The 60,948-nt window shown below is 48.7% G+C and overlaps 2 long non-coding RNA genes and 1 pseudogene across 5 annotated transcripts; 2 read left to right on the top strand and 1 right to left on the bottom strand.

Moving 5' to 3' along the window:
* The first annotated feature begins 1,802 nt into the window (after positions 1-1,802).
* LOC134518782 (uncharacterized) lies at positions 1,803-7,960 on the top strand. Of its 4 annotated transcripts, none has more exons than XR_010072057.1 (6): positions 1,803-1,948; positions 3,167-3,225; positions 3,993-4,225; positions 4,850-4,981; positions 6,193-6,292; positions 7,088-7,957. It is a non-coding gene; the product is annotated as an uncharacterized LOC134518782 (long non-coding RNA). The 4 variants fall into 4 exon arrangements; XR_010072056.1 differs by having other exon boundaries at positions 7,526-7,956; XR_010072058.1 differs by having other exon boundaries at positions 6,196-7,960.
* A 3,895-nt stretch (positions 7,961-11,855) lies between these two features.
* LOC134518640 (uncharacterized) lies at positions 11,856-13,950 on the top strand. Its single transcript, XR_010072021.1, has 4 exons — positions 11,856-11,987; positions 12,319-12,374; positions 12,460-12,622; positions 12,731-13,950. It is a non-coding gene; the product is annotated as an uncharacterized LOC134518640 (long non-coding RNA).
* Positions 13,951-24,228: 10,278 nt separating this feature from the next.
* On the bottom strand, positions 24,229-39,538 carry LOC134518400 (uncharacterized protein C2orf42-like; annotated as a pseudogene).
* Positions 39,539-60,948: the final 21,410 nt, after the last annotated feature.

Below are 60,948 nucleotides of genomic sequence, written 5' to 3'. Positions count from 1 at the left end.
TCTTGTCTCTCCTTAGTGCTGTTGCTTTTTAAATTTTCTTCCTATGGTGTTTCAGGCTTGCCTTCTCCCCTAAAGCTCATCGCTTTTTAAGTTTTCTTTCTAGGCTTTCTTTTATCCCATTCACTGCTTTTTTAATTGTTTCTTATCTTGCCTTAGTGCCATCACTTTAAAAAAATTCTGTCTATATCTGCATTTTAGTACGCTGTTGCTACTTTTTAGTTCTTCTCAATCCTTTGACTTGGAAAATCTACTTTTATCTCATTAGCCGTCTTTATTTTTTATTATTTTTTTCTTGGTTTTCCTTAAGGGACATCACTTTTTAAATTTTCTTTCTACATCTCCGTTTTAGTGTGCTGTTGCTATTTTTAACGTATTTCTTTAATCACTGTTCCTTTTAAAAATTTCTGTCTACTTTTATCCCATTCGCTGTCTTTATTTCACTGGCTTTATTTTTTAATTATTTCTTGTCTTTCCTTACTGCCCTCATTCTTTAGATATTCTTTCTATGTCTCCATTTCAGTTCGCTGTCCCTATTTTTTTTCTTGTTTCCCTTTATTTCCCATGACTTTATAAAAGTTCTTTCTATGCATCCTTTTTTCCCCTTTGCTGTCTTTTTTTTCCCTCCTCTTGCTGCTTCGCCATCACTTTTTCCATTTTCTATGTCTCCGTTTTAGTTCACCGGTGCTATTTTTTAGTTTTCCTTATTTCCTTAATCACAGTTTCTTTTATAATTTTCTGTCTGCTTTTATTCTGTTCATTGTCTTATTGCCCTTGATTTTTAAAAAACTTCCATGTCTGCATTTTAGTTCGCTGTCGCTATTCTTAATCTTTTTCCTCTATTTCTCTAAAACCCATTGCTTTTATAATTTTCTGTCTACTTCTCTCCCGTTCACTGTTTTTATTTTTCGAGTATTTCTTGGCTTTCCTTAATGCCCCGTTTACGATGTCAGCCCGGGCACGCACGCCAGGCCCTGCTCGCTGCTGCCGCCCAGCGACCAAATCCCGGTACTGCGGCTCAGGCGCCGCTGGCATCCCTGTGCTCCACGCCGCCAGCCGCCGGTACCGGCAACGCGCTACCGCGGTGCCCGCGGGACGGTGTCGTCCAGCCCGTTGCGGCCTCCCGGTAACCGGTACCGCAGCGCCGGCCCCGCACGGGCGGCTGCCGGGCGCCATCCCCGGCCAAAAAAAAAAACCCGCCAGTTTCGGGCTGCCGGGAAAGCCAGATGCGCCTCGATTTGTGCAGCCGGAGAGCGGCACGGAATCCCGCGTTCGCATGACCAAAAGTAAAGGCCGACCACTCTTATGTTGTGGAAAAGCGCTGAAACCCCCCAAACTGAATAATATGGGACAGCGAAAAAAAAAAAAAACACCAACATTTGGGGAAAATAGAGCCCACCTCGGCTCCGCCTCCCGCCCCGAGCTGCGGTACCGGCTCCTGCTCGCCGGGCGAGAGGAGGGAGGGCAGCGGCGTGCGCTGTACTGCGCATGCGCACCTCGCCTCCTGCAGTACCGGATCGTGGCCACAAGGCGGCAGCAGTGAGTACAGTGACGCGCGCCCCCCCCGGGGCGTCTTCACCATGGCAACCGCTCCCTGGAGGATGGGCGGGAGGGTGGGCCAATCAGAGTGCAGGTGCCGCGCTCCCATTGGTCGGATCGCCCCGCGGGGGGGGGGGTAAGGCGCGGGGAGGATTGACGCCACGAAGAACCAATGGAGCGGAGGTGATTCAAACAAGGGAGGAGCGAAGGGGCGTGCGGAGGCCAATAGGCGCGTGCCGTGGGCGGGACGCTCCGCTCCGGAAGAGGAGGGGGCCGGGGGAAAATGGCGGCCGTCTCGAAATCGGAGCTGTGTGTTCCGGGCGCAAAGCGGGGCCCGGCGGGCGGGCGCTCGGTCTGGCCGGGCCCGTGGGGCCGCCGCGAGCACGTCGTGAGGCAGTTGGACCGCGTGAAGGTGAGCGGGGAGCGGCGGGGGGCCCCTAAGGCGGCCACGAGGTGTGATGGGGGGGGGCCCGGGAGGGCCCTGTGCGGGCTAGGGGGAACGGGGCGCCTGAGGGGGAGCATTGTCGGGTCAGAGAGGGGTGGCTGGGCCCGGCTCCCCGCGGGGTCCCTTCGGCCTGGGGGGTTTGGGGTGCGGTGCCGGCGATGACGGAGAAATGAAGCCCGTCAGGGCGGCAAGAAAGCGGCGCCCGGGCCGTGCCGGTGCCGCCCCGCAGGGACGCGCGGCCGGCCCCCCCCCGCAGGTCCCCAGCGCTCCCTCCCCAAGGTGCCTGTGGGTCCTGGGGGTGCCGGGCTGTGGGGTGGCTGCGCTCCCTCAGGATCGCTCAGGGTGTGAGAAATCAGTTCCGGTCCGAATGAAATAGGCTCAGGCAGAATCCTCTGTGAAGCACATTTTTATTCACGTACTTGCAAGAGCGGGTGGCCTAGCAAGTAGGCACGCTTTCAGGTCTTGAAACACACCTTTTTATTTCTTAATCCCGGCCGAATTTTTCCCTCCCCTGTTTCCCATTGGTTAGCTACTCCAGGGTTTACTGTCTGTCTGCAGCGCCTAAAATTCTTCCTGGATGTCTTGCCTCTGTTTACTTCTCTTTATGGTACACCTAAAGGGATTATCTGACTCGTTTCTTTCTTTCCTTTTTGGTAAAAATTGCTCAATGTTATTAGCTCTCGTTAAACGTTTGACTACCCTTCTAGACACTAATCCAGTATGAATCAGTTTGTCCTTTTGTCTGTGTGATAAGAGATGTTCTACAAGCCTTTGCTGGAGCCTCTTTGTCTTAGTCATTCCCTTACCATGTCACCTCTGATGGAGATGGCTTTTCTCCTCTGCAAAAGCAATACCTGCCTTTCTTCCAAGGGGGACTGCAGAGCTGGGGAGGAAGCAGAGAGCGGGCGCTGGTTTGGGGCCCCACATGGAGACCAGGTCTCTTGCTCCTGGGCCTGGCAAACGGGCTCGTGTGGCTGGTTTTGGGGCTCAGAAAGAGGGGGAGTTGTGTGTCTTTGTGCTCAGGGAGAGGGCTCAAGATTAAATCCACGCCAGGCCCCCTCTTTCTGCACGGAGGGTCCCTCCCGGCCCCACTCCGGAGGGCAGAGGTGGGGTGGGGGTCCCCTGGCTCATCCCTGTTGGCTGGGTGGGACAAACAGGCTCATTTCTCGCCTCCTCTTTTCCCAGGGTCACCTTCTGCGGCACGGCAAGAGAATCTTGCACGGCTGATTCTGCTTGCTGCTCAGGTAATGGCACGTGTGGGGCTGGGGGAGCGGAGAGAAACATTTGTGAGTTCAGGGACACTACAGATACTCCACGTCAAAGCCGCAGAAAAGGCACGTTTGCTGCCAGCGCAGAGAAGCTGACGAGGAGTTGCAGTTAACAGAGCGTGCCTCCTGTCTGAGCAGGTCCCTTGGTAGTTAGGAATGGTTTCCTTTGGGATCAAAGCCTGAACTTTCAGCTAGGATAAATTAAGAGCTGCCTGTTACCTTCGTTAGGGTCAAGCGTTTCTCTTCTGTGTTTTCCTACTGGTTCCAGGGGCAAGTGGGAAATAGCCTTTTGTTTTTCTACGCGTAACTCAATTTGGGCTAGTCTGTGGTGTCAGTCTGGCTCATGTTTGAGCACCTAGGTGCCACTAGAAACGTACTGACTGAAACATGATGGAAGCTGATGCGTTGCTTGATTTTTCTTCTTCTTTATTATTATTATTGCTTGGCTGTGGAGGGTGTATTTTTCTGTGGCTCCGTCCACATTGTTCAGTGGAGCCTTCAGTCTAGGACTTCTAAGCAAAAAAAGTTTGTCGTTCCGGAAGAGGACTGGTCCTTCCTAGGACTGAGGTGTAGACTCGGTGGGTCTCTTAAGTACGTGGTCAGAATGAAAGCCAAACTTCACTGGACGTTGCTGCTGTTGGTCTTCCCTTTTGCTAACGTCCCCACAGCTCCGTCATGGGTGGGAGCTCTGAATCATCCTTAATTTCTTTTTTCAGTCTCTAATACGTTTTTTTTGTCCCTAGGGAAAGACTACGTTTAAAAGTTAATTAGTTTCCTCCTGACCATGCCAGTGACTAAAATTGAGTTATGATTCTTCAACCAGAAAAATGACACTGCTCTTAGAGATCTGGGCTATTTCTGAACACGTATTCGTCATGTGCAAATGTCTTCGGCGTACAGATGGCCTGCACTTGGTGCTCTGACAAGACGATATGCTGAGACAGGGATGAGCTCCGGCAGCCAGAAAAGACACAAGGTCCTGGGTTTTTTGTCTGTCTGTCTGTCTGCTTGTTTTCTTTGGTGGGGGTGCGTGTGCTTTCAAAAACAGAGTGTGCTGTTGACCTCAGGTGGCAGCCTGCAGAGCCGTCTTGCTGCCGGACCTCTCCTTTTCTTTGTCATGCCTCTTTCATGGCTACAGCTTTCGTTTGCATAATTTTAGACGAGCAATGAAGCAACTCGCCTGTGAAAAGTGCTGGCAATACTGGGAAGGACTGGAAGGTCCTTGTAGTGTGGACTTTGAAGTTAACTTTGTCAGCTCTTCTTCTATGGTTTTTGTACGAAATAATTTGAGAAAACACTAAAAAGAGTATAAGGTCCGTTCTGGAGCATGTTACGCTCATGCAAGGCTCGCTTCCCTGTGTTTATTTTCTCTTCCTGAAAGCACAATCTTCTTTTTCTGTGTGCTTGCCGTTAAGCAATGCCGTGAAAAAAACTGTGTACTAAAAGGGGGAAGAAACTGTTCGTAAGAGTTCACATGTTCAGGAGAAGCAGACTCTGTGTTCACGATAAAAGCTTTATGCTTTTTCAGTCCATAAGTCTTTAGGGTATCTTATAGCAGGAGTCGAGAAACCTTACTGAGATACTGGCATCTGTCCTAAAGGCGATCGAGGTCAAAGGAGAGACATGGATGAACCGGGACAAAGTGGCGTCTCGCTTCTGCGTGTTTTCCAGGCATTCCCACGAAGCACCAGCAGCCTCGTAACTAGTGACAGCGAGTCCTGATGTGGTTCTGGTGAGTTGTTGCTTCCGTCGTGTCCTTTGTCTGTAACCCACGGTGTGTCGTTTTGACATAGGTTGGAAAGAGATTTTCTGAAATAGAAATGTTTCTCGCTCAAAGCAGTTGCCTTTTTATGAAGTTCCCGTCAGAGCGGGTCCTCAGAGATGAAGCACTGGGCAGCGGAAGTCACGAGCACCGAGACTTTGCGCTCTCTTTGCACTTCTTTGACGGCCTTTGCGTTCTCAGTTGTTACAGTCGAGACCTCATAAAACCCCATTCCTCCGCGTGTTCAGCACGGCCAAAAGCATTCGCCCATCTGCCAGTGCTTTTTGGTAGCCTGATGGATTGTGGCACCAGGGGTTTGATTTCCCCCTTGGCCCTTAAGAGTAAAATCATTTGGGGGGGGATCTCTTATCTCGCTGATTTTTCTACGCTAAATGAAACTTTAAAAAAAAAAAAAAATCTAAAATTGTATAATTTACAAACTGACTCGTGTTGTTTAAACTGCTGCCGCCGAATAGCTGTGGTGTACACTTTATGAGGCGTACTGAAGCAGTTAGGTGTTTGTTGTACTTGTTTAAAATGAGAGGCGACCGAATGTAACGGGCTGTTTTCCCCTGATATTTTGCGTCCCCTGAAGTTCTGCATTTCTGTCTGGCTTTCAGTGGCGTGTTTTTTCCGGCAGCCCGGGGAGTTGCCTGAGAGCGGATGGAAGGGAAAAATTATTCCCTGCATGAGGGGAAAAAAAGTCTCTTTTTTTTTTTTTTTTGTTTGGGATGAATTCCCCAGGAAAGCGTGGAGCCCCAGGGTTTTGGGGGGCCAAAGGACAGTGAGGACAAGCCACAGCTTTGCCTCCTGGCGCCTTTGATGTGGGAGCAGTCACTGCAGGCTTGATGTTTTTGTCCCAGCCCTGGGAGAGTGAAATAAGGTGTTTCTGAGGATGAAGTCACCAGAAAAGCGATTTAAGAGCCCCAGGCTACCTGGGAAAATGGCTCTAGTGCAACTGAATCTGCCAGTGAGTCAAAAAAGTCAGAGTTGTCTAAAAAATGCAAAGATCTAGTGACCCGTATCGACGACTGTGCCAGAGATGGTGCCGAATGCTTTTTCCTCCACTCGGATGGAGTCTTCGCAAACCTTCATGAAAGAAGGAAGCTTTAAATTCCTACCCAGCTTTGTGCTCAAAGTTTTTTGTGTTTTTTTTTTGGTTTTTTTTTCCCCTCTCTCAGCAGAATGTCAGCTGCCAGCTTTTCTCCGTGGTCGCCCTTTTGTTGTGCCGTGACAGTGCAGGACAGATGGAAAGGATGCGGAGTGCTCTGCGAGTACGAGGTGTGTCTGCTTTTTTCCTAAGGTCCTTGTAGCGTGGACTTTGAAGTTAGAAGGAGAGCTGACAAAGCGTTCCTGTTATAGTTTTTGTATAAAATATTTAAGAAAACACTAAAAATAACATAAGCTCTGTTCTGGAGCATGTCAGGCAGCCAAAAGCATTCGCCCATCTGCCGGTGCTTTTTGGTAGCTTGATGGATTGCGGCACCGGGGATTTGATTTCCCCCCCGACGCTCAAAAGTGAAACCATTTGGGGGTTTATATTCCTGGTTTTTCTATGCAAAATTAAACTTAAAAAACCAAAAAAGGTAATGTTGTATAATTTACCCACTGACTCGCATTGTTTAAAGCGCAAGTGCCCAATAGCTGTAGCATACAATTTATGAGGCGGAGCGAAGTGGTTAGGTGTTAGTTCTAACAGTTTAAAAAGAGAGGCAACTGGATGTTACTGGGTTTTCCCCACTGTTATGGCAGAGTGCTCTGAGGTACTTTATTTCTGTCTGGTTTTCAGTGGTGCATTTCCCCGGCAGCCCGGTAGCATCTCTCTCAAGCAGTGCCGCTGGCCAGATGTCCCTCCTCCTTGCGTAACACCCAAAAAAACCTGCAGTCAAATGATAATTGTGTATTTTGGAGAGGGGTAGTTTAATGGTATCAGTTCACAGCCGTGCAAGTTGAACTAGTGCCACAGGGAAGTCAAATACTTTTAGAGTATTTTTAATGAGCGTATGTAAGTGTAGGCACACCTTTTCAGCATGGAGCGAATGACCGAGGTTCTTCATTGCTCCTTTGGCTCTTCAGGGTTTGACCTGTCCCTCGCGGCTGCATCGACCCTGCAAGCGAGGTGAGTGGCAGCAGCAGCGTGAGGGCCGTGGCTGCAGCGGTGGGTCCGTCAGCGTGGATTCTGGTTACGGCCCAGCCTGGTCCTGCTGCCCTGCGGGATCTCCCTGCGGCTGCACTGGAAGGAAGGGGCCAGGCATTTCCCAGCGCCGGCCGGAGGGTTCGCCGTTCTGCTAAGAATGTGTTCAAAATGGCATCGGTTAGCCTTAATCCTGACTTTAAGAGTTGAGCTGGCGCTGGCTTTTGAAGGCTGTGCTGTATTTGTAGCTGAGGCATTTCCCTACAATCCTCCTGTAGCTCAGCCACTGTCCTGTCCCTCGGTCTGAGGGAATTCCTCTACTTTCTTCTGTGCTACTTTTTTAGCACACTGAACTCTAACTGGGGATTTCTGTTTTCCAGGTGTCTCATGTGGCTTGAGGGATGCTCCAGCCTGGGTTTGCAGCTGGTGGCGGAGTCCCCTGAGGGGAAGGGGCCAGCCCTGGGTCTGGGTGTTTTGGGCCTTTTTTTGGTGTGAATAGAAGGGTGTCTGTGGGCACGTCTCAGGGGGTGATGTTGTTTGGGGTGCCCTGATGTCATTGGGGCAGTGATGATGTGGGTGAGTGGGGGATGGGGGGGTTATGTGAGGGTCTCCCAAAAGAGGTGGGTCACAGCCCCAAAATGTCTGAAAATTCTTGGGATGCATTAAAAAAATGTGAAAACCTGTAACTATGGGCATGAGGCATTGAAATAGAGAACAATCCCCCATTTATATATATGAAATATATATATTGAGAAATAATATTAATTTATGTATGTAAAATAAGTTCAAAATAAAAACCTCTGTCTCGAAGGATGCTATGATTCTGTGCTTCTGTGTTATATGAAAGATCCTAGAATATAAAAATACTTAAAAAAAGTATTTATAGAAAGATATTAGTGTCGAAATAGATGTGTAAGCAAACAGTCTAAACAGATATCCCGTATCATAAGTGTTAACGTGTAAGTCTAAGCACTTTCTATGTAAGTGCAAACAGACAATTTAAATTCCCTCAGTAATTCCGGGGGTGCTGCCGCCCCGCGGCTGAGGGATGGACCTGCAGGTGGGGAGCCGCGGCCCCGCCCACCGCCCTTCCTGGCCACGCCCCCGGCCCCCGCCCCCGCGGCGCGTTGGTTCCGCAGCTCGTGCGCATGCGCGGCTTCGCGGAGGCCGGTCCGGCGACGGTCTGGAGCGAGCGGCGGCCGCAGGGCGAACCAGGACCGCGGGGGCTCCGGCCCAGCCTCGAGAGCTGCCATCGGCACTCCAGTATCGGCTCTTACGCGATACCGCGCCCCCGGCAGTGCCCCGCAGTTTTCCGGGTGTTCATCTCCCTGTCCCCGGGGTTCTCCAGGACCCTGAAAGTGCCCCGACGCGCGTCTCTATGGCACTTTAGTCCTCCAGGAGCCCCTCAGTCCTCCGACGCGCGTCTCTATGGCACTTTAGTCCTCCAGGAGCCCGTCACTGCTCCGACGCGCGTCTCTATGGCACTTCGGTCCTCCAGGAGCCCCTCAGTCCTCCGACGCGCGTCTCTATGGCACTTCGGTCCTCCAGGAGCCCCTCAGTCCTCCGACGCGCGTCTCTATGGCACTTCGGTCCTCCAGGAGCCCCTCAGTCCTCCGACGCGCGTCTCTATGGCACTTCGGTCCTCCAGGAGCCCCTCAGTCCTCCGACGCGCGTCTCTATGGCACTTCGGTCCTCCAGGAGCCCCTCAGTCCTCCGACGCGCGTCTCTATGGCACTTCGGTCCTCCAGGAGCCCCTCAGTCCTCCGACGCGCGTCTCTATGGCACTTCGGTCCTCCAGGAGCCCCTCAGTCCTCCGACGCGCGTCTCTATGGCACTTTAGTCCTCCAAAACCCCGTAAATGCTCATGAGTCTTCTGGAAATTATATGCTTCCAGCACTCTTCCAAAAACATAAAACACGATTAACAGTTAACCACAAAAATATCTGAAGATTGAAAAAATAAAGCGGCCCCTGCAGAACTCTCTTTTCCACAGCAACAACTGAACAGAACTCAAACAAAAGCAGTCAGAGCATCACCAGAAGCACGTCCCAGAAGGAAATAAAAAGGGATGGCGCTTTGCCTGCTGGGAACCTGAGGCAGGAGCAAAAGAGCTCCTGCTCCTGTGGCCGCCTTTATGTCTTCTGGGGTGGGGGTGGAGGGTGGCCCCGCCCCTTTCCCCAGGGGATTGTGGGAAGGGCGGGGCCTGGGGCATACGAGCCACAGCCTCGGCACAGGAGCTCCTTCTGCTGCTGGGCTCCTCTGGCGTCGGTGATGCTGGCCCTTCACCTGGCTGCAGCTTTGGGCTGGGCTCAGCTGTCTGGGCAGGTGTGTGAGGCAGAGGTGAGAAGGCTGAGCTAAGACCTTCAGCACCAGTAAACATCCAGCCGCCTGTATAGTAGAAAGTTGACTTGTATGCTGCTTTTTTGTTTCCTTTTTTTCGGGTCAGTAACTTTGGAATGAGTGTTTAGGGGGTGCCCAGGTGGTTTAATAGTATACTTGTCTTTATTCCAGGAGTGCTGCATTTTCCTAGAATTCCTGACTTTATTGAAGATGGAACTATGTTTTTTTTTTCGCCGGTTCTGCTGTATGCTGTGTAAGCTTCTGATATTGTTTCTCTTAATTGGGTTGATGGTGAGATTATCTTGTAGGGATTAGGATGAGCACTTTGTATGCGTCTACATGTGGCATTTTAGCATTTCTCAAGAAAGCGGCAGGGAGGTAAGGCATAGTGTCCTTCAGGGTATGGGATGGTTCATCACCTTTCCCCATTGCCCGAAGGGTGCCACAGTGTCCCTAGAGTCTTTGCAGCTTGCAGCAGGCCCCTCATAGATTGTGTCAGGGCATTACTTATTTTCTGGGTCTGTAGCAGAGCCCAGAGTCTGTGGGAGGACAGAAGGTAGGAGGTGCCTGTGGAACGCAGAGCATGGCTCAAAAGAGCAGCTCCTGAAGAGTGGCTGATGCAGGGGGTTCAGGGTTGCAAATACAGGATGGGAGCTGTCGGGAAGAAGTGGGGTTCCTTCCTTGACAATTGAGGAGAAGAGAAGGGGTTTCTAAAGTTTTGGCACTGGGGGTTGGCTGGGAAAGGGAGGCAGGTTCAACAGTCTTTGTCATATTGGTTTTGCATTTGAATTTGGGTGTTGACAGGATCTGGTCTGTTCTAGTCTCTTGCATTTGAGGTGAGCTGGATAGTATTGAGGAGGAGCATGGGACTGGTGATTTCACAGCAATGCAATGGTAATTTTGTGTTTGTTGGTATCTTAGGTGACATAAATAATTGTTGCTGCAGCCTCTGACTCTGGAATTGGTGTGAAGCAGGTGATTGGATTGCCATGGCACCTCTGAGGATGAGGGTGTTGTGGAAGAGGTTGGCATCTACTGTCATGGTGGTCACTGCTGGAGCTGTGGTTTCTCTTTGTTCTGCAGATGAAGAGGAACCTGGTGACTGCAGGAACACATCAGTTAGGTGTTTGTTGTGTTTTTTTTGTCAAGGATGAATTCAGACTCTTGGCCCTCTGAAAGCTAAGTAGAGGGACAGGCACTGGGGAGGGGCCAAGGCTGACAGGTTCAGGGAGAAGTTTTAAAGTCAGGGTAGAGCAGAGGGCAATCCAGGAGCAGTCTCCTCTGAGTAGGCAAAGGGAGCGGGTTACTCTTCAGCACAAAGCTAGTGCGTGCTGGGCAGGGCGGTTCTGGCCTGTGTCTGTTGTTGTGTGGTTTGTGTGCTCTGTCTTCTGTGTCTTGGACTTTCCTTAGGTTTTGATGTCCTTGTTGCTCTTTGCACTCAAGGGGCCCAACATGTGCCTCGGGCACCACCTTTAGGGTCTCAAATGCCTGTGCTAATTGGCATAGCGCCCAATGGGCACTTCTTTTCTTGCATAACAATTTTAAAGCATAGATCAGGCTTGCCTCTCAGAAGTTTCTGGACGGTCCTCTTCTGCAGCATGGTTCCCAGCTGCGTGAGCAGCTCTGTTCTCTGAGCTCTAGCAGCTCTAGCCATCTACTTTTACAGACTGGGATTTCCTCCCTGCATCCTTACGTTCTCAGGTCTTGAAGACAGGCTTCCTGCACACCTCATCTCAGTTTTGACAGGAACTTCTTGTAATGGGCCATTGCATTTGACTCTTTTATGGCTTTGCCATAGACCCTCCTCACTTCTGTGCTGCAGCCCTGTAGGTCTTCTTGCCCAACAGTGTCTCTTGTCTGAAAGTTGTTCTTCTCGTGGAGAGTTTTCTCTCATCTTGGAGTCACATTGTCTATAGTGCTGTGTGGTGTTGGGCTGCACATGGGTGTGTTTGGTATGGAGCTGCCCTGCCTGGGGGTGTAGAATCAGGGTTAGGTGGAACAGCAATAAGAGTCTATGGGTAATACGTTGATCTGCCAAGACTGTTTAACCAACGGTTGTACAGTCATCTGGGATCAAGCAGCCATTTCAGTTCATTTCATTTCATCTGGGATCAAGCAGCCAGACGGTCATTTCCATAGTATTTTATGGATATGACTGGAGCCTTCTGAGAGAGCCTGTTTGGCAGTCGTGAAGCAGATTGAAGGTGTTAAGGCTTGTAAGTGTGGGGATTAATGTTGGGTCCAATTTTTTTTTTAATGGCAGGCTGTAGTTGGAGCGTAGATGGTATTCCTAAATGGAAACAAGACCCCTGGAATTGTTCAGCTACTGATCAGCATCTGGGTGACTTGTTCATGAATTTTTTCAGATGCGGAGGGACAAGATGTGCACCAAAGAGTGATGGAGGAGGCAAGCGGGACCCTGTGAGAAGCTGGGTCAGTGCATGGTGCTGGAGGGAAGATTTGACTGGTGGCTATGTGACTATATTACGGCTTGGTCGTGGGGTGTGTTTTTTGTTTTTTTTTTAATTTTGAAGGTGTGATGTGATGAGTAAAGCAGGATATTGGCACTTGTCATGACTTGGGCAAGGTGAGCAATGACTAGTGGGCTGAAGCAGCAATTCTTCTCAGATGTTATATTGTGGGTGAAGTGTTAAGTGTCTTTTGGGTCTGTTTTACAGATGGTCTGTAAGCCTCAAAGCAGCAGCCCAAAACTATGGAGGGCAGGTGGGCAAGGGGCCAGGGTAAAGGAGAAGGAGACAGGAATGGCTGTGGGCAGGTGGAGGTTCCGGGCAGTATCTTAGCATATGCCTTTTGGTTGGCTTTTTTTTTCCAGGTGTGGGACACAGGCTCAGAGGGGCTAAGCTGCATGCTGATGAACTGGCTGAGAAGGTGAGGTGGTTGTGGGCCACATTGGTGCCTAATAGTGAAGTATTATATGGTGACTTGGTTAAGTATTTACCTTCTGGTTTTGCAGGTGCCCTGTGAGCCATCTTTGGAAGTGGATGAGCATTAGAGGTGAGCTGAGGCAGCAGCGAGGAGGAGCTTGGGGCTGGTGACTTCTCACATGTGCAACAGTAATTTTGTTTCTTGGTATCTCAAGCAATGATGGCCACAGCATCTGACTCTGGAATGAGCAGGTAAGTGGAATCCCATTGTGCTTCTGAGGAATGGGAAATTGTGGAAGAGGTTGGCACTGACCTCTCTGAAACTTCTTGCTGTCACTGTTTGGTTTTCTTTAATTGCAGATGATGAAGAGGAACTTGGTGACTACAGGAATGTCCCAGACAGTTGATGTGCTGGGTTTTTTTTCGTTGACGTGGGATTTAAGACCTCCAGCCCTCTGAAAGCTAAGTTGAGTGCCCAGGGCTGGGGAGGGTTTGGAAGGAGGGGAGAAGTTTGGGAGTTGCAGGGAGGCATCTTAAAGTTAGAGAAGGGCAGAGGGCTGTCCTGGCGCAGTCCCCTTTGAGCAGGTAAAGGGAGTGTGTTAGTCTTCGGCACAATGCTAGCACGAACCGGGCAGGGCAGTTCCAGCCTGTGTCTGTTGTGGTGTTTGTGTGGTCTGTCTTCTGTGTCTTAAACCTTCCTTGGGTCGCAATGTCCTCTTTACACTTGAGGAGCACAGCCTGTGCTTCAGGCACCATCCCTAGAATCTTGAATGCCTGTACTCATTGGCATTGCCCCAGTTGGGTGCTGCTTTTCTTGCATTATAAGCTTAAAGCATGGATCGGTCTTGCATCTCAGAAGTTTCTGGATGGTCCTCATTTGCAGCATTGTTCCTGGTTGCGTGAGCATCTCTGTTCTCTAGCCATCCATTTTCAGTGACTGGGACTTCTTCCCTGCATCCTTAAGTTCTTAGGTCTTGAAGCCAGGCTTCCTGCACATACATCTTCTCGGTTTTAGAGTCACTTGTTGTCCTGGGCCATTACATTGTACTCATTTCCTGGAGTTTCCCTAGAGCCTTCTTGCGTCACCATCATGGTCCCACAGGTCTTCTTGCCTAACAATCACTTACGCCTCAGTGTCATCCTTCTTGCTGAGAGTTTTCTCTCATCTGTGAGGTGCATTGTTTGTAGTATTCTGCGTCGTGTTGGTCTGTGCTTGTGTGCGTTTGGCTCAGAGCTGCTCTGCCTGGTCATGTAGAGTCAGGGGTAGGTGGAACAGCAAAAGAGTCTGTGGCTAATATGTTGATATTAGCCATATGTCTATGACCGAGGCAAAGGTGGTACAGTCAACTGCCATCAAGTAGCCATCAGCAGGTTGTGTGGGCAGCTCTTGAATTAGCGGGATTTTTTGGGGATGAGCAGAGCTATGTGGGAGGGGCTGTTCAGCAGTAGTGAAGCAGACTGCATCTCGAAGATGTTAAGGCTGCTTTGTGTGGGGTGTAATGTTTGCGTGTTGGGTTTTTTTTTTTTAATGGCAGGTTGTAGTTGTACTCTGGATGGTATTTCTAAGCCAAAACAAGACCTTTTTTTGGGGGGGGGGCGGTGTGTGTCACATGGTGTTCCCCCTAAAAGAGGCAGTTCACAGCCCAAAAGTTCCTGAAAACTCATGGGGGGTAATGTGTATTTAAAAAAAAAAAAAAAACAACAAACAAACCTGTATATATGGGTATGAGGCATTGAAATAAAGAACAATTTCTCATTTTTATACATATTGAAAAATATGAGTTATGTATATTAAAAGGAGTTCAAAATAAAAACCTGTATCTACTATATTATATAAAGGATGTTATCATATTAAAACATCTGTCCCATAGCCAATTATTGCCTTCATCATTCTCTCTCTCTGTCAGCTCCCTGCCCATATTGTTTAATTCCTCTGTCTCTCTTCTTCAGTTTATCAAGGTTTTTTGGTATTTCTCAGTCTATCTCTGTCCACCTCACTGTCACCTTTTTTAATTCCTCCCTCTCTGCCCTGTAGCTCATCACTATTCTTTGTTTCTCTCTGTCTGGTTCCCTGTTGCTTCCTCCTCTCTGGCCTGTAGCCCATTGCTGTTTTCTTTCCCCTGTGGCTCCCTTTCCCTATTCTTCACCCTCCCTTCTCTGCCCTGTAGCCAATCGCTGTTGTATTGGGTTTACGTGAGGAGGTTTTTGTTAGCTGAGTTGTGGGGGGCAGGCGCTGCAGGGGTGAGTTCTGTGAGAAGACAGCAGGAGCTGCCCCCGTGTTGGGCACAGCCAGTTCCAGCTCTGAGACAGACCTGCTGCTGGTCAAAGCTTGAGCCCATCACCAACGCTGGCTGGGTGCATGGAGTCCCCTGCGGCCCATGGAGGACCCCGTGTTGGAGCACAAAAAGCGCAGGAGGAAGAAGGAGCAGCAGAGAAAACATGAGATGAACTGACCACAGCCCCCACTCCCTGTCACCCCGCATTGCCCAGGGGCAGGATGTGGCGAGGTCATGCATGAAGATGATCCCAGGAAAAAAGAGAGGGGTAGTGGGAAGGTGGATTTTTTTTTTTAGATTTGTTCTTATTTTGCGTTATTTGATTGACAATAAATTAAATTAATTTCCCCAAGTTGAATCTGTTGTGCTTGTGACAATAATTGAGTGATCTTTTTGTCCTTGTCTCAACCTACAAACTTTTTCACTTTAATTTTTCCCCCTGTCTCAATAGAGTGCCTTGGTGGGCACACAGGGGCCAGCCAAGGTCAGTCCAACCCAGATTACTTCTATTGCGCTCCCTGTCACTGTTTTGTTTTTTTTTTTTTAATGTTTGTCTATGTTTCTTGTACCCTATCTCTTTTGAAACTTTCTTTCTTCCTCTCTATCCCTTTCTTTTAAATTCTTGCTTATGTTTCTTGAACCCAGTTAGTTTTAAAATTTTCTTGCTACCTTTCCCTCTCTCTGTCTCTCCAACTTAATTTCTTTCCCTTCTTTCCCATGTTCCTTGTACCCTGTTGCTGTTCATAATTGTCTTTCTCAGTCTCTCTCTATACAGTTCTGCATACCTATCTTTAATTCTTGGGTATGATACTTGTATCCTGTGCCTTTCAATTTTGTGTCTACGTCTCCTTCTAGCCCTCTCTATAATTCCCAATTCTTCCCTCCCTGTTCTGCCCCGTCACTCTTTAAATTTTTTCTACATCTCCCTGTTATTTTTTTGCTTATGTTTCTTGTACCCCGTTGCTTTTTATTCAATGGTGCTTTTCTTTCAATATGTACTTTTTTCTGGGTCCCTGTTTCTATTTCTATTTTTTATTTCTTGATGATGTTTCTCTTCTCCCGTTCCTTGTCTTGTCTCTCTCTTCTTGTCCTGCTGGTCCCTTCCACCTCTCTCTCCTGGTCCCTGTGTCTCTTATTTATTCCTCCATTTTTCTGTCTCTTGGGGGTTTTTTTGTGTGGTTGGCTTTTTTTTTTTTTTTTGCACAGTCTTGCCTCTCTCCACGTGGCTGTCCCACTCCCCACCCCTCTCTTGCTGACGGTGTCCCATTTGCTCGTGGTTTAGCCTCAGATGGCAACAAAGAACCACGTGCCGCTCGCACGTGCCTTCCTAATAGAGGAAGGATCGTAAGAAAAGGCAAGACTCTTGGGTTGGGACAAAGGCAGTTTAACAGAACAGCAAAGGGAACAGGCAAACAACAACAACAACAACAACAACACGGATAGGGAAATATATAAACGCGATTACGGAACCGCCGCTCCCCGCCGCTCGCCGACCGGCCAGACCCGGGACGCCCCAGCCCGCTTTTAAGCAGCAACTTCCTGCCCCCTCCCCCGGCAGCTCAGGGTGGGCGTGGCTCACATGGCATGGAATACCAGGGAAAATTAACCCTATCCCCACCGGAACCAGGACACTGTCCCACACCCCTTCTCTATGTCCCTCTGTCCTTCCTTCTGCTTTTCTCTTCCCTTTTGTCCCTCTGGCCTGCTGCATTTGGGCACTGAGCCTTGTAGCCAACTCGTTGCTGGGATTCTTTATGCACATTAAGGAATAAATATTTCCTGCCTCCTCTGTGCCCCTGGATGCATTTGCAGCCCCCAGGGTGCAGAGCTCATTGCTGGGGAGGGGGTGATGTGCTGTGGGGCTTTGGCAATAACCCCTGTTCCCAGTGGGCTCCATCTGGGGCTGAGGCAGCCCAGGTGGGACCCATGAGGTAAGGATGGGCTGGGCCAAGGGTTTAAAAAGGCTGCAGTGGGGATGGGCTTGCTGTGCTGAGGGTCTCTAGCTGGGCATGGCTGCAGTGGGGATGGGCTTGCTGTGCTGAGGGTCTCTAGCTGGGCATAGCTGCCTGCTGGAGCTGGCTGAGGAGTGACGTGAAGGGGGTTCCAAAGAGCAGGTGCCTCCAGCAAGGAACGGATGGTTCCCACGGTGAGGAAGGATCCCTCTGAGCTATCCTTGACGGAGCGCACCACCAGCACAGAGCACTGGGAGCTCGCTGCCTCCGTCATCTGCACGTGTGAGCCACTGTGCCTCTGGGAAGCCTCATGGGAGACAAGCATCAAGGGACCACTGCCCTCTCCTAGGCAGGCAAGGGTCAGGCCGCCAGCACCACGGAGGAGGAAGGGGCAGAGGCAGAAGCCTCTGGGCAGTGAAGGTCTCCACCTGTGCCAGGAGCTGCGGTGAGTCACTTTCCTCTCTTGCATGTCCAGGCCCGTCTCTGCCACGCTTCTCCCGATCTCAGCCTGTGTTTCTGCCTGTCCCAGCCTCTGGCTCCCCAAAGCTTTTTGCTCTTCTGCTAATGCCACCTTGTACTCTGTCCCCTTCTCTGCTTCCTTTCTGCACCTCTGCCTCCACAGCTCCCCATCCGCTATTATTTCATTATTCCTACACTGCCTTCTTCACTATTGTTTGTGAAAATTGCATTTGTAGGTCTCCCGCTACCCAGCAACCTGTCTCTATTTCCAGTGACTCCCTCTGCTTCGTCCCCCCATCCCTCTTCCAGTGTCCTCTCCCTGTGGCTGTCAGTCCAACTCCACTCCTGCTATTTAACTTCCTACCTACCTGTATCGCCAGTACCCCATTGCTTTCCAAATTTTCCTTCTGTATCTTCATTTACCCAGATCCCCGTCTGTGTTTTTAAATTCTTCTTGCCTGTTCTCTATTCCGTTACTTTAAAACTTTTCTTTCATTGTCTTTATTTATTCAGTTTGCTGACTCTATTTTTTTTCTCCCTCTTTTTTAATTTTTAAATTTTCTTACTGTGTCAACTTTTATCCAGTTTGCCATCCTCGCCTTTTTATTTTTCCTGTCTTTCTTTTACCCCCTCTGTCCTGGTTCTGGCGGGGACAGGGTTAATTCTCCCCAGGACACAGGTTTTTGTTACTTCTGGGAGAGGGATGAGGATTATCATTTTGCTGTCCTGTGCAATATGGGTTTATGATATGATAACATCACTTTTTAGACAGTTACTTTGGGGCATTTATGTGGTATTGCTGTCCTGTCCGTATCTTGGGCACCGTCTCTCAGAATTTATTAATAATTACACCCAGTCTGTGGGGGAAACAGGGGGGGACACTTTCCCCAGCTCTTTTGCCTCCCTTTTCTCCTTTGGGTCAGGTATGGCAGCTTTTGAGAATTTTGAATATCCTTGGGATACTCAAACCAGCATGTTCCTAGTGTTACGTCTCCTGAATACATTCCAGGTCCTGTTTAGGGTTAAACAGCTATTTAAGACTACCACCCGGAGATCTGCTCTGAGACTGGATAGTCAGGGGTGGCACGGCATGTGGGAGAGCATGGGCAGGTACCTAGAGAACTTCTCACCTCCAATGGTCTGGGACTTCACCCCTGAACAATTACAGGACCCTGAAAAAGTGGTAGAATATTTGAAGGGAAAATGCTGTGGCTATTCTAGAGAGGCACAACTCACCGCACTGTGCTGGGCCCTGGCCATTATCTACCACGCACTGCTCTGTATTATGCAGCACCCTCAGGGGGAAGAGATGGAAACCAGACCGGCGGACACTGCGGCTACTGCAACCCCTGCGGCAGCCACTGCAGCTACTCCAACCCCGGTGGCAGCCACTACCACTGAACCAGGGAACCAACCCGTGCCAGTATCAGTTGCCCCCATACAGAAGAAGAAGTACGCAAAGAAATCAGTTCGCTTAGTAAGAGATGACAATGAACCAGGATCATCACGAGAGCAGGAGGAAGAGGCAGAACCAGAGGTAATTACTCGATCCCTATCCTTGAGTGAGCTGCGGGATATGCGAAAAGATTTTAGCCGACTTTCAGGGGAACACATTGTCACCTGGCTACTCTGGTGCTGGGATAACAGGGCCAGTAGCCTGGAATTAGAGGGTAGGGAAGCCAGGCAGCCGGGATCCCTGTCTAGGGAAGGCAGAATTGACAAGGCAATTGGGAAGAAGACCCAAGCCCTCAGCCTCTGAAAGCAACTCCTGTCAGGCGTGAGGGAGAGGTACCCCTTCAGTGAAGATGTTGTTTGTCAACCAAGCAAGTGGACTACCATGGAAAGAGGTATCCAGTACCTGAGAGAATTAGCCATGTGGGAGATGATTTATTATGACTTGGACAATGCAGACTTACCCACAGACCCTGATGAGGTCCAATGCACAAGGCCCATGTGGCGGAAGTTTGTACAGAGCGCACCATCGTCATATGCCAACTCCCTGGCAGTAATGGAATGGAAAGGTGAAGAGGGACCAACGGTGGATGAGGTGGCTGGCCGGCTCCGGCGATGTGAAGAAAGTCTCTTTTCCCCCCTTGTCTCAGCTGTGGACAAACTGTTGCGGAAGGTCCAGCAACTTGAAGAGAATATGTTCTACTCCCCACCTGCACGGGCTAGCATCTCAGCTACTAGAAGCAGGCATTTCCCCACTCAAGAGAGAGAGTACAGAGGGTACACACCACGAGGCACCCTGTGGTTCTGCCTGTGCGACCACGGAGAGGACATGAGGAAGTGGAATGGACAACCTACTTCGATCCCGTGGACACAGGTACAGGAGTTGCAAGGAAGGACAACCACAAAAGGGGATCCCTCCAGGAAAAGTGCTGCCCCGGTTTCCAGTGGGCAGTTCCCCAGACAGAGCAGAAGGCCTGATCTTGCTTCTGATCCTCTTGAAGGAACTTCCAAGTCATTTCTGCAAGAGGTGAGTAATGGATACTATGACTAGTATCAGAGGGGCCCTGCCTCCGGCCAGGTGGAGGAAAGGGACAACCGGATTTATTGGACGGTGTGGATTCGATGGCCTGGCACCCGAGACCCAGAGGAGTATAAGGCTCTAGTGGACACGGGTGCACAGTGTACTTTAATACCAGCAAGCTATAGAGGGGCAGAACCCATTTGTGTTTCTGGGGTGACAGGGGGATCCCAAAAGTTGACTGTACTGGAGGTGGAAGTGAGCCCAGCTGGGAATGAGTAGCAAAACCACCCCATTGTGACTGGCCCAGAGGCTCCATGCATCCTTGGTATAGATTACCTCAGGAGAGGGTATTTTAAGGACCCAAAAGGGTACCGCTGGGCCTTTGGCATAGCTGCCTTGGAGACGGAGGAAGTTAAACAGTTGTCTACCTTGCCTGGTCTCTCGGAGGACTCTTCTGTTGTGGGGTTGTTGAGGGTTGAAGAACAGGTGCTGATTGCTACCACAACGGTGCATCGGCGGCAATATCGCACTAACTGAGACTCTCTGATTCCCATCCATAAGCTGATTCGTCAACTAGAGGTTCAAGGAGTGATCAGCAAGACTCGCTCACCCTTTAACAGTCCCATATGGCCGGTGCGAAAATCTAATGGAGAGTGGAGGCTAACTGTAGACTATCATGGCCTGAATGAAGTCATGCCACTGCTGACCGCTGCCGTGCCAGACATGCTAGAACTCCAGTACGAACTGGAGTCCAAGGCAGCCAAGTGGTATGCCACGATTGATATAGCGAATGCATTCTTCTCAATCCCTTTGGCAGCAGAGTGCAGGCCCCAGTTTGCTTTTACTTGGAGGGGCGTCCAATATACCTGGAATCGACTGCCGCAGGGGTGGAAACACAGCCCCACCATTTGCCATGGAGTGATCCAGACTGCACTGGAACAGGGTGAAGCTCCAGAACATCTGCAATACGTTGATGACATCATTGTATGGGGAAACACAGCAGAAGTTGTTTTTGAGAAAGGGAGTAAAATAGTCTGGATCCTTCTGAAAGCTGTTTTTACCGTAAAACGAAGTAAGGTCAAGGGACCTGCGCAGGAGATCCAGTTTTTAGGAATAAAATGGCAAGATGGACGCCGTCAGATTCCAATGGATGTGATCAACAAAATAGCAGCTATGTCTCCACCAACTAGTAAAAAGGAAACACAAGCTTTCTTAGGCATTGTGGGTTTTTGGAGAATGCATACCCCAGATTACAGTCTAAATGTAAACCCTCTGTATCAAGTAACCTGGAAGAAGAATGACTTTAAATGGGGTCCTGAGCAACGACAAACTTTTGAACAAATCAAACAGGAAATAGTCCATGCAGTGGCCCTGGGGCCAGTCCAGGCAGGACAAGATGTTAAAAATGTGCTCTACACCGCAGCCGGGGAGAACGGCCCTACCTGGAGCCTCTGGCAGAAAGCACCAGGGGAGACTCGAAGTCGACCCCTAGGGTTTTGGAGCCGGGGATAAAGAGGATCTGAAGCCCGCTACACTCCAACAGAAAAAGAGATATTGGCAGCATATGAAGGGGTTCGAGCTGCTTCGGAAGCGGTTGGTACAGAAGCACAGCTCCTCTTAGCACCTCGACTGCCGGTGTGGGGTTGGATGTTCAAAGAAAGGGTCCCCACCACACATCATGCAACTGATGCTACATGGAGTAAGTGGATTGCACTGATCACACAGCGAACTCGAATGGGAAACCCCAGTCGCCCAGGAATTCTGGAAGTGATCGTGGACTGGCCAGAACGCAAGGATTTCAGAATGTTGCCAGAGGAGGAGGTGACGCGTGTGGAAGAGGCACCACCATATAATAAACTGCCAGAAAATGAGAAGAAATATGCCCTGTTCACTGATGGGTCCTGCTGGATTGTGGGAAAGCATCAAAAGTGGAAGGCTGCTGTGTGGAGTCCTACACAAGTTGCAGAAGCCAGTGAGGGACAGGGTGAATCGAGCCAGTTTGCAGGGGAGAAAGCCATTCAGCTGGCTTTGGACATTGCTGAGTGAGAAAAATGGCCAGTACTTTATCTCTGCACTGATTCATGGGTGGTGGCAAATGCTCTGTGGGGGCGGTTACAGCAGTGGAAGCAGGGCAACTGGCAGTGCAGAGGCAAACCCATCTGGGCTGCTGAACTGCGGCAAGATGTTGCTGCCTGGATAGAGAATCTGGTTGTGAAAGTACGCCATGTAGATGCCCACGTACCGAAGAATCGGGCCACGGAAGAACATCAGAACAACCACCAGGTGGATCGGGCTGCTAGGATTGAAGTGGCTCAGGTGGGTCTGCACTGGCAACATAAGGGTGAACTATTCATAGCTCGGTGGGCCCATGACTCCTCAGGCCATCAAGGAAGAGATGCAACATATAGATGGGCTTGTGACCGAGGGGTGGACTTGACCATGGACACTGTTGCACAGGTCATCCATGAATGTGAGACATGCACTGCAATCAAGCAAGCCAAGCGTTTGAAGCCTCTTTGGTATGGAGGGCGATGGCTGAAATATAAATATGGGGAGGCCTGGCAGATTGATTATATCACACTGCCACAAACCCGTCAAGGCAAGCGCTATGTGCTCACAATGGTGGAAGCAACCACCGGATGGCTGGAAACATACCCTGTGCCTCACGTCACTGCCCGGAACACTATCCTGGGCCTTGAAAAACAAGTCCTGTGGCGACATGGTACCCCAGAGAGAACTGAGTCGGACAACGGGACTCATTTCCGAAACAGCCTCATAGACACCTGGGCCAAAGAGCATGGTATCGAGTGGGTGTATCACATCCCCTATCACGCACCAGCCTCTGGGAAGATAGAACGATACAATGGATTGTTAAAAACTACACTGAGAGCAATGGGTGGTGGGACTTTAAAACATTAGGATGCACATTTAGCAAAGGCTACCTGGCTAGTTAACACCAGGGGATCTACCAATCGGGCTGGCCCTGCCCAATCAAAACTTCCACGTACTGTAGAAAGGGATAAAGTCGCCGTAGTGCACATGAAGAATATGCTAGGGAAGACAGCCTGGGTTAGTCCTGCCTCAGGCAAAGGCAAACCCATCCGTGGGATTGCTTTTGCCCAAGGACCTGGGTGCACTTGGTGGATGATGCGGAAGGATGGGGAAGTCCGATGTGTACCTCATGGGGATCTGATTTTGGGTGAGAATAGCCAATGAATCAAATTGTGTGTTGTTAATTGCTAAGTAACACTGTCACTGTATGTCCTCATTGCTATAATTGCTATCAGTTGTACTACGAGTAAGGCACAGGGGTGATGGGATAAGAACTGACCTCAACAGCTGGCACCCAGCAACTTCCTCAAGATCTACATCTTCAGCCCATGGACCGTGAGCATGAGCCACACTGGGTACACCAGTCACAAGCTCCAAAAATACTGCATGCAACAGGCCAGCACCACACAGCATCTCACCTGCCCTGAGGGACTGTTCTAACAGATGGAGCCCAAAGCCATGGATTAAAAGAACTCAACGGACACTTTGGAGGGATGGCCCATAAACTAAGGGCACTATATCTGCACGAATATATATGTATACATATACATGACAGGGGAAAGTGGTGGCAATTCATTGGAACCTGTAAGATCTGGGCATGACACAGATGGTATGGAATAAGGGGTGGATAATGTCCTGGTTCCGGCGGGGACAGGGTTACTTCTCCCCAGGACACAGGTATTCCATGCCATGGGAGCCATGCCCACCCTGAGCTGCCAGGGGAGGGGGCAGGAAGTCGCCGCTTGGAGCGGGCTGGGGTGTCCTGGGTCCGGTCGGTGAGCAGCGGGGAGCGGTGGTTCCGTAATCGTGTTTGTATATTCCTCTATCCGTGTTATTGTTGTTTTCTTGTTCCCTTTGCTGTTCTGCTAAACTGCCTTTGTCTCAACCCAAGAGTCTTGCCTTTTTCTTCTGACTCTTCCAGTATTGGGAAGGCCCGAGTGAGCGGCACGTGGTTGTTTCCCTCTGAGGCTAAACCACGACACCCTCGCTTTAAAAATTCTCTGTCTACTTCTATGAAGCTGCCAATACCAATTTTTGTTTGTTCTGTATCGGTCTTGTACTCCGTTGCCTTTAAACATTTTTATTTCGTTCGCTGACCCTATGTTTTTAATTTTTTTCCTTTCTTTCCATAATCACCCTTGCTTTTAAAAGGTTCTTTCTGTCCACTTTTATCTCGTTCGCTGGGTATATTTTAAATTGTTTTATTATTTCATTAATGCAGAGACTTTTTAAAATTTTCTTTCTACATCTCCATCGCAGTTTGCTGTCTGTATTTCCTTTTGTTTCCCCAATCCCCGTCACTTCTTAATTTTTTTACTTTTATCCTGTTTGTCTTTATTGCTTATCTTTTCTTTTAGTCTTTCCTTACTGCCATCGCATTTAAAGTTTCCTTTCTACATCTGTTTTTGTTTGCTGTCCCTGTTTTGTAATATTTGTCTTTATTTACCCTACTGGCTACCACTTTTTAAACGTTCTTGCTATGCCTACTTACGTTCCCTTTGCTGTCATTTTAAAATTATTTATTGTCTTTCCTTAGTGCTGTTGCTTTTTAATTTTTCCTTCTACGTCTCCAATTTAGTTTGCCATTGTTATTTTGTAATTTCTTTCCTTGCTTCTTTAATCACAGATGCCCTTAAGATTTTCTGTCTACAGGTGGCCATCAGGTTCTTCATCATCTACAAAAGAGTCCACACACAACAGTGCGGTCAGTCAGCAACGCATCAGGCAACATGGACCGTTCCTCCAACAACCCGCGCCTCAGAAGGCTCTTGCCTTCTGCTCGCTTGCACCGTGCAAACTCCAAAGTCGGATGATGCAGCTGTGTGTGAGCTGTCACAGGCAGGACACATTAACAACCGCAAAACAACAGAAGAACTGCAAAGAATAAATGTATTTTTGTTACATCACCAACAGAGGAATTCCAAAAGCGGCACCCGGGCAAAGGCACACAGGCAACATCGTAGGCGCTGCAGAGCTCAGTTGATGCTAGCAGATTGCCAAGCACCCTCTTTTCACTGGTCTATCAGGGATTGACGCAGGTAGAGTTTACCGCTGTGCTTCGATCTTTCCCGTGGCAGAGCAGGGGTCTCAAGCGTGTTCCTTAGGGTGCTTCTGAGTCTACAACAGACCTCTCATAAGTCAACAGGTGTTGTACTTGTTAAGCACAGAAGACTGAACACCACTTAAGATACAAATGTTTTTCTATACCCCATCCTTAGAGTGACCTCTAAGTCACTTGAGCGTGTTTAGAACGTTCCTCACCAACATTCCCTTTTCACTGCCCCCCACAGGCTATCTTTGATTGTGGCATCTAAGAGACCGAGACACAGAAAATTACCATTGCACTTGCAAGTAATCACCAGCCCCGAGCATCTCCTCTCTTCGGGGTCGGGGTCGTCATTGTTGTCACTGGCGGAGTCGTTGTTGGTGTCTGTGTTGTCATTGTCGTCATTGTTGTCGACGTCAGGGACGTTGTCGTCGTCATTGTCGTCATCCACGTTGTTGTCATCGTCATCATAGAATCTTCATGGTTGGAAAGGACCTTTGAGATCATCGAGTTCAATCATACACACACAAAAAACCCCTACAATCTCTGCCCTGCAGCATGCCCTGCAGTGACAAATCTAGACGTTTCTTAAATATCTCTAGGGATGGTGGCTCAGCCACCTCCCTGGGCAGGCTGTTCCAGTGCCTGACCACTCTTTCAGTAAAGTAATTCTTCCTAATATCTAATCTAAACCTCCCCTGCTGCAGCTTCAGACCATTTCCTCTGGTCCTGTCGTTATTCGCTTGGGAGAAGAGGCCAACACCCACCTCTCTCCAACCTCCTTTCAGGGAGTTGTAGAGGGCAATGAGGTCTCCCCTCAGCCTCCTCCAAGCTAAACATGCCCAGCTCCCTCAGCCTCTCCTCATGTGACCTGGTCTCCAGACCCCTCACCAGCCAGGTAGCTCTCCTCTGGACACGCTCCAGCCCTTCAGTGTCCCTCTTGTACAGAGGGGCCCGGAACTGAACACAGCACTCGAGGTGAGGCCTCACCAGTGCCGAGTACAGAGGCACGATCCCTTCCCTACTCCTGCTGGCCACGCTGTTCCTGATACAAGCCAGAATGCTGTTGGCCTTCTTGGCCACCTGGGCACACTGCTGGCCCACGTTAAGCTGGCCGTCCACCAGCACCCCCAGGTCCTTTTCTGCTGGGCAGCTTTCCAGCCACTCTTCCCCAAGCCTGTAGCGTTGCTTGGGGTTGTTGTGACCGAAATGCAGGACCCGGCACTTGGCCTTATTAAACCTCAGACAATTGGGCCTTGGCCCATCGATCCAGCCTGTCCAGGTCCCTCTGTAGAGCCTTCCTACCCTCAAGCAGATCAACACTCCCACCTAGTTTGGTGTTGTCTGCGAACTTACTGAGGGTGCACTCAATCCCCTCATCCAGATCATTGATAAAGATACTAAACAAACCTGGCCCCAAAACTGAGCCCTGAGGGACACCACTGGTGACCGGCCGCCAAGAGGATTTCACCCCATTAATCACAACTCTCTGGGCACGGCCATCCAGCCAGTTTTTTACCCAATGAAGAGTACACTTGTCTATGCCATGATTTGCCAGCTTCTCCAGGAGAATGCTGTGGGGGACAGTGTCAAAGGCCTTACCAAAGTACAGACAGACAATGTCCACAGCCTTCCCTGCATCCAGAAGGCGGGTCACATGGTCTTAGAAAGAGATCAGGTTGGTTAAGCAGGACCTCCCTTTCCTAAACCCGTGCTGGCTGGCGCTGATCCCTCGGCTGCCCTGCACTTGCCATGAGAGCTCACTCAAGATGATCCTCTCCACGATCTTTCCTGGTACTGAGGTCAGTCTGACAGGCCTGTAGTTGCCCGCATCCTCCTTCCGACCCTTCTTGTAGATGGGCGTCACATTAGCCACCCTCCAGTCATCTGGTACCTCCCCTGGTGACCAGGATTGTTGATAAATGATGGAGAGAGGCTTGGTGAGCTCTCCCACTAGCTCCCTGAGTCTTCTTGGGTGAATCCCATCCGGCCCCATAGGTGTCTAGGTGCAGAAGCAGATCATTGACTACTTCCTCCTGGATTATGGGTGGGTTGTTCTGCTCTCCATCCTTATCTTCCAGCTCAGGAGGCCGAACACCCTGGGGATAGCTGGTCTGACTATTGGAGACGGAGGCAAAGAAGGCATTAAGTATCTCAGCCTTCTCCTCGTCCTTGGTTGCAACTTCCCCCACCCCGCATCCAGTAAGGGATGGAGATTCTCCCTGGCTCTCTTTTTGTTGATGTATTTATAAAAACTTTTTCTGTTGTCCTTTATGTTAGTGGCCAAGTGAGCGCCATCTGGGCTTTTGCCTTCCTAATTTTCTCTTTGTATAACCTAACAAGATCTCTGTACTCCTCCTGAGTTGCCTGTCCCTTCTTCCAAAGGTGGTAAACCCTCCTTTTATTCCGAAGTCCCATCAGAAGTTCCTTGTTCATCCAGGCTGGCCATTTTCCCCACCTTTTAATCTTGCGACACCTGGGGGCAGCCTGCTCCTGGGCCTTTAAGATTTCCTTCTTGAAGGGTGTCTAGCCTTCCTGGACCCCTTTGCCCTTCAGGACTATCTCCTAAGGGACTCTCTTAACCAGTGTTCTGAACAGGCCAAAGTCCGCCCTCCGGAAGCCCAAGGTGGAGGTTTTGCTAACCCCCCTCCTTGCATCACTACGAATTGAAAACTTGATCCTTTCATGATCACTGAACCCAAGACGGCCTCTGACCACCACATCTCCCACTAGTCCTTCTCTGTTTGTGAACAGTAGGTCTAGCGAGGCACCTCCCCTGGTAGGCTCACCTAACAGTTGTGTCAGGAAGTTGTCTTTCATGCACTCAAGGAACCTCCTAGCCTGCCCGCTCTCTGCTGTGTTATATTTCCAGCAGATACCCGGCAGGTTGAAGTCCCCAACCAGAACAAGGGCTGGCGATTGCGAGACTTCAGCCAGCCGCTTATAGAATACTTCGTCTGTCTCCTCATCCTGATTGGGTGGTCTATAGCATACTCCCAACACAAAATCTCCCTGTTTGCCTTCCCCTTCATCCTTACCCATAAACACACAACTTTACCATTACTAGCTCTATAGAATCTGGCTCTATACAATCAAAACACTCCCTAATGTACAGAGCCACACCCCAGCCTCTCCTTCCTTGCCTATCCCTTCTGAAGAGCTTATAGCCATTCATCGCAGCATTCCAGTCATGACAGTCATCCCACTACATTTCCATGATGGCAACTACATCATAGCTGTCCTGCCACACAACGGCTTCCAGCTCATCCCGTTTGTTGCCCATGCTACGTGCATTCGTGTAGATGTACTTGAGCTGGGCTACCTATTTCACCCCCATCCTTGGCCCTTTATCCCTAGGCTCATTACTAGTGGGCCTGGTTTTATCCCCTTCCCCCTTTGATTCTAGTTTAAAGCCCTGTCTGTGAGCCTTGCTAACTCTTGGCCTACCCTTTTCCCCTTTCGGGAGAGGGTTTTCCCATTCTTAGCGAGCAGGCCCGGTGTCGGAATGTATCTGAGAGAAAATGGCCACGTGAGCCAGCCTCCCTACTATGAGAGATTAGATTAAAAGCAAAACAGGTGGTAGAAGATGGAATTACTACACGGGAAAAACGGGAACTGAGAAGGTAGAAAACATGTTGTGCTAATGACTAAGCAATTTACTATGCGAATTCTTGTAACCAATCTGATGTGTGAATGAACTGCATGGACAGCGCGTGGACAGTGTAACTAGCTAATCAGGAATAAGCGAGTCGTGTGTACAGCTACAACACAGGGTATAAAAGATGATGATCTGTGCTTAATAAACAGCTTCTGTTGATTCATATTGGATCGTCTGGAGTCCAGTTATTTCTCCTCAGCCTGGTGTCCTGTAGATCAAACTGTGATCATAGAAACCAAAGCCCTGCTGGTAGCACCAGTTTTGGAGCCAGGTATTGATCTATCTGATTTTCTCGTTAACCCAGTCGTCAGTCCCCAAAACTGAAGAGACAGAGGAGAACACAATTTGTGCTCCCAAATCCCTGACAAGCCGTCCCAAGGCCCCGAAATCTTTCTTCATTGCCCTCAGACTTCTCTCCAGCTCATCACTGTCTGCCTGTAAGATCAAAAGACTGTAATAATCTGAGGGCCGTATCAGGCCAGGAAGCTTCCCGGTTATATCCCTAACACAGGCCCCGGGGAGGCAGCAGACCTCCTTGTGGGAAGGGTCTGGCCTTGTCATTGTCGTTCACGGCATCGTCGTTGTTGTCGTTCGCGTCATCGTTTTTCACGTCATCGTTGCCATGGTTGTTGTTGTTGTCGTCGTCATCATCATTGTTGTTGTCGTTGTCGTTGTCATTGTTGTTGTCGTCGACGTTCGCGTTGTCATTGTCATTATCATTGTTGCCATTGTCATCGTCGTCATCATTGTTGTTCGTGTTGTTGTCGTTCGTGTTGTCATCGTTGTTGTCGTTCATGTTGTCGTTGTCGTTGCTGTCGTAGTTCATGTAGTTGTCGTCGTCGTCATCGTCGTCGTCATTGTTCACATCATCTTCGTCCACATCGTCATTGTTCGTGTCATCATAGTCATCGTTGTTGTCATCATTGTCATCCAGGTCGTCATTGTCTTCGTTGTCGTTGTCATCCGCATCATTGTTGTCTGTGTCGTCATCATCATTGTCCGTGTCGTTGTCTGTGTCGTCATCGTTGTCATCCGTGTCGTCATCCGTGTTGTCGTACGTCCCATCCTGCCCCCCCTGCCCAATGCCCCTGCCGGGACGTGCCCCCCTGACCCCCCCCACCCGTGGTGCTGGGGTGTGTGGGGGGGGGCCACACCCCCCCGGAGGGTGCTGGGGTGGGGGGACACAAGGAATGACCCCCCCCCGGAGGGTGCCGGGAGGAACATACAAGGTGTGACACATGCCCCCCCCGCGGGGGTGGGGCCAGCGCAATCGGGACCGCACGCCCCCCAGCTGGGGGGGGCGGGACCCTCCCCGGACACAGCTGTGTCCCATCCCGGGCCTGGGCACGGCCCCCCTCCCCCCCCCCCGCGGCCTCTTAAACCCCCGGGGGGTGCTGCTCGGGAGTGTTGGGTGGTGTCTGCGAGCAACTGAGGGTCAGCTGTGGCTTACTGGGGGCTGCTGGGAGCTACTGGGGGCCGCTGGAGGTGAGTGGGAGCTACCGGGTGCCAGCTGGGGGCTCCGGGCTCCTGGAAGTCTACTGGGAGCTGGCTGCTGCTTACCGGGAGCTGCTGGGTGTCTACTGGGAGCAATGGGCGGGGGGGGCTCACTGCTGCTTACCGGGAGCTGCTGGGGGCTTGCTGGGAGCACTGGGGACTAACGATTGCCTGCTAGGAGCTACTGGGGGCTTGCTGGTGTCAACTGGGAGTAACTGGGAGCTTGCTGCTGCCTACTGGGAGCAGTGGGGGGGCTAGCTGTTGCCTGTTGGGAGCTACTGGGAGCTGTTAGGAGCTACTGACTGGGAGGATGCTGCTGCCTACTGGGAGTTGACTGGGAGTAACTGGGAGCCTTCTGCTGCCACCTGGGTGCCTACTAGGAGCAATGAGGGGGCTTGCTGGTGCCTGCTAGGAACTCCTGAGGGCTTGCTGGTGCCTACTGGGAGAGACTGGGTGCTGACCGGGAGCTACTGGGACTGCTCCCCCCTCCCTCCCGCTTCCGGTGCCGACAGGCTAAGGAATGGGTGGGGGGTGGAGTGACCGGGGGGGCCCCTTCCCTTGTTCCCCGCGGATGGGGCTGTGCCTGGGGGTGGGGTGGGACCTGGATTAGGCCCCCCCAGTGCTGTCCTGTAAGGTGGGTGGGGTGGGGGGGTGTTGGCTTTGTCCTGGGGTTGCGGGGGTGGTCCTGGGTGCCCCCCTGAGTGCTGTGTCTTTATTCCAGGCTGGAAGGTTGGTTTCGGGGGCTCTGCTGGAGGATGCAGCGATGGAGTGGGGTGAGATGGAGGGGGGAATCCTCCAGCGATGGAGTGGGGTGAGATGGGGGGGTGGGGTAGGGTAAGGGAGGTATGGCTGCCCCTGCCCCTCCCCCGGGCTGTGCTGGGGGGCTCTGCCCTTCCTGGGGAGGAGGGAATTATGTTCTTTCATCTCTTATCCCCCTGCCAGGCCCCGATGCAGCCGCCAGGATGGAGCTGAGCCCTGGAGCATGGGGAGAGGTGGGTCGGGACCGCCAGAGCCCCTTTTAGGGTGGGGGGTGGCCTTCCCACCCCTCCCGGGGGGGCCTGGGTGCCGCTCCCTGGGTCCCCCCTGGAGGCCCACCCAACCTTGGCTGGGCGAAGCGCCGCGTTTGAACCCAGGGCTGTGGGGAATACTCTTGGTGTGAGCCCCTATGGAGTACTTACTAAAATGATCAGAAATACAGAATTGTTCATGCATTAAGGAAAGGTATGAAATCAGAAAGCTTCTCAGGTTGAATGCAGCTGCAGCTGGGATGCGAAGAATCTGCGATTCCCCGTACAACGTTGCTTGCAAAGCAACGTGGGGGGCAAAGTGGAACGGAGGGTCCACGGTCTCTCCCTGTGAAAGTCCCACAGATATGGGAACGGGGTGGTCCTACGGAACTGATAAGCTGCACGCTTGCTACCCTGAGCCAACAGTCTGTTGAATTTTGAGGAAATGCTGTCCTTTGTGCGAACTGTGCTCATGAAGATGTCATTATAATGCCAAAACACACCTCCATGCCAAAGGCTACCCGCCTCCAAGGTGCGACCGCTCCTCCTGGAGTCTGCGGCCTGAATTTTTTGTAAACTCTACCTTTAAATGGGAGGTGAGAGAATGTGATGCTGGTCACGATGAAGGTATTTATGACTAGAGTCACTCAAACTTCGCCTTGAAGGCAAAAAATACTATAAAAATAGCGCAAGAAAAGGGGGGCTATCAGGGAAGACACCCTCGGGAACAAGCGAGGGAGGACTCCAGGACAGACGGCCTTTGACTTCTGGGATCAGCGGTCAGGCCGAGCCTTTCTTCCTCCGCCAGGGATGCCTTTGGGTAAGACTTGGACTATAGCAACTGCTCCCTCGGGAAACCTAGAAATCTGTGGAGACTCTTCCCTGCATTTGTAGCCAGGCTGTATTGTTTATAACTGTGTTGTGTGTTTTGTGTAATTAACGAGGCTTTTATTTGCATGTGCTTTGCAGACAGCATATTTATCGCTGGCAACCATAAGACCCTGTGTATCTGTTGCTTAAATGAATAGCACTGTGTAAGTAGGTGGTTGTTTTGGTTTCTCATTGAACGCAGCCAAAGAGAGCGGCCGTGCCAGTTCAGGAGCACGACTGGGCTGAAGGTGCAGTGCACTATCAGTGCCTCCAAATGGTGACAGGTGAGTGTATTAAATGTGACTGGACTGACCGGGGCGAATTGGGCATCGCTCAGAACGTAAACCCAGCCGCACCTAGCCTCCCACGTGGGTGAGGAGCGTTAGAACGCAAGGGGGTTTATGTTCTGCCAAAAGTACTTAGCCTCTTGAGGCATTGGGCATAGCTCAGAATGTAAACCCAGCCGCACCTAGCCTCCCACGTGGGTGAGGAGCGTTAGAACGCAAGGGGGTTTATGTTCTGCCCAAACTGTTTTGGCCCTTAAGGCAACAGGCCCCTGTGCCTGGGGCGAGGGGGTCTCCAGGGCGTTTGCCCCCCACCACACTGGGTGCAGGGAGACTCCAGGCACCCAGCGAGGTGTGGGGGGACACTTTTTATTTTCCGGGTGTTTGTGCTGGAGCAGCGGCAGCGGGTGTGTGGGGTGCAGTCCTGGCCCCCCCACCCCAGGATGGGGATGTCGGCCAGTGAGGTGAGCTGGAGGGGGTCTTGGTGGCGGGGCTGGTGCTGTGGTGGCTGTCCCGGAACTGGATGTGCAGTTCTGTGATGGGGGATGTTGGGGATCCACTTGATGAGGAAGGGGGTGGGCTGATGACACAGAGAGGATTAAGTATTCCCTGGGGTGTGTTATTTTCTGGTGAGGTGTGCTTGGGAAAGGGGCCTTGTGGTGCCCCTACTCCCTTTCCAGCCAGCTTTGGGGGGGGGGGGGTGTGTGTCTGTGATAGTGGTGTGGGGGTCCATGCTGGTTTTTTTTGGTGTTGATGAAGTGAGTGAGGGAGTATTAGCCTGTGGAGAGTGTTTGGGTGTGGTGGTGGTTGCTGCCCTTGGCTGGATGGGGGAGGGCCCCTCCAGGCCCATGTTGGCCTTGGGGGTTGTTTTGGGTGGGGGCTGGAGAAGCTGTGGGAGGCTATCTCAAGTGTTTGAGATTTTTTTTTTGGGTGGGAGGGTGGGCACCAACATCGAGCTGTGGCTGTGTGTGTGTGGGATGGTGGTGACCCCTGGGGGGGGTGTGGAACCCACCCCTGGGGTGGGAGGGACCCTAGGGTGGGACCCTCCCCTGGGTGGGGGTAGGAAGGGAGGCCCCTTTGGGCTTCAGGGCCCCCCTGGGTGGGGGTAGGAAGGGAGGCCCCTTTGGGCTTCAGGGCCCCCCTGGGTGGGGGTAGGAAGGGAGGCCCCTTTGGGCTTCAGGGCCCCCCTGGGTGGGGGTAGGAAGGGAGGCCCCTTTGGGCTTCAGGGCCCCCCTGGGTGGGGGTAGGAAGGGAGGCCCCTTTGGGCTTCAGGGCCCCCCTGGGTGGGGGTAGGAAGGGAGGCCCCTTTGGGCTTCAGGGCCCCCCTGGGTGGGGGTAGGAAGGGAGGCCCCTTTGGGCTTCAGGGCCCCCCTGGGTGGGGGTAGGAAGGGAGGCCCCTTTGGGCTTCAGGGCCCCCCTGGGTGGGGGTAGGAAGAAGGGGGGGATCCCAGTTAGGGAGCAAGAATGCAGCACTTAAAAGAATTTCTGGGGGGGGTCTTGGCCTCCCCCCTTCCCCATCCCAGGCAGGGAGGAAGAATGCAGCTCCACTTCCACCTTGGGGCACCTGAAGAGCATGTAGGAGCCATCCTGGTTCTGCACCAAGGTGTGGGTGATCTCCAGTGGCAGGTGAGGATTAATAGAGAATAAATTGAATCTCAACTGGTGCCAGGCTGGGGAGGGCTGTTTTGGCTTGTGCTGCTGGTCAGCTTGGGGGGGTGTGGGGGCACAGGGGGGGCTGGTGCCGGTGGTCCCAAGGCCTCACTGCTGCAGAGACGGTGACTTGTGCTCCTGCAGCGCTGCCAGGATGGATTTAACTGTGCTGATAGCCCCGAGTGGGTGCTTAAGTCTGGTTTTACAACCCACGCTCGTATAGGAAAGAGAAGGTAAAGCAGTGAGGACACTCGCCAGCACTGGGGGCTGCGACCTTCCCCTTGGGGGGGAAGCATTTCAATCAGACCTGGGGCCTGGGGGGGGCGGACAGGATGGGGAATAAAGTCTCTCAGCTTTAAGCTTGGCTGGGTTTATTCCTGCAGCCCTGGCTTGTGCTGTTTTTGTGCTCTGCCAAATGCTGAGAAGGGGTGCCCAGAGTCAGGCGTGAGCCTAGGGGCAGGCAGGAGCGCTGTCAGTGGGGGCTGTGCATCCCACTTAGCTCCTCTCCCCTGCCCTGGGGCTCGCTCGCGCAGCTGCGCTCTTTTCCCCTCAGCTGCAGTGAGGGGAAAAGCTGCTGGAAACCAGCGGGAGGGAGGGATCTCTTTCTGGGTGCTGCTGTTGGGATTTTCCTCCTGAACCTGCAGGTGAAGGGGTTCCTCACATGCAAAGCGTGTTGGTGTCTCCCCTGCGGTGGAGTTGGGCAGACTCTTCTTTGCGCTCCCGCTGGAGCTCCGCTGCTGCAGTGTGTCGAAGAAAACCCAAGGGATGCGGAACACCAGCAGCTCCGGCTTGCCTGGAGGAGCAGGAAAAACAAGATGTGGGGTGAGGGAGAGGTGGGGTGCTGGGGCTGGGTTGTTCAAGCACACCGCCATCCTGCTCAAGTTGTGAGCGTCTTTTCTGCTACAGCCTCCAGCAGCTGTCTCGAGGAGCACATTTTATTGCCTTTACAGTAAAATAAATACATTTATGTCTAATAGAGACATTCCAAACCTGCCTGCGTCTGTTCCTGTGCAGCCTCCTCTGGGTCACCCTGCTCTGGCAGGGGGTTTGGACTAGATGATCTCCAGAGGTCCCTCCTAACCCCTGCCAGTCTGGGATTCTGTGAGTGTGCCCCTTCAGGCTTATGGTCACTCATTGCTGATGTTGTGTGGTGGCAATATAATGGTCTTTAAGAGCCACAGAATCATTTAGGTTGGAAGAGACTCTTAAGATCATTGACTCCCGAGCATGAACTGAGCACACCAGAGTGCAACTCACAGCTGACGCTGCCGGCAGCTTGCTGGAACCTAGTGTGCTTGCCTGCTCCCCCCATGAACATCTTGCAGGGTGGAGAGGAGGGTGGGTCTCTTTGTCTTAGGTGAGAGACTTACAGCACTCTTAAGTTGCTTTGAAAGAGCTGCTTCCCTTCTGGCATTGTTTTGGGTCCCTCTCTTCAGGGGAGCACCTGCACAGCTCTCCCAGCAGCCCAGAGACTTACGAAGTCCATCCCCAGTAAGGATTTTTACAGACCTAGCTCAAGCTGCTGGCTCAGAAGTGGAGTAGTGCAGGTGACAGGTACCACAGACACAAGCCATCGCCCGGGGCCGTATGTGCACAGAGAACGCTCAGTCCCTGCCCTTTGGGGCACGTAGGGGGCCAGGGAGGAGGACAGAAGGGGGCCAGGGAGGAGGACAGAGCACTCCCCACAGCCCACAGAGCGGTCCCCCCAGCAATTCTGAGTCAGGCAGCTCACCTGACTTTGTCTAACCTCTCTGCCTGGCCCCAGGGAGCTTGAATTCAAGCATCAATCACCTCTCAGGGAATTTCTCCCTTCCCTGGGATAAGCCCCAGCACTGGGCTGCTGCTGAGCAGCGAGTCCATGTTCAGGAAATAAATCACAGCAGATAGAAGCTTCCCAGGGCAAAATATTTGCTCCAAACTGGGCAAAAACACTTCCCTCCCTGCTAACAGTTATTTAATGTTGCTAAGAGCTTAATGACTGAGATGATAGTGGGCAGAGGGGAACAGAGTGGTGCACAGAGGCCCTCCCCAGCTGGTCCCCACAGCCTTACCCTCAAACTGGTCATGCGTGGTTTGATGGATGCATCGGGTGACTGGGTGATGCTGGCCAGCCAGTCCTGGAAGGAGAGGGTCACCTGCCACTCATCCAGCAGCTGATTACAGCCTGCAAGAGAAAGGGCAGGAAAATCAGAATTAGAATTAGAATCTGCACCCGAGTGAAGCACCAAGCCAGATGGGCAGGAGAAATAACTCAGGAATAACAATAGCCAGTCACTTGCCTCCCTGTTACCCTTCTCTCCCATAATCCTGACCACTATCTAGAAACTTACTTAGGATAACCCAAACCCAAGGCCTTCAAGCCTTAAACAAGAGTTAAAGCCTCTCAGTTTCTCCTAAGACCCACAGGATAATAACCTGCATCTTCAGAATCCAGCCTAGCCCCTTTCATTAAGTCTTTCCTAGCCTGATGAGCCCAGATGCCCTTGAATTCTAGGGAAGAGCCAGATACCTAAACCAGCAGGCTTCTGTCTACCATACCCTGGTACACTCTTGGCATACGCCAATGAGCTTGCAGCTCAACAGGAATTGCCGCCACGTCCAGCTCCGGTCCAGTATTTCCCATTCTACCTGCGTGAGTTCCGCCAGCAGCGCAAGCCACAGCTGCCTGTGTTAAACTGAGCTCCGAAAGGCAGCAGGACATCAAACACAACCCTGTCCATCAGCTTGATGGATGAGACACTGCTGCCTTGGGCACCTCGCTCCCAGGGCCAGGAAATGCAGCACTGCTTTAATCCGCTTCCGAAACCCCCTCTGCTCCCAGCGCCACCGTACAGTTACACCCCAGAGCTGCCTCCACAGCCCCAATCCCCGGGAGTGGGACCCAACACCTCCTCACCCCCCGTCCAGAGCACTGAAACCCCCCGGGGCACACGTGGGCATCTGCGGGAGCAACACTACCTCAGGGAAAGAGAAGAGATCTGTACCCCTTTCTAGGCCAAAACTAAAGCTGAGAGGAACAAAAGCGCTAAACTGAAGCTCCTACCCAGGCCCAGACCACAACGAGCAACGAGAGCAGCCTTCCCTGAAGGGCTCCGAGTCGCTTTTCAGGTTTTCAAGGCATTGGGCTGACCCTTCCCTCTCCGAACATCACGTAAGAACACACACAAACACACAGCCATCTGCTCAGAGACAAGGTATTACACTGGTGCTCACAACCAACTCCCTGGGGTGACCCCAGCTCCCATCTCCACCGCTGGCACGCTCCCTGCACCAGACTGTGCTTCCAAGCAAGGATTTGCCACTAGAAACCGCAGCAGCTCTGGCCACAAGTTCCCTCCAGCAGCTCTGGCCATTAAGAGATGTTGCAAACACCGGAAGTGGCAAAAAAATAATGGAAACCAGCTCACAACTGTGTCTGACCCAATTCACCTACTCATTTCACCCAGGAAAGCACTTCATGGCATTAGGAGATACTAACACACCTGCCCACTCACAACAGCACCGGCCCTACCAAAAGCCAACTTTTTTAAGCTTGCCGTGCCAAAAATCCACCAAAGAGCCACCCTGGGAGGACACTGGCATCGTCCTTCTCTAACAACCACCATGTCTATGGCCAACCAGAGCCATGCCGACACCCCGAGCCACACCAGACACACAGCTACCAGTAACACCAAGCTGCCCGAGCCCGATTTTCACCTCCTAGAGCCAGCGATGGACGATGAGGGCTCGGCTGTCCCCTCCGCAGCAGTCACGGCGGCACAAACCAAATGCCTGCGAGCGTCCACCCGGTCCCCGAGCATCCCGAGGCACATGGCCGGGGCTTACCTTGTCTCTTCAGAGAGGAGGTGATGGCCAGCTTCTTCAGGCTGCTTCTGCTGGCATTGCTGTGAGCTGGGTCTTGCGCCAGGAGGGGGCTGGCCGCCTGCGCCCCTGAGGAATTGGTTCAAAGAGCATCAGTGCACGAGTCCCGGGGATCCCTGGGCACACCATGCGGGATGGGATGGAGAAATCCCCTCTCTCCTCAGAGCAGGCTGTCACCACAGCTCTTAACATCACTAACGATTATCAAAAGAACCACTGGACTCAGGGCAGGAGTGTGCCCACCACCCAGAGACGCTCCAAAAGCTCCCGCCGGCACCGGACACGAGTCCAGCAGGTCACGGCGTGGCTGCCCCTCCTGCTGGACAATGGCTTTCAGCTTCGGCCCGCATCCCTCCCGTCCTGCAGAGCCTCCCGCAGACACTCACCCGGCGTGACGTCCTTTTTCCTCTTCTTGGCCTTGGCAGCAGCCACCTCCCCAGCCTGCCCTGTGGATTCGGGGCTGCCCACCAGCTGCAGGACCACGAGCCCTTTCAGCCCTAGGAGAAACAAGACTCCATCCTTAAAAGCATCTCAACCACGTGCAGCAGCACTGCAGGGATGCGGGGTCTCATGTCCCCTGCCCCACACTGGCACTTCACCTCCGAGACCTCCCAGCACACCCCAGACATCCTCAGAAAACCCCCAAAGCCCTCCTGGCCCCCCAGGCACACTTCTTGGGGGGAACATTGAGGTGAGCAGTGACTTTAATTCACTCACATCGCTCAGGGCACTCTCCTCAGGGTGGATTTTCACCTTTGGGTGCCTAAAAACAGGGTGGTATTATCCAGGCGCACCTATCGGGGTGCATAACCCCCTGGGGGTCTGAACCCCAGAGGTTGCTGCCATGGGAGGGGGGTTCACAATGAGCTGGGCTCCCCCCAGCGCTGCTCTGGCCCAAGGGAAGAGAACACCTGGCTCCCCACCCAGAAGAGGAACCCAACTCACTCCAAGTACCCATCGCAGCAAAACCCATCGGGATCTGCCCCCCACAGCTCCCAGGGGAGCGCAGGGAGCACCCCACTCTGCTCCCACACACCAGGAGGGAGCTGCAACACAGGAAGCTCTGTCCTTGCAGAGGGAGGGGACAGGAAATTAAACCCCAGCTAACGAAGCACTGATGGGGAACAGATGCAATGGCAGCCCCGGCAAAATGAGGCAGCTGCCTCATCATGAGCAGGAGGGAACAGAGTGGGTGTCATCAGCCCCACACATGTCTTCCCCCACCAAAAATCCTCTGCTGTAGGTCGCTTCCCCCACCTACCACCGGCGTTGTAGGCGAGGAATTCGGCAAACCCCTGTGCCAGGCTCTCATCGCTGGTGAGGGCGTGGAGGCAGGCGAAGACATGAATGCAGTGCAGTGACAGCGGTTACTTCTTGGCCGGGCCGCCCTTGCCAGGCTTTGGAGCCTGGCAGGAGCAGGAGAACCTCTGGTCCATCAGCGTCTTGGCGTTCATCTTCTGGGTGAAGGAGGCGTGCAGGTAGCTGAGGCTGTGCTTCCGGCTGGCCTTGCGCTTCACCACCAGGATGTTCTTGGTGATGCGTTGCACCAGCGGCCCCGTGGGCGCGGTCGCCAGCTGCCAGATGGTTTGTTTAGTTTCGGGCGAAGCATGCATGGAGTTGAGCACCAAGCTTTTCAAGGCAAGCAGGGTAGCCTCCATCTGGCAGTTCAGGGCCAGTTTGATGTGCTAGCACTGGTTTTCCACCACCCCTTATGCGGCCGCTTTCAGACAGGATGGCAGGTAGCAGCGGCTGGAGCTGAGCTGCGTGATGATGGTCCATCCATCGTCTGGATGGCCGTCTCTGAGACCCCCAGCTCCACAAAGCACCGGTAATCCAGTCCCCAGTCCCTCTGATGCACTGAATAAACCTGTAAGTCGGAGGCGGTGATGATCTTGACAGCATCGACGCCGGGCTGCTTGCGGGTGCCATAGCGGAAGATGGTGCCGCAGGTCTTGTTCTTGCAGATGAGGCCTCGGGTGCCATTGTAAGTGCCACAGCGGGGACATTTCCGGATGCCCCGCAGTGTGGCCTTCCCCAGGTTGGACAGGAAGGAGGGGTCTTTGGTCCTCACTGATGACGGCTCCATCCTCCAGGAAACCTGGAAGGGCAGAGAGCAGGGGGGGTGAGTTAACAGCCCGGGGAGGGACAGTGGGGATGCAGTGCTCGGCTGGTGACATCCACGGGTCCCTCTGCAGGTGGCGGTGGCCGTCCTCAGTCCCCAGCAGTGACAGAGACAGAGGGGACAAAGAGAGAGAGGGGGAAGCAACTGGCTGAAAGGACATGGGATGTAAATAAAGCTGGGTGGCCTGCTGCCATTGCCGGGGGACACATGGCAAGGGGACACACAGAGCAGCTCCTCGGAGGGACACCGGAGTAGAAACCACCATCTGAGGCAGCGACAATGGGAGAGAAAAGCCTGTGTGGACAGGACAGAAACAAGGTGATTCCCCCCCCAGATCCACCCAGGTCGGGTTTTGGCAGCAGGCTGGCAGCTGAGGAGCACAAGTGACTCCCGGCGAGCAGCCCTGGTGCTGCTGGACCCACAATCCTGTCTGGATCATGGCATGACAGTATCTTTTAGGTTGGAAAAGACCTTTCAGATCATCAAGTCCAACCATTAACCCATCACTGCCCAAATCACCATGACCCCACGTCCCTCAGCACCACGTCTGCACGGCTTTTAAATCCCTCCAGGGATGGCGACTCCACCACTGCCCTTGGCAGGCTGTTCCCATGTTTGACAACCCTTTCGTTGTAGAAATTTTTCCTAATATCCATCCTAAACCTCCCCTAGCACAACTTGAGGCTGTTTCCTCTTGTCCCGTCGCCTGTTCCTTGGGAGAAGAGACTGACCCCCTGCAAGGAGGGGCCCCAAGGCCGCCTCTTTTGCCACCTTGTCCGCTAATCTGTTTCCCTTGCGGTAGTTTAATTGCCTCTCTGGTGACCTTTAACATGTAAAGCTGCTATTTCACTTGGTATTAATATATTAGCTAACACCCGCTTTGTAAGTTCTTCATGTAAAAGTTCTTTCCCTTTGCTATTTATTAGTCCTTGTTCTTCCCCAATTTTACCAAAGGTATGCACTATCCCAAAGGCATAACAAGAGTCTGTATAAATTGTTCCTTCCCCTTTCTCCAATTAATTTAAGTGCCTGGTTTAAGGTATGCATCTCACATGTTTGAGCGGACCATACACTAGGTAATTTTTCAGATGCTTTCACTTGTTGGCTCACTCCATGCACCACCGCATATCTATTACACCTCTTTCCTTCTGTCACTCTTGAAGAACCGTCTACGAACAAATGAAGATCCCCAGAAAGGGGTTCTTCCCTTAAGTCAGGTCGTATCTTAGTCTGGTACTCAATTACATCTATGCATTCGTGTGTCGGTTCTTCATCCTTTGCCTCTATTTTTCCACAAAAAGCTCGCTGGGTTAAGGCAAGGGCTGGTAGTTAAAATCAAATCATCCTTTTCGATTAAAATTCCTTCATACTTTAGTATTCTTGAATTGGTTAGCCGTTTTCCTGTGGTTTGGGCTAAAATGGTTTTTACTTGGTGAGGGGTGCTAACTTCTATCATTCCCCTGGCCACCCTCGGGAGACCAGATCTAAGAGTTTAGATAAATAGGCCACTGGCTGCCGCTTATCCCCCCCTCACTCTTGAGTTCCTAATGCAGCCCCTTTGTCTACAGTTACAAATAGTTGAAAAGGTTTCTCCAAAGAGGATAAGGCTAAAACTGGAGCTCTGATTAGGCTCTGTTTTAAATCTTCCACTAAATCCTCCTCTTCTTCTGTCCAAACCAATACATTCGGTTCTTCAGCTAACAGTTTGGAATATAGTCCTTTAGTCTTTTGAGCACACCCCTCTATCCACAGTCTACAGTACCCAGTCAGCCCCCAAAATTTTCTCAGTTCCCTCTTGGTCTTTGGCAGAGGTAAGTCTACTATTCCTTTGATCCTCTCAGGATTTATAGGATTTATTTTTTGACTCCCTTCACTGACTAGATGTCCCAAGTACTTCACTTCTGTTTCCACATATTGCAATTTATTTTTTTTTTGAGACCCTCAAACCTTGCTGTCCCAAAAAGCTCAATAACTCATTCATGGCTTCTTTTACCCTGACTTCTTCCTCCCCAGATACCAATAAGTCATCCACATACTGAAGCAGGGCTACTCCCGATGGAGGTTTGAATTGTTCAAGCACTTGTTCTAACACTTGCCCAAACAAATTACGGGATTCTGTAAATCCCACAATGATAACACCCTACTGGTGAACCTCAAGCTGCTGGTAGGAGTGGTCAGGGAAGTTCTCCTCCCCCTGTTATTCACCCCTCTTCCTCACCCCCAAGTAACAATCTAGGGGGTCCCACTTTGGGTATTCAACTTTGTCGACAGAAACATCACCGACAGTCTGGGCTGGAAACATATAAAATGGATTTGGGCATCCCCGAATCCTGAATCTATTCATCTTGACCCAGCAAAAAGCATATTCACCTTCTTCTAATTCCTTATTATTCACATGTATGTTTAAAGTCTGACAGACCCAATCTTCATCAGATCCAAATTTGGGCCAAAATACACTAGGAGGTCTTATGGGTTCTTTGGTTCAAACAAATTCAAATGCAAATGCAAACATGTCCCCCCTGGGACACCCCGAAGATCTCCCGTGACGGACACAGGACCCCCAGGATCCCCTCCCAGGATCCCCCCCCAGGACACCCCTGGGATCCTCTAAGACAGACACAGGACCCTCTAGGACACCCCTAGGACCCTCCCCAGGACGTCCACGGGTCCCACCCCATCTGCCCCTGGCCCCTCCGGGATGCAGTCTGAACAAAACAAATCATATTCTTTTTATCTTTATCCCTTGTACAAGAAGAATCATTCCAAAACCTCAACATTCTCCCCTAAAGGACTGTCTTGGGGAATGTTCCCGGGGTCTTTCTCATTATCCCCTTTTTCATCCCTAGGCCTAGAATCCTTATTTCCCATTCTGAACAGAGACTTTTCTTACACCCCTCCCTTTCGCTTTGTCCTTCTCCGGCTGCGCCCCTCGCGGGACTACAGAACCACGGATCCGGACTCCACACTCGCTTTGTACCGCAGTACGTCTCAGTCACTCACACACACCAACTCTCTTAGAATGTCCCCGACCACCAAGGCAATACTTTAACAGTCCGATTTTTCTTACCTTGGTCCATGCATGGAGTTGCCTGGTTGTACTTTCTGTGCCTACCGCACCTATCCCTTTTCCCCCTGTGGTTCACAGAGTCTGCCGTCTAACGGGGTCTCGAGATCTTAGTTGATTCCTCCCGGAATCCCCGCCAATGATCCACGAGACTGTTGAAATCAACGGGATGTGTCTTCCCATCCTTCGGCGATAGGGACTCCCAAGAAGATCACTTCTGATCCCAGACGAGCCCCCAGATTGTGAGAAATAAGTTCCAGTCCGAATGAAATAGGCTCATGCAGAATCCTCTGTGAAGCACATTTTTATTCACGTTCTTGAAAGAGCGGGTGACCTAGCAAGTAGGCACACTTTCAGTTCTTGAAACACACCTTTTTATTTCCTAATCCCGGCCGAATTTTTCTCTCCCATTTCCCATTGGTTAGCTACTCCAGGGTTCACAGTCTGTCCAAGGTGCCTAAAATTATTCCTGAATGTCTTGCCTCTGTTTACTTCTCTTCATGCTACACCTAAAGGGATTATCTGACTAGTTTATTTCTTTCCTTTTTGGTAAAAAAACTGCTCAATGTCATTAGCCCTGGTTAAATGTTTGACTACCCTTCTAGACACTAATCCAGTATGAATCAGTTTGTCCTTCTGTCTGTGTGATAAGAGATGTTCTACAAGCCTTTGCTGGAGCCTCTTTGTCTCAGTCATTCCCTTACCATGTCACCTCTGATGGAGATGGCTTTTCTCCTCTGCAAAAGCAATACTCGCCTTTCTTGCTCAAGTGACTCGCACCTGGGGTGCAGGGAAACACACCACACTAATTGTTGTTGTCTCGGGTGCTTGCAAGAAAAATGCTTGCACTTAGATAACATCAGTCTGAGATGGACTCAGGGACACCTTATCTAGCCGCTTGAGAACCCTGGCCTGTTGTTGGAGATCAAAGCACAGTGGGGAAACTATGCCTGTTTGAACCCTTTAGATACCAATGAGAACAGGGAGTCTGTGTGCGCTCTTCCTAACACGGACTCTCTCGCTGACAAGGACTCTTGCTCACAAGGGCTCTCTCTCACTCCGCGGTGCCCGCAGTCCCTGCTTGCGTGCCTCTGCCTGGGTGTTGCTTTGGAGATTCCCTGGTCTGTGAGGTATCGAGATTAAACATGTTCTTTGCCTTTCATCCATGGTTTTGTGGTTGTCCCTGCGTCCTGCCAGCATCGGCTCACACATTTGGCGTAGTCGGCAGCTCCAGGAACAACCATGCCATGGCTGAGGAAACAATGGTGGGCTGGGGGGGAAACTTGAGATGACTCCCTATATTCCAGGATGGAGTATTACTGAATACTGGACTTCTGGTTGCTGCTTTTCTGGCTCAATTGACTCTGCTGCAGCCATGGCCTGAATTAGACGCCGCAGCAGTGATTACACCCCAGTCAATTGAAACGGCTATGCGTCGGTTGCCGTGGAAAACGGCATCGCGTTCTTCATGTGAATTAGCAGGGAAATTAGGATGGCTGTTAGCTACTGGACTTAGAGCTCTTAGTCGTGAAGTTGTTGCATTACGTAGTAAAGTGAGAGAATTGGAAAGGGAATACAGGAGTTTACAGCATGCAAAGGTGATTGCGCAAGAAGTAATTACTGTTCAAGCAGAGCGCAGCTGCAAGATAATGTAGACCAGTTGATAGCATGTTAATAAAAAAAGGGAGAAATATGGGAAAAGTAAGCTTTCAATTTCCCAAGTTTGTGCTCTCACCACAAAATGGTCACGGGATCCCGAGGAACAGGATGAAAATATTTGGAGTGAACCCTCAGACTCTTGAGACTGAGTTTGAATTTGACGCGGACTTAAAAAGCAGTGAGGTGGTGGTAGCACGACCCCTCATTCAAATGAGGGGGGAGCAGGAACAAGCAGATCGGGGAGTGCAGATCACGCGTACTGACACCCTGAAAGAGTTAAGGGAATTTGTAGAGATTTATCAGCAAAAGAGAGGGGAAGGTACACTGGCACGGATTCTGCCAGCTTGGGATAGTGGAGCTGCATCTATCCATTTATCAGAGAGTGAAAAGGATTTATTAAGCCCTATACCCCTTCGTGATCAGATATGAAGATATGCTTAGCTGCAAAATGACAGAGGTCCTGATGGGCAAGACCATATTGCACCTACATTGTATCAGTGGTTGTGTGCAGCAGCTTTAACAGCATATACAGAACTTGTTGAATTAGTGCTGTCCCTCGGAAACTGGTGTGCAACCAAGAAAGGTATTAATTTGGCGCAGCAGATGGGGATGGCTCATGTCTTGGTTACAGGATGCAATCCAGACAGTGTAGCAGTGATGAGAAGTATCAAAACGCAGTTTTTGAGAGGAGCGTCTGCCTCACTAAATCCCTTGATTATACCAGCAGTGACAAATGCTATGGGTACTGTAGGTGCCCTAGGAAATACCTTGAGGGAAACTGAGGCTGTGATTTCGGGACCATCTGTGTGGGTGGTCAATAAAGGAAAGCTGACAAAACAGAAAGGAGTTACAGCATGGGTGACAAGGAAACAAAAGCGCAATGATTTTGTACAAGCTGTTATCCCACAATCAGAAATAGATGGGATCACAACATCAGAAATGTTGCCCCGGTGGCAAAAGTTAGCATTTATGCAAAAAAGCTGACCGGCCCCAGCCCCACCACCAACTCCGCGCCCCCCCTCCGCCCTGCCTGACACCTCAATGCAAGATGTGACCGGGGAACAAAAGCAATATACTTTACAAGTATTGCCTCAGGGATACAAATGCAGTCCCTCCATTTGCCACCTAATGATAGCAGCTGATTTAGCAGTATGGTCGGGTACCATTACCGTTTACTATTCTATCGACGGTCTATTGATTATGGCAAAGTCACAACAAGAAAGCAATGCAACTGCCAAATTTCTGAAAGCACATTTGCAGGACCAAGGCTGGGCAGTTAACCCAAAGAAAATATAGGGCCCTAGTGCTACTGTACAATTTTGGGGAATAGTTTGGCATGCGCAGATTAGAGAAATATCAAATCAGGTACAGCAAACAGTCCAGCGATTTCTTTTACCAATCACAGTAAAACAGTTACAGATCTTCCTTGGACTTCTAGGGTATTGGAGAACTTTTATCCCACATTTAGTGATAATAATGTGCCTTCTGCAGAAATTAACTAGGAAGAAAGTTGTCTGGCAGGGAACCAAGCAGCAACAAGAAGCCTTTGATGACTGCAAAAATGCTTTGATGGAGCATGCACAACTATACACTCCTAAGAAAGGATATCCTTTTGAATTAGAAGTAACAATTCCAGACGATACAGTCTCAGGATTGTGGCAGATGACTGGGAAGAACCTGTAGGATTTTTTGTCCAAAGCATTACAAGGTTCCCCTATACATCATAATCCAACTTCTCCTCTTACTTTACATCCTTTGTTAATATCAGATTCTCGAGTTCTTGTATTTTAGGGTTTCCTCGACAAGTCCCTGTGCCTTATGTAGAGGAGATATAGCATCGGAACGGTGTTATTGGTATCGCGAGCCCAGTATTGAATTGAAGTCCAATCTCAAAAAGCACAAGCCACAGCTCCCCAATCTGTGTGGGCAGCTACCCTGCATCAGGCCGTCAAACCTGGGGTAATATTGGCTGAAGGAGCTGGAGCAACAGCCTATGTATTACTGGAAAGCGATGACACTCCTGTATTCCTCCCCTGTCACAGGTTGGCTCGCCGTGCTTTATAGTCTGTTACTAAAAGTACGCACCCTGGATTCATCTCCGCAAAATCAACATGTAAACACTTGGATGTGGTTAGCCTCTACTGTAACTAACTCACCTGCCTTTTATATTAAGAGAAGATCAACAGCTGCAGATCTTTAGATAACTTGTTTTCAGTGGTGCATCAACCCTAGCAGCTGTATTATAAAATGATACTATGCTAAGGGATTTTTGATATTAATTTCTTTCATTGCTGTCTTTTCTGAGTAGGTAACGGCTGTATGCCAATGAATATTACGATATCAACTGAAGGTGGACTATTTCCTCCCCTGACACCAGAAATGCCACTTTGACTGTGAAGGCATGTGTTGCCTCAACAAAACTGATGAAACAGGCAGCAGGGAGCACAACATTCAGCACTCTCTGGGACTTAAGACACCAAATGAACAAAACTATTGGTGGTGCCTGCCTGGCTGAGTGGTTTAATCCCCTGACAAGAAGAATAGGACACCTGATTCAAAGCATTATTGTAAAGATACATTTATTCCTTTTTCTATATATATGTTTATTGCATGCCTTTGTAAATTACTCTGTGTTAAACCCGGCAAGACTAAACGAACCCCAGCAGAAGAAGTCTCTTGAGCGAGGGAGTGGAATGTGGGAAAGCAATGGAAGATCTGCAAGGAGGATTGTAAATACGCTCAAGTGACTCGCACCTGGGGTGCTGGGAAACACACCACACTAATTGTTGTTGTCTCAGGTGCTTGCAAGAAAAAAACTTGCACTTAGATAACATCAGTCTGAGATGGACTCAGGGACACCTTATCTAGCCGCTTGAGAACCCTGGCCTGCTGTTGAAGATCAAAGCACAGTGGGGAAACTATGCCTGTTTGAACCCTTTCGATACCAATGAGAACAGGGAGTCCGTGTGCGCTCTTCCTAACACGGACTCTCTCGCTGCCAAGGACTCTTGCTCACAAGGGCTCTCTCTCACTCCGTGGTGCCCGCAGTCCCTGCTTGTGTGCCTCTGCCTGGGTGTTGCTTTGGAGATTCCCTGGTCTGTGAGGTGTCGAGATTAAACGTGTTCTTCCATAGTTTTGTGGTTGCTCCTGCATCCTGCCAGCATCGGCTCACACAGCGCATCTCAACACATAGCGTTCCTTCTACCTGCCTGAGGCTGGCTTCCCACTAACTAATCTCCCATTAGGCCAACATTGGCACACATGCAGTCTTGTGCTACCTACAAATTTTAGCCCCCTTACTTCGCTTTCAGGGTGCCACAGATCATGCTCCACCCTCCATAGTGGCCACCTCACTTAAATGCAAGTTTCCTTTATTCACCTCAAACCTCTCACTCACCTGAACAAAAAGAAAACACAAAGCTGTATAATACACACTTCATCCATGAGGGAACTGCCCTGCCCGGGACACGCTAACATCACGCTGAACAGTAAGCCACATCCTTTACCTGCCCAAAGGAGACTGTGCTCCAGGACAGCCCTCTCCACTATACTAAATTCAAAGACAAACCAGCCTGAGCCCTTTGATCCCTCAGCTTTTATACCGAGCGCAGCAGATGGGACGGAACACCCTTTTGGTCAGCTTGTGTCACCTGACCTCTCCAGTCCTCCTCACAGGAGCAATCCATCCATGGTGTAAAAGACCAAGTCACCTGCCCCAGGTTGGCAAACACCAAGTAAAAGCAAAACCCTTTCACTGAAGAGGCAGCTGCACCTACTCCACCCCAAACCAAAACACCAGCTTTATTCATTCTCCTCAGGGCTGGGTACAAAAATCACAGATGTCCAGAGATTGCTCCCACAGCCCGGGTTGTACCCCCTGGCGCCTTGGCCTGGGGCACCAGGCCCAGCTATTCAGCATTCTTGGCCGGCGGGGTGGTGTCAGGGACCAGGGCTGGGGCTGCAGCTGCTGGGGCGGCAGTGGAAGTGGTTCCCCGGGGCATTGAGAACAAGCCTGGGTCGTCAACCCTGGCAAATGGACAGGGGCGCCAGTCCCAGCCATTCGGTATTCTTGGCTGCTGGCCTGGCATTGATGCCAGGGGTTGGTCCCGCTGTGGCCAGCAAATCCCAGTGCCCCATGACTGGCGCAGTGGCAGAAGTGGTTTCTCCGGCGGGTGAGAATGAGCCCAGTTTGTCAAACCTGGCGCATTGGACGGGGGCGCCAGTCCGATCCGTTTGGCATTCTGGGCTGCCAGTGCAGTGTTGGTGCCCGGGGCGGGGACTGCTGCGGCCAGCAAAGCGCAGCACCCTGTGACTGGTGCAGCGGCAGGAGCGGTTCATCAGCCGCGTCATCATCTTCCTCGGCCGCATCGTCAGCCGCGTCACATGATGAATAGGGAAGAAGGTGTAGAGCTATATCTGATACGCCTTGACCACGTGTAATACATGCGCAGTGCAGAGCGGGAGGATGTTACAGCCACCAGGGACAATGGAGAACAGTTAATACCTTCCTCTTGTCTTGGTCAAAAAACCTCAGCACTTTCTCCCTTTTTTTCCCATGCCTTCATTTTGTTTTTATACATGCATATATATGCACTCATACAACACACTATTAAATATGTATTTTATCATGTAATTTAACTATTTGCAGCTGCCTTGAGTATCTTGGAGGAGAGAAAGCCTCACATGCAAATGCCACTGTATGCTCTAAAAAGTTCTGGTCAGAAAAAATGCTGAGAGATAAATTAATTTTTGGAAAGAGGTTATGCATTTATGTCCACACACTGTGTCCCTTATTAACCTAGACAATACCATATTATACTTTGAAAATAGAATTAGTTTGGAGAAGCTGGTATGGAACAAGAAAACACTGCAGAATCATACACAGTGAAGAGAATACAGCTGTACTATTCGGTATCACCAGAAGACAAACAAAACCCTTTATCTTTGTCTACATTCAGTTCCCCAGTGCAAAAGGAAACACAATAAAGGGATCTGACACTATTGACCTGGCAAGGCAAGATCTTACCTATTATTTCTTTAGGTATACGTTAGTGCCCAAAGTGCAAAGGAACAGAAAACTGGACTACTGATTCTAAGTACAAACCATCTATATGCTGCAGGGAGCCTAAACATGGAACACCAACGAGGTTTCAATTCATTGATTTCTGGGTATTGTTCAAAGCGGAATAACAAACTAAAAGCGAGAACAGATAGGGATTTTATTTGCTGGCAACCTTCTCCTCTTCCCCCCTTTTCCCCCCATTTTTTTTTTTCTTTGTTTTTAAACCTAGCTGGTTTTGATTCAGAAATCATCTAACATTTGAAATAAGGAATACAGAGTTTAAATAAGCTGGGTTTAATTTGTTTTTCATATTTCAGAATTTTAAAAACCAGACACGCAGATAAGACATTTTTCCTTCCACTTCTTTGCAAAAACTTCCATATTGAACTATGCCGGTTTTCAAGTGAAAAATATCAGGCAAGCTTAGACACATTTTCATGTATATTCAAAACTATCATTGTGTTTATCTTCATGTTGCAGAGCATCCTATAAACAAGCGCTGTGGGAAACCTAGACTGGAAAGCATTTGTGCTTTCAGAATGAGCATTTCATTTGTTAAGGCTCACACTCCTTCAATTTACAGAGGAAACATTCACCTAAAGTAAATGTCTCAACCATTGAAAGCCATCTCTGAATTTTAAAATAGTTATCAGCTCATAGGAAAGGATTTACATGGAACAAAAACTTAGAAAGGGTGTCTATAACATCATAAGTAACACTCCCAGAAAAAAAAAACCCACACCTCTTCATATTTGTAAATAGCAGACTGTATATTAATTAACACACTTTATCTTTCTGACGTTGTTACAGCCCAAAGAAGTTAATTCCTTCAGAGTGATCAGGGTGTATTTTTTGATTTTAAGAAATATAGGATGCATACATGTACAACTTTAACACCCTATACCTCCCAATACACAAAGCTTTGTCCAGAGCTGGGGGAACCCCAGCAGACTAACACTATTTTAGATGACCCCAGTCAGCTGCTGCAGGACAGCCAAAAGCACAGCAGTGGAAACTAAGAGTCATGAACCCCCATTTTGCAAGCCTCTACTTACAGATCCTCTGCACAGACATACATTCAGTGTTAAAGGAATTTTGCCAAAGTGCAATACAGTTAATTGCATTCACTGAACACAGGTATTGAAAATTCTCCTCTGAAAAACACTTCACTGATATTATTTGGTTCTTGTCTCCTCCCATCAAAAAAAAAAAAAAGGCATTTGGCTGTAAATCATTTTTGTTTTACAGAGTTAGGAGAATATATTTTTTTTCCTTTGAAGGCTACTTGCTTGAAAGATCAGGTGAGACTTTGCCAGGTAGCGAAGATGACTTTCAGTGCAAAGCAGAACTTTTCAATTTTGCTCATAGATTTTTTTTCTTGTATGCAGGCACCTACTTTAGAAGACACATTGATTTGGGAAGCAGTAAGTACCATTTGCTTATAATTAAAGACTGCCTACATTGATTAATGTGTATGCATACAGAACACACAAAACAGATCACAAGGAGGAATGAAGAATGCCTGACCTATTGGCAGAACAAACAACTCACTTTCCCCAATTTCTCTGATGACACGCTGTTTGCCTGGAACATATCAATCATGTACATTGCAATTAAATAGAAGTTCTTGTCATCAACAAAATCATTAACCGAAGAGACCATCTCCTCCCATGCCCTGGGTTGTGGATGGTAGGTTTTAATCTACTAAATGAAGACAATCTCACTAAGAGAAAGATCCTTATTTTGAGAGAGGCATGCTCTCAGGCACCTGTGTTATCAGCCAGCTTCTCTTGCCAAATGCAGCTGAAATCAAGAAGGTCAAAAAAGCATCTCTCTCCCTCTCAGAGAACAGCTTGACCTCTCACACCTGTAAGTTTTAATCAATCCAAATGAACTGACCTCCAGTCTTCTCCAGTTTGTTTGAACAAGGCTGAACAACTACAAAATAATAACCTCCCTTAAAAAGACTGCAATGTTGAAGCTGAGAGAAGTGAAGCCACTTAAGAGGTCAGCCTCTTTGCTTCAGTATTCGAGTTAAATGGTTACATTGAAGTCTACCTGTCAGCTAGCAGCATAGCAAGAAACACAAAGCAGAACTCTAGCTCCCAGTTTTATCCTCCCATTTCCACACTCGGAGTAATACCTCATACAATCTTCACTGCAAGGAGTAACAAGGATTAATGCAGGGGCAACAGGCAGAAGGCTGTGCAAAGTAAGCGAAACATGGGACAGTACAGCATACACTTCAGTGAGATGTGAACAGGGAATTGTTTAAAGTGGGATACACCAAACTCAAGACAGGAAGAGGCATGAGAAGGCCATAAAGGGAACAATAACATGACTCTAAATATTTTTAAGGAAAACTCACATGTGTTCAGAAGGTAAGACTTATGGACAGAAACAGGCAGGCAGAATATTCTATGCAACATACCGATCACCTGGATAAGAAATGGTTTCATGGATATAATTGGATATACCATAGATATAATGGATATACCCTGGTTTCATGGATATAATTCTCCTGAAGTTGCAGAGCTGTGAGCCTTGGAGCTGATTGTGCACAGTCTGTCATCTTTCCTCTCTTCTGCAGTCTTTGCAAAACTCACGTAAGGCTCCTTCTTTCAGGTCCTCTTTAAAGGCTTTGGGCTACTTTACCATACACAGACTCTGAAATAAAAGTTATGCAGGTCTTTAACACAGCTATTAATTTCTTTTTCTTAATGGTAGCATTAAATCAACCACCCCCTCCACCCTCTTTAGCTTTCAGGTTGAAAAAAATTCCAGAGTTACACCAGGTTACAATCTTAAATGTACAGCAAAGCCCAGGAATTACTGTTACATTTCCTTGACCTACTCTTTCTGGAAGAGTCATGGATGACCTGTAACACTGCACACACAGAGATATTTAACCGTGAGCCCTTATGTGTATCTCTGATGATCAACTCTGTAACTGACTAAATGACAAGCTTCTCTCTCCTCCTACTTCTTGCTGGGGTATCCTGCGGAGCAATCAGGGAGATGCATTTTGCAGCTCTGAATTCTTCTCCTGTTAATATCTTCTCCCCAGACTACTGCTTCTGCATAAGCAGTAACCAGAGGTGCACCTGAGAAAATGAATGCTGGCAGCAACACCGACACTCATCAAGGTTGCTTTTCTAGAGGGTACAGTTGCTTTGTGGAGAATCACTGTTGTTTAATTCTTTACATGAGAACAGGGCTAGAGCCAGACATTTGCTGCATTCCACCTTAAAAACAGATACAAACCCAAAGTATCACAAATACATCCTGCCACTGACATCTCTTTTCTAAGGCAAGATAACGCATCTGACTGACAGATCCACATCTACATCATTGGCTTTGATTCAGAGGCTGTATTCTGAAGGGTGAGTCATTTGCTTAGCTGCTGTTAGGCTACAGCTGATAGTTCAAGTGCATTCAGAACAGAACATTTGCTGAATTCACTTCTGTGCTTTTCATGACTGAGATACAAGGCTTTTCCATTCATCAGGTTTGTCAGCTTATTTGGGCACAGCAGAGGCCAGGAGACTTATCTTTGCTCTATGCGGGGAAGCAAAGATCCATACTGCAGTGCACCCAGCCAATTTTCCTTTCTAGTTATCTGTGGAGAAAATACACCACTTTCTGCACTGCCCTGAGCTGATGAGCCCCTACCAACTGCCCTACTTGAAAGCAACCTGTCACTTTCACTACACAAGACACTTGAAAACATATTATTCCCTGGCAAAAGATGCGTTACAGGGAACATACACTTACTGGAAGTAGAATAGTCTTTTGTCTATTAAAAATGATAGAAAGTATCCAGCAACCAGAATTTTGCTCTGAGTTTGACCTGCACAAACTAAAGTAGCGCAGTGCCGATAAAGATTAAAATGATCAGATCAAAACAGCATCCATGAAAGTTGCTCATCCTCATCGTAAACACAGAGAATCCCAAATGATCATTCTTTGAACAGTATGAGTATGACCAACCAAATTCTTTACAAACCCATTTTTATTAAGTATATTTGTCTATATTATTTAATGAGGATACAATAAGTAACCCAAATAGAGAGATAACGATAAGTGTATTTAATTCGTATTTTGCAAAAAGCAAAAAAGCATGCAATTCATATTAGCAAGTAAATATTTAGTTGGACTGCACTTTTGATTCAGATGAACCAAGACATTAGAAATCAAGTATTTAAACTTTTTGCCCTATTCACGTTTATTTTTCAAAAGGAGTCCTCTGATCTAAGAAACTACTAACCACTAGCAGGAAACAAGCAGGTCAGAGCAGAACAGGAAAGGAATCTCTTAATCTCTTCTGTCCTTGAAGAGATACAGATGTGGCCTATTGCAATAGGTAGCTGTAGAAAACACTACTATTTCTTAAGGAGATAAGAGGATCCACCCTTTCTGGTAACCCTGAGTACATCTACTCTTGTAAAATGGATCCTGGCTTATGTCAGGGGATGGATTGTTAAAAAACATTAAGTGAAATGCATGCCTAAGAATCATACAGGGAACAAACTATTGGTTAAGTATGTGGAGAAGCAAAGGGAGAACTTGAAATCATGGCAGCTGAAAGAAGCTCAGCACAGTATGCATGGAAAGAGTTTCTGGTAATTATAACCAGAATTATGACTCTGCAAATAAACAAAGTTAGTCAGATTTCTAATTACCCAAGTTAAAACGAGTAGTATTACCCTATATCCGATACACTTATTGGGGAAGCCCACAGCTATCATTTAATTAAGAATCATTTAGACATCTGCAGAATTTGCGTCGACAGGATTCTCTACTGCATTACCGTACTTCACACACAGTTAGCTCCAATGAGATCAGGGGAGTTAAAACTGAACTCTGAGTAGTGGGAAGGAAGTTTAGACCCACTGTCTTCATAATTTTGAACTGCCAACTGATCACTCATCTATAGCTCATACCTTTAGAGCTTACTGAACTGATGAGAAAGATCTTTGAAGGCATCAGGTTCTCATTTGAATCAAGATCTTTTATGCTTTCTTTAAACACAGAATTTCCCCATGTGTGGCTAAGAAAAAAAGTGGATGATCTAAAGTACGGCCAATTAATGTCCTCGGGTCTTCTGCAACAGAACTTGGCTTGCATGCTCCTTGGTTGCTCAGAGTTGATATCTTATGGGTCACTATCATTTTCCTCCCTACAGGACTTCAGAAAGTAGGAAGTGTGCATGACAAGATGGCCAAAGGGAAAAAAAACAACAGAGGACAGCAAAGTGCCACTGGAAAAAGTAAAAAAGTACAAGAACAAGCTCCGAGTCTTTCAATGTGTCTTTATTACTTTTCTTAAAATACCCAGAAACCGTGTTTCATTCAAAGTAGCAAACTATGTATTTTAAACTACTTCATGAGCTAGCTGAGTCTGGTATTTGAAGAATGAGTCTGTTCTGCATAAGGAAATTACAGTGTAGAAATTAGTTACAACATACTTGTAAATTGCTGATGTTTTACAAAAAAACCCCAACAAACAAACAAAAACAGAAATGGAAAGCAAACATTGCAGACTTACTGGAATATTCCCCATGAGAAATAAAAAGGTGGTTTATCAAATTTGGGATCCCTATGAAATCCTAAAGAAAGCTGCAATTAAAGAATGAATGATGCAACACCTGTATTAGCAGCTGTCATGTTCAATGTAGTAATTAAGCAACTCAAAGCTTTTCTTAGAAAGGTATAAACAAAACCATCCCTGTTTTACAGACAGGAAAGGAGTATGAAAGTTAATCATTGTCATCACCTAAGAATAAACTGAGATGTATACGACTGCAAGTTTCATTCTCATTCCTTTGGAGCGTGCTTACTCAATCAGTTCCATTAAATTTATTCTACATTCATGACACACACAGAGAAGGGCAGCAAGCATGCAAACTACTTAACTCTGTGTACAGTTAGTACACAAAGCACCCTGTGGTTACTAAAGTGAAGTAAATAGGAATTCTACCAAAATACAATATGAAAGATTAAAAGTACATCTGGGAGCAGGGAAGCCTGAAACTCAATTGACTAAATTCATCAGTTTGTCAAAAATACTTTCCCCATGTGTAAAAAGGATAGCTACGCTTCTGTACTTCACAAGGGGGCCAAAAAGGGTGCAAAAGTAGCACTGCCATAGAAAACATGAAAGTGTAATACATTTGCCAAAATATTTTTCCTAAATTCAACAGTCAGTAGATTTTCTGCGTTTAGCTGAAAGTGCTGTTGCTGTCCTGGAAGAAGTCCATCAGATTTTCACCCGACTTCTTGGCCTAACAGTGGTGGGATGGAAGCTGTGAATTCATATATGGAAAAAAAGCTTTAAAAAAAGCTTTCTTGAGAATAAATATGCTAAAGTGAATAAGCAAGCAAGAAAAATTAGTCATAGTACAGTAAAACGTAGATATGCAACTTTAATTGTAGCTCCTTTAGTTTGTGCTAGATACATTTCCTTCCTTATCTTGGATAAGCACCCATAGAAAGAAGAAACAATTTAAGTAATCATAAAAAATAAAAATAGAATGAATGATGACAGGTAATTTTAATTAGAAATTTAGTACTAGAACTGGCCATACTTATCTAAGCCATCTGAGGGTGGAAAAAGGGATTTTATGCACTTTTATAAAAGCTATCATCCTTTTTTTTTTTTTTTAAAAGTACAATTTATGTTGCTGCCCTCTGTCATACGTATAAGCTAGTCTTAAACGGGTAGCATGGCTCCTAAGAACAAGTACAGATACTGGAAAGTCTTCCAAAAAGCCCTGTCTACAAAACAGAGACATTTCCAGACTCTGGTTCTGTTCTTGCTGCAACACTGAGCAATCCTGACATTCAACACTGGGGGAAAGCACCAAGTTTTTGGGTGGACAAAAGATTATCACTGTTATTATCCTTTATATAGACACACGAATTTATTTTTACAGTGCAACTGTTCTATCTTATAAATTAAACTTTTTAAAGAGAAAAACACTCCTTTAAACAAAGCAAGGGACTTGGAGAGTTATGTATTCTGGTCAAAGAGCACTGATATTACAGACCTAGGCATACAGCAAGTGCTTATATTCAGCCTCCTAAATCCAATGTATCATTAAAAATAAAATCTACAGACACAAACAGAAGACCAAGTTCTGTCCTGATTTAGTCACTGATAAAAGAATTATGTTTATCAACATGTGGCACATCTGGAAGAGTTACAGCCATGAACCGGATGGGGAGTAAATCAGGACAGAATTAGACCTCTGTAGTGCACGGCTGTATGGCAGACAGATGTGCTCTCTGTCAACAAACATAATCCCTTTCAAGTCATTGACTCCATCACCAGCAGAAGTGGCATTATTAGCCAATGCTGCGCATGCAGTTTCACTAACGTACTCCCTTGGTTTCAGGGATAAACATATGCATAATCCTGCACTGCACAAATCCCACACACTAACTAGGAGTCAGGCAGATTGGTCAGACCACCCAAACGGAAGGTCAAACAGTGCAACTCGTAAAATGTCCAGACTGAAAACCCTCTACTTGTACTGGTAAGCAGACTCCTTATTTCAGTTCACTGAGTCAGTGGGTAACTGCTTGCCAGAGGATTCACAGCTTCGCCTCAGAATAGCAGAGGTACTTTTATCTTAAGAAACACGAAGCAATTGCCATAGTATATGTGACAATAAACTGGGGCAAAACAAACACAGAATTCATAACTTGAAATACCACAACCATCTCAGCGAATTGTCTCCAATAGATATCCATCTTCAGATTGTAGAAGATATTTGCAGAACCTGGGCCGTGTTCCATGCTTTGTGATTAGAATAACAATGATTCTTCCGTGGAAGATGACGACGGATCAGATGACCCTGCAAGCTCTTTCCTAGGCTTGATATATGCTACTTCTAATTTTCAATGGCTACATAATGCATGGAAAGTAGGACTAAAGTTTAACTACTCAACATGGACGAAGTGTAGAACACTGAATTCAAACAAAAGTTCAGATTCCTCTACTGATAATCAAGGTAATCAGCATTTCATTTGTGTTATTGATGCCACCAGGACTATTTCTGGACAAGAACATCACCCTAGGCTGTCTAAGGATGACAAAGCATGACTCGTGGCAACTTTGTACAAGATGAAGGAAAAAGCAAGCATCAAATCAGTGAAATAAGTTTAATTTTTACCATATTTCTTAATGGGAGAATTGTTCTCATATTGTGTATTGAAGTGTGTGTCGTATTAATAAATACTATAAAACCTCTTTCAAAAGCATGACTGAAAATGGGATTTAACATCCTGGTCTTAGGTTGAACAAATCATGCATGAGCCTTTCCCAACACCCTTATGAAACAGATGCATAGTTTAACTGGTTTACAGACAGCTACTTATAGAGACAAGCACGCTGGGGACTGGCCTACTCCTGATACGGTGTCTTCTCCTAGCTTTAAAAAGACATTTTCACAGAGCTTCACAAATCCAGTGAAATATTAATGCTTGCCTTAGAACAAATTAGCAAGTTGCCAACCAACGCAAGCAGCATTGATTTACATTGCTTCCCCAGTAAAAGCTATTATTTTAATAGCTGGTATGAAATCCCAGGACTATCTTTTAAATTCTGTAAGTTAAATACAGGTGTTTCATACACAGACAATAAAGGTCTACCCTGCTTTATATCTTCACTGGGCTACTGAGCTCTAGAACATTTAATATTAAACACATGACAACATCACTCTGCCATACATAGAAGAAATGCAGAGTGATTATTAGTCAGAAAAATCTTTAGCAATTCAATACATTCTTTGCTGCAGCTGTTTTCAGAATGGAAGTGATCATTACTCAGATTTACCGTAATCCCTAAAGGGGCGGAAAGTCATTCACAGTTCAGCATTTTCTGCCTAGAGACTGTAGGAGTCATGGTATGCACAGAAAAAATCAGCATATTAGAGAGATTACGTAGGAGCAGAATTCTCAACTGGAGAAATAGGTAATTTCCACAGCACCTTCTTCCCCATTACACAAGTGTCTGAAATACTAGACAAAGTATTTTTGGGTGGTGTTTACGAGTGTAAACTAACCTTTTATTTTAACTTTAATTTTGTATTTTATAGCAGAAAAATAAGTTTAATGCCTGGTGATATGACAATGGCTAAGGGGCAATGAAAAAATCCCCTCCGTGACTGAGCAAATGGCAATAAGGATTACAGAAATTGATAGGTATGTTTTCCCTATAGAATTAGGTCAGATGATTGGCCCAGGAGACAGCAGCACAAGAGGATTAAAAAAAAATACACATAAGAAAATCACACCAAAGATCTGGAGTAATTCCGGGTGCCATGCTTAGTTTTGCTTCTCCCTTGTACTTAACATGGAAAAACACCAGGAAAATACCATCACTATTTAGAGTACTTCCTCTGTGCACAACAGAAGCACTACTGCCCATTGTGAAAGGAAGAGCTGACCTTCAGCTTCTAGCCTCCAGAAAACCAGTCTAATCGGTGCTGCAGGACTTCTCTGCAAGCTCTAGGCCTCAGACTAGTGCTCACTGTACGGATTATGAGTTGCATGAGGGCTTGCAGCAGTCACATGTGAAAAATTTGTTTCACTACAAACAGCAGCACCGATTGGTTTCATGCACTGCCTGTAATACCGGAATTTTTTTTTTTAAAGTCCTCAATCTGAGAATTTTAAACATAATTGGATTTCAAGTAACAAAATTAGAGAGGAAAAAAACCCAGTAATAGTATGAGCCCCAGTTCATGTCTTCCTTATTTACATCTAAGCAGTATCAAGCAACTGAGCTGTTTATTTTAGAAAATGACTGTGCCATTTCATTGAATAAGATTACTAAAAGGAAGTTAAAAGTCCCTTGGGCTAGATTAATTTGGCCTAAAATGATCACAAATTAGCTTTATCCACAAACCCTTTGATTTGGGGACAGAATGTTTCCGATCATGAGCGGCAAGCTCAGCATCCTCTACTATCTCCAGCCTGCAGAGCCCCACTCCCGCAAGCCAGGCCCAGGCACAGGCAGGGCAAAGCCGAGGGAATCTGTTTGCCTTAGGCTTCTTATTGGAGTGAGGCTTTAATCTCTGAATGTTCGCAAACTCCTGCCTGACAACAGCAGCCTTATACCTTTTCCCTCCCCTGACAGCCATTTTGTTTTATTGGGGTTATTGAGGCAGGATTACTTAAAGAGTTTATTAACATAAAGCCACCTACAACATTTAAAAAAAAATAAAAATCAACATACTTATCTATATAGCTAAGATCATCTTGGGCTAACAATGATTTTCTAGCTAGGGATTCACACTTCCTTGTTGGTACTAAAAGCTGACTCACCTGCTGAAGTAGGCCAGGACTGCCATTACAGCATCTATCGCTCTGTTTCTGCTGACAGGACACAAGGAGATGATACAACCCACTTCTTTAAGGAACTTTCTGAAAGTGAGAGAAACACTCATTTTAAGGATCTGGAGCTTTAATTAGCAGGGAAAGGAACAGGTAAGTCCCCCAGCTGAGGCCCTTCCTCCTCCCCCCCCCCCATTTCCCTTCAGGTAATGAGGCTGATGGCCCCACCCCGATGCCCCGTGCCACCATTTTGTTTTCCCTCCTCACTGCTGCACTTCCCCTGGGCTCTTCAGCTCCCTAAGCAGGGTGCCACCTTCAGGAATGTCTTGTAGCTCCCACCTACGCCACTGAGATGCTCAATGTGATACAGGGAAGATGTGTTTGCAGCGACTTCTCGTTAAATTACCTCATAAAGACCCAGGTACTGGGAGTTACAGGTGATTTCTGTGGGGAGGGCGAAGCTCAATGCAGTTGTTTGAAAGGGCTTATGAGGGAGGCCAATCTCCAGGGTGTTGTGTGGTTGGGGCCTGAGTGCTTTTAGCTCCATCCATAGTTATATTTGTGGCTGTTTCTTAAATCGGAAAACCTTTTGGGCAGCCTGGTGTGCTTACAGCTGTGTTAGAAGTGCCACTGCCTCCAAAAGCACTTCAGCCTGGGTGCTTTTGGTCAGGCTGGGAGGAGGTGGGTGGTGAGGGCTGGGGCTTGGTGTGGTTTTATCTGAGGGAAGTTGCCAGCTTCCCTTTCAGAGGGTTTGGTTCTGGAGAATCTCCTTGGGAGCCTCTTTACTGACTTCTTGCTGTGTTTTAAGAGACTTCCCTGCAGTCTGTTGTGCCAGTCAAAGTAAGAAAGGTTTCACCCTGAGGTAAATAAGAGTGGTTGTTTAAATTACACATGGAGAAAAATGACCTTTAGCAGGAGAATGGGACTTAAAAAAAAGAAAAAAGTTTGGAAAATAAATGCTAAATACAGCTATTTCTTTGCCACGCAGCATGAGTTAGTAGTGCTGAATTTTGCAGCATGTTGCATTCCTTTTAAGGCCTAGTTCACCTTTATTTCTGTGTCTATCTGACAGATTTCCAGTGCTTTATTAGGCTTTCCTGGTTGAAATTGATTTTTTTCTTCAAAAGTCTTTTCCCTGATCAAGGATTTTTCTGTATTAATGAAGCAATGTGTTCTTGTATCTATAAATGGAATAGCATATGCTGTACAGTAAGCGAATTGGGACCAATAGAGAAACCTCTAAGAAAAA

Source organism: Chroicocephalus ridibundus, chromosome 7, assembly GCF_963924245.1.
Source record: "Chroicocephalus ridibundus chromosome 7, bChrRid1.1, whole genome shotgun sequence".
Lineage (NCBI taxonomy): Eukaryota > Metazoa > Chordata > Aves > Charadriiformes > Laridae > Chroicocephalus > Chroicocephalus ridibundus.
Note: the sequence above shows the minus strand (reverse complement) of the source record. Positions and strands in the feature narration are given on the sequence as shown.